Source organism: Sus scrofa, chromosome 4 (assembly GCF_000003025.6).
Source record: "Sus scrofa isolate TJ Tabasco breed Duroc chromosome 4, Sscrofa11.1, whole genome shotgun sequence".
NCBI lineage: Eukaryota > Metazoa > Chordata > Mammalia > Artiodactyla > Suidae > Sus > Sus scrofa.
In genome coordinates, this window is record NC_010446.5 from 77,382,721 (window position 1) to 77,454,809 (window position 72,089).

General features: G+C 44.5%; 1 protein-coding gene across 1 annotated transcript; it reads left to right on the top strand.

Annotated features, from left to right (window-relative positions):
* OPRK1 (opioid receptor kappa 1) lies at positions 16,578 to 46,305 on the top strand. The gene is made up of 4 exons (XM_003355059.5): positions 16,578 to 16,746; positions 17,102 to 17,404; positions 31,848 to 32,200; positions 42,626 to 46,305. Exons 2-4 carry the CDS (start codon positions 17,148 to 17,150, stop codon positions 43,156 to 43,158), a joined length of 1,143 nt encoding a protein of 380 aa, XP_003355107.2. The 5' UTR covers positions 16,578 to 16,746; positions 17,102 to 17,147; the 3' UTR covers positions 43,159 to 46,305.

Consider the following 72,089-nt stretch of genomic DNA (forward strand, 5'->3'; position numbering starts at 1 on the left):
CTAAAAACCCCAGCCATTTTCCATTTATAAGTTGAATAATTTATTATTCTAATAAGATATTTATACAAATTTTAGTTATTCCCACAGTCATATTCATTCATTTGCGTGACTTCCTGAAATAATCACAGAAATTTCAGGATTAGAAGGAAACTGGAGGTTAGTGATGACTGATATTTTCTTAATTCCTTCCACAATTTAATTAAAGCTCTGCACTCTATTCTCAGAAAGAAAACACATTTAGAAAATACTCTGCACACAATTTAAGGGGGGGATTTTGCAGAGCTCCTGAGCTTCAGGAGCACCCTGGATTCAAACACTTTAACACATGACTAGCAACACAGAGCTTGTTATTACAGATAGAACCAACATTAGCCCACAGTAAGGTTAAACTCGGGGTGTCTGAACAAGCAAAACATCTGTAGCAGGTGTTGAATTTGAACCAAATAGATTATTGGTTTTTGGTCACTTGGGCTAAAGTCTTCATCTAAACTGAGTAATTTCTTTGACTCCTAACTGCAAGTTAGTGGTGTAAATAGAGTTAGAATTCTCCTTTAAGGTGGATTTTAATTTTCTTGGCAAAGGACCAGCTCCTAAAATTGAGTGATTCTTCACTCTCTTCAGAGCCACTTCTCTGGCCGCAATTTTTCTTTCTGACAGTTTCCTGGGCAGCCACTTTATGAGCACATAGGGTACTACCGACAGGAGTGCATGGAAATCACCCAGTTGTGGCAGAGGAACAAGTGCCAGCAGACTGGTGCCATCAAGCAGATTTCATCAGACTTTGTTTTCACAGTCCGACCTGACATAATAAAGTACCACAGTTCTGGTATTTATAACTATTTTTGGCTGTGCCCACGGCACACGGAGTTCTGAGGCATGGGGATGGAACCCAAGCCACAGCAGTGACAATACTTGGTCCTTAACCACAAAGCCACCAGGGAACTCCAAGTCTGTTGGAGTTTATTTTATTTTTTTTACTTTATTTTATTTTATTTTATTTTTGTCTTTTCTAGGGCCACTCCCATGGCATATGGCAGTTCCCAGGCTAGGGGTCTAATCAGAGCTGTAGCCACCAGCCTATGCCAGAGCCACAGCCATGCGGGATCCGAGCCACGTCTGTGACTTACACCACAGCTCATGGCAATGCCAGAGCCTTAACCCACTGAGCAAGGCCAGGGATTGAACCCTCAACCTCATGGTTCCTAGTTGGACCCGTTAACCACTGAGCCACGACGGGAACTCCAAGATGCTCTTTCTTATGACAAGTCAGGACTCGAAAGCAGGTGTCCATCAGATTACGTCCTAGAGACTCGGATCCATCTTACCTTTGAGAGATGTTTCAGCTGAGTGCTGGGAAAGCAAGATCTGTGAATTAACGAAGAGACAGAGGAAATGGAGTGAATAATTAGACTACGAAGAGCCCTGGGCCACCTGGGCCAGGGACTTAGAAAGAGGCAGGTGCGTGCAGCCACGAGCCCCAGCAGAGAACATGCAGGAAAAGGAATTCATGCTTTGTGTTGGAACATGGCCTCAGTTAGACTTGTTCCGCTGTCCTCTCACTTCACAGAAGCATCACCTCTGCACAGGTGAGCAGGACAGGGGCAAACGGCATGTTTGCTTGTTGACAAGCTCCATGCGTGTTTGCATCCTCCAGGACCCGGGGAGTGAACCCTGAGCTTCACTGCAGGAGCATCACTCAAAGAGCACAAAATTCATCACAGTGAAATGTGACACTGGTACCTCACTGGAAATGTAAAGGCTTAAGGAAAGTAATACCCAAAAAACCTTCTTATTTTTCTTTGACATCACCCAGATAAGTGAAAAAGCAAAATAAAATGACTCTTGGAAGTATTCAGTTATACAGTGTACATTTATTACCAGTAAAGAGAAAAGTATTGTCTCAGAAACCTGAGCACACTAGACCATTGCCCATATTCATAAAAGAAATTACATCATTGATTAATCCTTCATTTCATCAGGCCTGGTTGAAAAAAAGCCATTTAGTCACAAACAGCTATGTATTTAGTCCCATTTCCCTTTTCTTTGTAATTTATTGTTTCTCTGCAATTACTTGATTTATATCACTATTAAAAGACAACATTCACAGTCAAGGGAAGGATAGCACTTAATTTCCTGCCCAGGCAGGTGGTGTTAAATGCTGAAGATGAACGGCCCTGCAGGAAGCGGCTGTGGCCTTGAAGTTAACAACCCTATCAATTAGTTGGTTATCTTGGATAAGTGTGGATTACCTGCTAATGTTGAAATTTCAATTAAAAACAGTAGTCAAGGGAGTTCCTGTCGTGGCTCAGCGGTAATGAACCTAAGATCCATGAGGATGCAGGTTCAATCCCTGGCCTTGCTCAGTGGGTCAGAGATCCGGTGTTGCCATGAGCTGTGGTGTAGGTCCCAGGCGTGGCTTAGATCCTGCATTGCTGTGGCTGTGGTTTAGGCCTGCAGCTGTAGCTCCAATTCGACCCCTAGCCTGGGAACCTCCATGTGCCGTGGATGTGTTCCTAAAAAGCATAAAACAAAAACAAAAACAAACAAACAAAAAAACAGTAGTCAGGTGGCAATAAAACAAGAGTTGAGAGCAGCTAAATTGCAAAAGTGCCAAGAATTTCTAGGCATATCTAGAGGGAGAAATGTTTACACAGCATAAAAAGGAGCAAGTTAATTACTGATCTCCACTGCTTAGAAAAAAATTGAAAAAAATATAAATTTATGATTTTACTCATTGTAATGTTCCAAAATAATGATAAGTAAATATAATTTTCCAATAAGATAGAAAAACCCACGTACTGAGAATCGTGTTCTTTCCACAGTCACTCATCTATCCAGTAACTAACTGGGATGCTTTAGTTACTAGTCCTGATTTTTGTCTTAAAAAAGGAATTATTCTCTTTTTTCTTATGACTGATTCCTATACCAAAGATACTGTAATTTGAAACTTAAAAAAATATTGTTGAAAGTAAGTGATTACCAACCCCCCCATCAACACACACACACACACACACACACACACACACACACACACACACACACACTCAGGATGGGGAAAGATGCAGCAAGAGAGGGAGAGAGAGAAGGAGAGGTCACGCAATGGTCTTACCTTGAGTCACCGCCCCAAACCAAGGCTGGGACAAGAGCTACGTCTTCGGAAACTTCGAAGCAGAGCCTGTGATGGTGATTTGAGCTGAGTAGGTTTATCAGTAAGTTGCTCTCTGTGTCAACATGTAAGGGAGTAGAGACAGGGCTCTGGCCGAACAGAGAAGCTGGACAGTGATGCGCTTGCAACAGAGGCCCAGCCAGTCCCTCTGTGAGCTCTGAATCTGCACAGCTGTCTCACATTGGGGGTCAAACCTCTGCACTCCAACACTGACCCATCATTGAGGGTTACCTGGTGCTGGGAATGTAGCATAGCCTTAGGTAATGCAGCGCCTTTAGTGACAAGAAATTCTTGGACAGCTGGCAGCACACAGGCTTCTAAATCCGGGGCACGAGTGCACTCCAACCCGGCCCCCCAGCATCGTCCACGGCTTGCAATGAAGTAGACTGTTTTGGGAAGTGATCACAAGGAAAAAGATAGCTTTGGGAGGACCGGGGTGGGGGGGGAGCGGTGAAAGGCGAGGAGGAAGGACTCAACTCAGGAGGATTAGTTCACAAGTTGCTGGTCCCTGCTGTGCACAGCTGGGGCTCTTGGTGAGAAGCCCCCAAGGAACTTCGCAGAATGCACAGAAACGCCCATTGGAGACCTGGGAAACTGGAGCTTTCACGGACTGGCTTCATTCCCCAGGGGACAAGGGCTGCTCCAGGCCAGTTACTCCCTGACACTTTCAGGTCATGCTTGTGCCCAGAGAGCTGAGCGGACTGCTAGAGGACACACACATTACTGCGGCCAGGACTCTGTGGCAGAAAGCAAGGGCCACCCAGTCACCTGGCATGAGGAGCTCTCAGGCCACACCACGTGCTACACCTTGCTGCTAGAGCAGGGCCAGAGCAAAACAGGGGGCTGGGAGGGGCTCAGAGAGCCAGTACATCATCGGAGCTTGGCCTTTTCTGTTCTTAATAACTACTTGACATAAGATTGTCACTCTTTCTTGCTTAGCTGGCGAACTCATACCTGGGAGTTCAATATTTACTGGCTTTATTCAATATTTATTGCGTCTTCCCACTAAAGAAGTACCACCAAAAATAATCTGTCACATTTAGGCAAGCAAGATGAAAATCTTTGGAACAGTGTTGAAAACAGTCTAAGAACTTGAATATTTACCTCCTTTGGAGCAAAAGAGATTTAGGGAGAGGTATTCAGGCTTTTATGTTGGTCTTTATCATGAAAAGTCTGGTAGCACGTGCTTCCTCACTTAGCATCCTCAGGGAAGGATGCATGGTACATATATAAATTTTCCAAGTAACTCAAATTTATAGAGTCTTAGAAAGTAGTGTCATATTTGAGAGCATCTAATAAAATTCACCTTATTTCTGGCAGGATGAACTGATGCCAGCGTGGGATAAATCACCTTGGCAGTGGCACACTGTCAATTAGGAACCAAAGACTAGAACTCAGGTTTCTTGACTGCAGTTCAGTATTTTTTCCACCCAAGACTTTATTTCCTCCCACACAACATTTTTCTCCATCTTTTTCCTCCTAATTGTGACCAAATGTGTATGTTAGTTCCTAGACTTTTTCAGCGGTGTACACTGAACATAATTTATCAGTTATGTAAGAATATTACTTAGCTGAGCATGAGCTGGTCTTCCCTCTCTAAACAAAGCAATAAATGCTTGCTTTGCAGATGGCAGATACAAGCTTTCCTCAAAAACAGACATTTTCAAAAAAAAAAGGGTTCCCCTTGTGGCTCAGTGGTTAACAAATCCAACTAGGAACGATGAGGTTGTGGGTTCGATCCCTGGCCTTGCTCAGTGGGTTGAGGATCCGGCATTGCTGTGAGCTGTGGTGTAGGTCTCAGACTCAGCTCAGATCCCATATTGCTGTGTCTCTGGCGTAGGCCGGTGGCTGTAGCTCTGATTAGACTCCTAGCCTGGGAACCTCCATATACCACGGGTGTGGCCCTAAAAGGACAAAAGACAAAAAAAAAAAAAAAAAGACATTTTCATGTGAAAGATAGAAAGAGACTTTCACCTTGGAAATAGTGACATGGTGGGATTGGGTGAGACAGGAGAGTGTGGCCACCAGTGTGGGGGTGCTGCTCAGAGAGTCAGCGCCCAGGACACAGAACAGCGAGGAGAAGGGCCACAGACCCTAATAGGGTGATTGCTTGGGCACTAACGCTGGAGCAGCTGGACTGTTTGACTCCTGCCTACGCACTCAGCCCAGCTGCCCAACTGGCTGCAACCGAACTGCTGCCCCCAGGACGCGTGTGGACTCAGGGCAGAGGGACAGAACCAAGCTTTGGGTCAGAGGAAACCTGCTATCTGGCAAAAGGAAGTAACAGAATAACCTGCCCATCTAGCCTATAGCTCTAGACTGAAAGATACCTTTTTCTCTAGAGAATTTGTAACCCTGAAGAAGTCCTTCAGCATTTAATTTATGTTACTTTTGTAGTCTGGTTAATCACAAGCTCAGAATTAAATTAAAATGCCCTCTGAATAACCATGGCCTGGATTCTTGTAGAAAAAAATCACGTGATGAAAATATTCTCAATCAAACCTCCTTCAGAATTACCTGCAATAGACTAGAAACAGACTCACAGACTTTGAAAACAAACGTATGGTTACCAAAGGGGCCAGGTGGAGGTGAGGGAGGGACTGAGGGTTTGGGATTGGCTTATGCACACTGAGGTCTATGGAATGATTGGCCAACAGGGACCTGCTATAGGGCACATAGAACTCTACCCAGTATTCTGTGATCATCTATGTGGGAAAAGAATCTGAAAGAGAAAGGATGTGTGTACATGGATAACTGAATCACTTTCTTGTACAGCAGACACAATCAGAACCTTGTAAATTAACTATCCTTCAATAAAACTCTTTAAAAAGATATAAAAAATAGTAAAACAAGAATTACCTGAAGTAAAGCTCTGCTGGGCATGGCCTCACAGTCAAAATCACAAAACATCCACAGTGGAGACCACAGTGGTAGAAGGGCTTCGATGGACACAAACACAGAATGATCAGTCAGTGAACTTAAATGAGGCAGTATTTGAAATCTCCAAAGAAATGAAGGAGGAAGTTACAACATTGGCAAGAAACAAGATGCTATCAAATAAGAAAAGGCAGATTTGAAAAAGAATAGAAACTTGAAAAACAAAACCTGAAATCACTGAAATTAAATACCTAGTGGATAGTGCAAACAGCAGAGTAGACACAGCTTAGAGGAAATTCAGAAACCAGAAAGATGACTTGAAAGTACTTCTAATACAGCACTAAGAGATGAGGGACTATAAAATATGTGGGATAAGCAAAGAGACCTAGAGAATTGTGGTCTAATGGGTACTCCACATTCCAGAAGAAAAGAATGCAGAGAGTGAAGATGGAATATTTAAGGAAAGGAGGGCTGAGAAGTTAAAAAATTGTCAAAAGGCATATAAACTCATAGTCAAGAGGGACACAGTATTCTCAGCAGGATACTTTTTTTCAAAAAAAAAAAAAAGCTCTCAGATAATTGCAGTTAAAGAGCTGAGCTGAAAGAGCAAAGACAAAGCTCTTAAAAGCAGAGGAAGAGCAAAGACAAGTTGTCACAAAGAGGTGGTACTTAGACTACCGGCTGACTTGATTCAAGGACAATGGGGAAAGAACCTGAAAAAGAATGGATGCTTACATCTGTAGCTGAATCACTTTGCTGTACAGCAGAAGTGGTCACAACATTGTAAATCAACCATACATCAATAAAACTTTAAAAAATGAAAGAAAAAAGAAAGACAATGGAACCCCAAAAGAAGTGTAATAGCATCTACACTTCAGACTCAGGGAAAATAACAATCACTCTAAAAGTATGTAGTCAGCCTTTCATTACAAAATAAATACAAAATAAAGACCCTGTCAAATGAACATTCCTAACTGAAGACATTTGTAACCATCAGACTCTCAGTGTGAGAACTTTTTTGAAGGAACTTGAGGAAGAAAGTCATGGTTCCCAGTAGGAGGTCTGGGTGCAAAAAGACCTGTATATACCAACTAAACCTGATAAATTGTACTGTATTTATAAAATTGTATTACCTTCACATGTGTTATATAATCCTGCTCAATCAGTTATTTTTCCCAGAATTAACATATTTGCAGAATTTGTTTATTCCATCTCTTTCAATTGACTGCGGCATTGATCAGTCTTTCTTTCTTTTTTTTTTTTATTTTATTTTCCCACTGTACAGCAAGGGGGTCAGGTTATCCTTAGATGTATACATTGCAATTACAGTCTTTCTTTCTTCCTGCTTTAGTTGTCTGAACATACCCCATTTACAGGGGAGTTTGCATACTAGCCCTGATGTCATTTTCCAAATCATTTCCATTATGACCATTTGCCTCTGTTTCATAAAATAGATTAACCAGCTCCTGCACGGTAGACAACGAAGGCACATATCAGGCTTCAATGTCAAAGTGAACACTTGACATTTTCCTCACACTTTAATTTTACTTGTATGACTCATCTCTGCTTTCATTCAAATGAAAATTTCTGTGCAACCCGGGAAGGTGAAAAGATCACACGATAGGATTCAAAGAAAGAAGTCAATTCCCAGTTCTTCCAGTTGTTAGATGATCGTGATTATGCAACTTAACCCCTAAAAGACTGTTTTTACTTTTGAAATAGAGATAAAGTTACTCTGTATAAATGAAGAGGTTACTATGACCGAATGAGATATTATCATAGAAAGCACTTGGACAAAAATCAAAGGCTCCCACAAATTTTATTGTTATCATCAGTACAAAGATATGCTACATTGATTCTGAAATCAGAAAAAAAAACCCTATACCTTTGAAATAAAGCTGGGTTCAAATTTTGCTGTATTATTGAAAATATCTGTATGTCGGTTCTAATTTTATTTACTTTTATCTCTTCACCTACTCCCTCTGCTGTTTGACTGGCATTGTTTTCCTAGTCTGTCAAACTGGGAGGCAAGGGCTGGAGGTCGGGAATAATATCAAACAGAAGTCACCTCTGTGTCACCGGAAATATTCTTGTAATTATCTATTTCTAAAGGTAGATTATTCAAACATTCTGTATTTTGGGGGGTAGTTTGTAGGACTAGGCTTTGATCTTCTTTTAAAACATCACTCTCTGGGTACAGTCTAAAAGCTTTTAATCTTAATGGCACAGGCTTTAAAAATGCTAGAAATTGGAGGAGGTCTTATAAGACAAAGGAGTCAGTCAGAGATGGTATTATTAGATGTCAGGAGCTATTGTGGCTTCTCCACTCAGGGGATTTTTGTTTCTAGACTCTGAGTGCTAACTGAATAACTGTGAGATTTATTGCAAAACAAGAGACATTTTTGGCAAAGCAGTGCCTGCAGATACAAAGCTTGTTCTGGGTCTGAACTTTTGGAGTCATGAACTGCTAAGTTTTGTTAAGCTCCGTGAGTTTATTGATCTTAAAAGTGCACAGTGCTACCAGGATTCAAAGGAATGCACCAGCTCATTTTCTCTAGATTTATTATCCCTTTAGTCCTGCCACTTTGCTCATAATGTTGCTTTAAGATGTATGTAAGAAAAGGGGAAAGAAAATGCTATTAAAGTTGGTGAATTAAACATAACTTCTGTCTCAAGTTAATGCTGCCTTTCAAACACACGCTAACATTCTATCAGCATCTGATAGAATGCATTTTCTTCTTTCCTGTGAAATGTACCATATGATCTGCCATTATTCTTCGCTCAGTAAGTCAAACATATGTTTCATAGATTCCAGATACTGTATTGGGATGATCAGTAACCATATCATTATGAATATTTATTAAGTCAAATTGTGTGAGAGGCCCTGGTCTCACCCTGGAGGTTCTGCAGCCCCTCCTACTCCCCCCGCCACTCAAGAACGAGGCAGAAGAAAGCTGTTCAGGGACCAGGAGCCCTCAGTTCCCAGGTAAACCAGTTATCCTCCAAATCAGGACCCATCACCTGCTCAGTGGACAGCGCCTCTGTCACATCCCTGCTTGCGAGGCTGGGCATCAGCACTCATGGCGACACCTGAAGACTCAAGCCTCCTGACCTTTTGTTCTCCCCTGAAACTCATGTTTTTACAGATAAAGTGAAATCCTAAGACAATCATATGAACTATGAGCAACACTTCAAATGCACTCATGTTCTTCAAATGGCTTTTCTCAGAAGCCGAAGATCAAGTGCCTTCAGCTAGAGGCCAGCCCGTGTTTTCAAGCAGGGCAGGGCACTGAAGGTGGGGTCCTCTCCCCCAGACCCACGGGGGTGCCCTATCCAGGAGGGAGGGGTGGCTTCAGAAAACGTCTGTGGGAAGGCTCCTCAGGGGAACCCCTCTCGCTGAGCCTCCGCTGAGCCACGGGGCAGGGGGGGGGGTGGAATTCTAGAAAGGCGCCTTGGGATTAGCGTGAAGGGAGCATGTGCAATGGCAGAGCTAGGACGGGAGCCCGCTGCTTCAAGGGAAAACAGGCCAGACAGACAGACAGAAAAAAGAAGAGTCCCATCGTGGCTCAGTAGTTAACGAATCTGCGTAGTATCCATGAGGATGCGGGTTCCATCCACGGCCTTGCTCAGTGGGTTAAGGATCCAGCATTGCTGTGAGCGGTGGTGTAGGTCTAAGATACTGTGGCTGTGGTGTAGACCAGCAGCTGCAGCTCTAATTCGACCCTAGCCTGGGAACCTCCATGTGCCTCGGGTGTGGCCCTAAAAAGACAAACAACAACAACAACAAAATCTAAGAAAGAAAAAATACAAGAATCCCTTGACATGTTCATGTTTCTGCAAGACTGAGACAGATGCAGTTACATGAGTTGTGGTACCGCCAGGACCCTCGTGGGGATCATGGACAGAGTCTAAGGAGCTGACACACGTGGGTGGCATGTGACCTCCTGGCCTGGCAAGGCTGGGTCAGCGGCCATCTCTCTCTACAGCCAGCAAGGCCACCCTGAGACAACATCTGGCTGCATCCGGGCCTCTATAGCATGTGAAGCTGACTGTTCTGACTTCAGTGGAAACCTACCCGTGCTGATTAGAGGGGGTGGGTGCCTCTGCCTGGGGCACCGCTGTCATGATGCATGGTTTCATCTTTCAGAGACAACTCACAAGCAAGTTCTTCCCAAGCACGCCAAGGCCAAGGCCAGGCAAGACCATTCAGAAGACAAACACAAGCACATAAGCTTTCAAAACAGCCTAAGGAAAAGCCACAAGTGACTCTGTGCCCGTGGATATCAGTTAAATGGATGGTTGGGAAGGCCATGCCCGGCACCCTTCTCCCGGCCAGGAGGTCCCTCATGGACCAGAAAACATGGTTCTGAGATGAAATGGAACTGTACCTCACACTCTGCAACAGAGGCTTTAATAAAAGCCTATGCAGAAGGTGTGGGATGAACTGAGGGACCAGCGAAGGATGGATTTGACACCCCAACAAAAATTCAGGGGATAGGGTGCCCAGCCACCCCTCTGCCTGGAGGGGCAGAGGAAGGAGGGGTTTCTGCCTTCTGAGGGAGGTCCTCAGTGGAGCTGAGCCTCCAGCCAGGGTTACAGGGGACCAGGGAAAGAGGCTGAGCACAGCCCTGGCAAGAGGGAGCTGGGCAACAGCAGGACTCCCCCCCGCCGCCCTGCCCTCTGATTTCTGCAGGCGCCTCCCTTACTGCACCCAACAGAACGCTCCAGACTCCACAGCTGGAGATGTGCCCGGGCACAGAGAACACCCATGTGGCTCTGGGGAGAAGGGAAAGCTGGCATCCTCAGGCCCCGCTGCATCCTTGACCCTAAACATCATGGGAGCTGAAAGCCAGGGACCTTGTCTAATACAGACAGGGCCCCACCTTCAGAGTGTCCCACCCCGCAGCCACCCAGATGGGTGGGCGTCTCCCTTCCCAAGGTGCAATATCAGGGAGGAACAGCCTGGATCCAGGCAGAAAGAGGCAGGTGTCTTCCACACCAGCCACCTGACGTCATCCTGCCTCCCAGGTAAGGGTTCCATCATCAGAGAACTCAGTATGGACCTCCATGTGTGGATGTCTGTTCTCCTGTTCAAATGTGAATCACAAGTCTGATTCTATGTATAAGGCCCATACAGACCCCAGGGCAGTTCTCCTGGTCCAAGGTTGTATTTTACATTCCCTGCCCGTGGCACCAGTGGGTGACCTCTGCTTCCTTAAGCCTCTGTGCTCTTGCTTCCGCAGAGTCTGGTCCTCTTTTTTTCTCCTCCCTTTATGCCCATCATCATCTGTCCCCTTTGCCGGCTCCCTGTGAGATGGCGGGGCTCCAGCACATTTTCTCATTGGCCTGGTGTTCCTGCATTCCCACCAGGGCGCCCTCATTCCCTTCCCAGGATCTCACTGCTCTTGGTCTCTGCAACGCCAACGCCTGGCGGATGCGCCCGCAGCACGCGAGCTCGCGCATGGGCACACACACGCACGTGCCTCACCGATGCCTCAAACAGCCTCGCGGAACCCAAGCTCACCATGTTCTCCCCGACTTTGCTGTGAATTCTCCTCTCTTTCCTGCTTCAGTTAATGGCACCGTCATCCTCTTGGTCACTCAAGCATCAGCCGAAAGTAATTCTAGGCTCGTCCTCCTTCCTAACTTCCAGGTTCATTCAAACCACAAGTCTTGCCAATTTAATTTTCAAAACGGTTCTCAAAATGATCATCTCTCTGTTTTCTCAGCAACTGCCAAGCGTTCAGGTTGAATCAGCTCTCACCTCGACCTTGACGATGGCTTTAGCACTTACTCTCCCCAACCCGGCCTCCTCAGACCCGCACCTCCGCCCCCACCACGCAGTTCGCTCCTCCCTCTGCGCGCTGGCTGACCTTCTGGTTCTTTGCTTCTATTTCTCTCCTAACTCCACGGCTCTCACCTTAGCACCGTGGCTGCTGGCAACACTGCAAACACATCTCCCGTCCAGAATTCACACCTTTGCACAGGTGCTTCGGTGCCTTTTTCCTGGTACATCTTACTCAAACTCCAAGCCCTACCTGGACACCCACCTTGCCTCTATCATCAGAGATAATCCAGCCGCCTTTGGACGCACATGTCTTTATGCAATTTACTGCTTTGAGTTCCCATACTTTCTCTCCTCCATAACCTGGCACGAGACAAAGAATTGGCATGGAAGTTTGAAATCCATGGATTTGGTCTGATCAAGAGTTTCAGTACAGGAGTTCCCATAGTGGCTCAGCAGGTTAAGGACCTGTCGTTGTCTCTGTGAGGATGCAGGTTCCATCCCTGGCCTTGCCCAGTGGGTGAAGGACCCTGCATTGCCGCAAGCTGCTGTGTAGGGTGCAGATGAGGTTCAGATCCAGTGTTGTCTTGGCTGTGGGTGTAGATTGAAGCTGCAGCTCCAATTCAGTCCTCAGCCCAAGAACTTCCATATGCTGCAGGTGTGCCCATAGAAAGAAAAAAAAAAAAAGAGTTTACGTGCAAGAAGTTTCAGATTTAAACCCCAACCCCGGGGGCATGGGAACATCCCCCTTTGTGTATGGGGCACAATAAGATGCCTTTTCATCATAACAGTGAGTGATTCTGATTCAGCACGGTGCTCCACATCTGCTCTCATCCTCTCCAACGCAATGCACTGACGAAAGAAGAGTGATACTTCAAGAGGCCTAGGTCTGAGATTGCCGCTTCCCTGCCTGCCATCCTTCAGCGTCTGCTTCTCTGAGGCTGACATCCACCCCCACTGGCTGGAGCCTAGTGGGCTCTGAGCCTTGGCTGCCCTTTGACCTGGTGCCACATCTCCCTGGACCCCCAGACCCAGGCTCCTTGCCCTTCCTCAGGTCCACAGGTGTGTCCTCTCCTCCCCAGGGTCTCTCCACCTTCATCTGGCGAACTCCCACGCAGCCTCAGATGTTAGCTCCAGTGCCACTTGGTACCGAGTCAGGTCTCCTGACATCTGTCTCCAGGACCCCTATGGACATGAGCAACCGGTACACCTGCAACAGCTCACAGGGTTCCTCCATGCCAAAGACGTGACGGGGACTTGAATCTTGAATGTGGTAACTGGCTGACAGATACTCATTACTTAAGTGTCTCGAGGAAGGGGAGCCATTTTTCATCTCATACAAACATGCTACCTTGGCTCTCGGCCTTTCGTTTTATTAAACACTTTTCCTATGGAGCACTTACCAGAGTTAACTGTATCTATTATTAATTATTCATAAAATTTTAACAATTCAGTTCTGTCTCACGCCAGACTGCACTTCCTCTTTGGGAAGGGATTGCCTCTGCCTTGTTTACTTTTGCACCCTCAGAATCCTGCCTCATCTTCCACGAGAAGACACGGAGCAAAGTCTGACGAGTGAAGCCATCTGGAGCTGGCTGCATCCTGGCTTTCTCAGGGCTGCCATGGCTGCATTCACGATCCTACGCAAGTGAAACTGCTCCCTTCAGCTCTACCGCATCGAAGGTTTGTGTCTAGTGCTGGAGACTCAAGAAAGCAAACCGATCACCACGTGCTGATGGGCTTCCTACTCTATACGACAGAAATGCCAAAGCATCCACAACCCAAGATGCTCGCAGCATTAACCATTAAAAAAATGACTGAAAACACATTTTCACAGCTTTCCAAGTGCTTGACTTGTAGTGGCAAGCGTAGTGTTTGTATGAAGCAGAATGGCAGGTGGTGAGAAAATGCTACGAAGTTTAATAATATGTGTTTTATATCAGCGTAGAACAGGGTACAGCATCCTGGCAGCTTTTTTCCCTCTCTATAAGCTTTACTCCAATATCATGATAACATTTCATGACAACCTGACCTCATAAGCAGCTCTCCTCACTGTGTTTGGAGACACAAGCCAGGTTCTCCTGGCAACTACAGCCACCTGAAGGCTTCTTAATGCTCTGCATGTTCTGGCTTCACTTTATTTTTGGCCATTAAATTGGAAAAAAAAAAAAAAAACCCTGAAATGAAACAAAACTACTTTAATCATAATTACTAATTTTTTTTTTTTTTAGCTTAAAAAGTGTCTTTTTTGCCACACCCTTGGCGTATAGAAGTTCCTGGGCCAGGGATCGAATCTGAGCCTGCAGCTTCGAACTACACCACAGCTGCAGCAACACGAGATCCTTACCCCACTGCACCACCAAGACTGTCTTAACTAGGAGAATTTCCTTACCCGTGATCAGACTTAGAACATCATCTGATAGTCTGAACGCCCCAGGCTAAGTTCTGCATTCTGCTTTCAGTATAGAAGTATTTTTCCAGCAAAATCCCTCCACATACTACATGTATATGTGTGAGAGAGAGAGAGCGAGCAAGAGTTTGAATTATTGGAATTGTACCAACTTTTGGACACTTCTTTAAAGTTTTCACGTCTTTTAAAACTTCTTTCTCTCTCCTTCTTCCTTCCTTTCTTTTTGCTTTTCAGGGCCACACTCTTGGCATATGGAAGTTTCCAGGCTAGGGGTTGAATCACAGCTACAGCTGCTGGCCTACGCCACAGCTCACGGCAATACCAGATCTTCAACCCACTGAGCAAGGTCAGAGATCGAACCTGCAACCTCATGCATGGTTCCTAGTTGGATTCGCTTCTGCTGCGCCACATTGGGAACTCCTATCTTTTCAAATAATACCTTTCCTTGTCTTCTGTTTTGTTTCTGGGAAATACCTCCTCACGTGTTGTTTTGTCTTTTGGGGAAAAGTGGCTCTGCTCTTGTCCCCTTACATGAAATCATTCTGTGTAATCAGCAGATGGTAAGAGGCAGAAACACCTCCATTTGAACTGAGCTCCAACATTACCAGCTGTGCAAGCCACCTGTGTGCCCCCAAACCAAAAAAAACCCCTATGTGGCAAATAAGTGCAAAACTGTTGACACCCCTTCAAAAGTGTGTGGCACAGCAGCGATTGTGCCTCAGTGCTGAATTTGGAGACAGACAGATAGGTAAAAAAGGCTGATAGATGGATAATTATGCTCTTCTCAATTACTTCCCTTGAACAGAAGTATTATTTCTACTTTTTTGCTGACTTGGATACTGCTCGGTTTTTGTGAACTTCAAACAAAGCATCTTGCAGGGCTGGTGCTGCATAGCCTGGGATCACAGTGGCGAGAAGTGAGCCTCCAGACATCTGGAGATCTGTCTGCCATCTTCCTGACAGAGACGGACTCCCACATTTGCATTCTTCTAATGAAAATCTGCCGTCAGACTTTCACATAAGATTTGATAATATTTATTTTCAAAACTCCTAAGGATGGAATTCCCTGGTGATTCAGTGGGTTAAGGATCTGGCATTGTCACTGTTGTGGCGCAGGTTTGATCCCTGCCCTGGAACTTCCACATGCAAGGGCGTGATCAAAAAAAAAAAAAAAAAAAAAAAAGAAAGACCTCCTAAGGTGCCCAGTGCTGCCCATTTCCCGGTGGGTCGAGACTCTGGTGTCCCCTTTGGGCATCACGGTATCTTGGAAGGGGCAGGTGCTCTTGTCTGCTGCCAGTGACGGATACAATGGCTCTATGGGCCATTACAGTGCCCAGCTGCAGCAGAGGATGTGAGCTGCGGGCAGCAGCACAGGGCTGTTTGTCTCAAGAAGTCAGCCACTCCTAGACAGGCGTCCACCCTGGAGACTCAGGTCTGCGGTCTCCCAACATCCTGCCTCCAACCCCACCCACCAAGCGGAACATCCCTGGCGTCCTTCAGGGTGCATCTCAGCCTCTGAGTCCTGGCTTCCCTCCCCCAGCTGACCTTTGCTTTCCTGCCTTTTGGTCATCGTAGAGGGCCTCTTTGACCAGCAGAATCTGATCCTGCGACTGGCAGAGCTAGGAGAAGGAATGGTGACTGAATTTCTCTTGGGGCTCAGGTTATTGGAAGCTTCAGAGAACAAGTGCCGTCGTGACAGAACGAATGTGACAGCTGCAGACATTAATACGGGAGAAAGAGACACTGTCACCTACCTGGACCAACACTGAGGCCTGGGACAGGGAGTGTCTTCTGCAGTTAATACCAGGAAAAACCGGGAAAGAATAAGGGGTGGTCTGTGAGCAGTCTCTGTCAGACGGGCGAAGAAGGCTGAAAGGGACAGAATGCTCTATTTATGTACATGCGATCATTAAAATGCTGTGGTTTGGTCTTATTCTAATTGCATTATGTCTTTGGCTGGGTCATTGAAATAAAACTACGATTTTCCTCCTCACCTTAAAGCAGACGTGTCCTGGGAACTAGGCCGATAGCAGCTCTGGACACAGATGCCTGTCGCACTGGACGGCACACCCTTCCTTCAGGACGCCGAGACCTGACCGGCACAGCGGATCTCTGTCCTCGGCGGGGGAGGCTGGGGGGCCAGACGACCCAGGCGCGCGGGCTGGGGCAGGTTCACGCGCAGGGCGAGCAGGCGCGGGCGGGGGCGCGGGGGACGGGTGGGCGGGGCGAGGCGGGGCGGCCGCTCTCCCCGCGCGGGTCCCTGGCGCCCGCGCGTCCCCGCCGCGTCCCGCCCGGCTGAGCCGCACCGGTCGTGGGAGCCGCGCACTCAGCGGCGGGGACGCGCTCGGGGGAAGGCGTCTGCGGTCAGAGCGCGGGGCCGGGGTCTGCGAGTCGGCGGCGCGGGGCTGCGGGTGCGCGGCGATTCAGGGCTGAGCGGGATCCGGGAGCGCGCGGCTCCCCGCCGGCCAGGACCCCTGGCACCGCTCCGCACGTCTCCAGGAGGCAGAGGTGAGCTGTGGGCTTTCAAGGCGCAGTCCTTGGGAGCGAGGGCTCTGTGCTCCAGGGGTGTCTTGTCTCTAGGGGCTCCGAGCGGCAGTTTGGGGACAGTTCCACCTGGGAACCGCGCCTAGGAAAGGGTGAGGGGATTTCAGGAGCCAGGGGAAAGGGGGGCGCGCGCTGTCCCCCTGGGCACTGCTGGCGGAGGTGCTAGGCAGAGGTCCGTCCTCCCTGTCCCGCCCCAGGGACGTGCGGCTCGGGTGGGCGTCAGCGGGCCCTGGGCCCCCAGAGCCGCCGGCCTCGCGCGCTGGCTCGGGCGCGGCCAAAGTTTGCCACCCGGGTCCAGCCCATTCTCTCGCCCCCGCAGCCCGCAGGTGCCGCCTGTCTTGGCCCGGCGGCTGCAGCCTCCGAACATGGAGCCCCCGGTCCAGATCTTCCGCGGCGAGCCGGGCCCCACCTGCTCCCCAAGCACCTGCCTGCCCCCCAACGGCAGCGGCTGGTTCCCGGGCTGGGCTGAGCCGGACGGCAACAGCAGCGCGGGCTCCGAGGACGCGCCGCTGGAGTCCGCTCACATCTCCCCTGTCATCCCTGTCATCATCACGGCGGTCTACTCCGTGGTGTTCGTCGTGGGCCTGGTGGGCAACTCGCTGGTCATGTTCGTGATCATCCGGTGAGCGCGGGTCCTGGCGCCGCAGTGGCCACCGCCGGGAGGGAAGGTCGGGCCTGCCTTCAGGATGCAGACTGGGTGGTGGGGACCCCGCTCCCCGAGCTCCAGAGAGTCTCAGAGGGTGGTCCCTTAGAAGAGAGATTTCTTGGAGGAGTTCTGGGTACAGGTCTGCGAGGTCGAATGCAAGCGACCTCAAGTGTCTTGAGGATTTAAGAGTCTCATCCTCCTCTGCCCGTCAAGCCCCTGGCGAAAACCCCACGGACACGCAAAGTGCTGGGGAGTGGAACAAGGTCGGTGTCTCCTGGGAAGGAGACTGGCCTTGTGCCTAGTTACCTGTGCCAGTTTAGAGCACTTTGTTTCACCCTTTGCAAATATTTCTTTAGATAAAATTCATGCCCACCTAGAACGCTGAAGATAATTCAGGATTTCCTGTGACTCATCAGATAGGTGTTAGGGTTTATGAAGCAAAGCCAGCACACTCTTTAGGGTTGTTGGTATCCATACGTGAACCTTTTTAACACTGAAATGCCATCTTATTTGTTTAGAATACCGGTGGCTCTTTTTACATAAGCCATCCAATATTTATCTTCTAAAGTGTGGGTGCTGAAGGTTTTCAAAAATTGCTTTGCGTTTTATTTCGCATCGTGAGAACTGATGGTTTTATTTTATTGTCCTTTTGTGGAATTGCATTGACATCAGCTTCTAATAATATATAGCCAAACGCACATGCATGCTAATTTTCTGGTAAGTGAAGTGATTTGTATTTTGGCCTCTTGCAACAAAGAAAACAAGAAAAGAAAAACAAAAATCCCAACGTTGTCAGAATGCCCTTAGAGAAGTTTCACTGTCTGGGAGAATGAATTTTTTGGAGCTGCAACTTTGAGAGTGAAATTCCTTTGAGAAGTTCCTGTGAAATAAAGGAAGGATGCAAATCACTCTGTTCAGGGGCATTGAAAGGATGAAGAACTAAATTCTTACTTTATTTATTTTTTTATCCTGACTTTAGTTTTGAAATAGGCTCTTTATTATGAACTTAGGGAACAATATCTGTAGGAATTCCTAGGTGGCTCAGCAGGTTAAGGATCTGGCGTTTGTCACTGCTATGGCTCAGGTCACTGCTGTGGTGCAGGTTTGATCCCTGGCCCTGGAACTTTTGCATGCCACAGGTGCCACAAAAACAAAAACAAAAAAAGTGTATATATTTAAAAAAAAGAACAGTATCTGCAATAGCACAAAGATTCTTTCAAATACCACCTCTCCCCGCTCTGGAACTGAAAACTATCATTTAAGCCCCCGATTACAAATTAAAAAGCTCTTTTCATCTACAATTGCTAGCTTGATACCCTTGGCTTCCATAATTGCTTACTGCATTTTACAGGACTTCTATCAGTGATGAGTACAGGCTCCAGAAGGAGGAATTTTTAACAGCAAATTGTTTCTCCAAGACATTAGTGATTTCGAGGCTGCTCTCCATTAGAAAGATTATAGTAACCAAGGAAAAGACAGCCTTATTCTAATCTGTAATTAAAAATTTTAGGAGCTCTTTGCCACAGAGGCCATTGTTTTGTTCTAAAACTTTGTTACCGAAAAAGAGGATGCTAAGAAAAAACCCACTCCTGTTCCTACTCATATCCTGTTTAAATGCTTGAGTGAAACAGATGTAACTTCTTTTCACTTGAATAAGGCTTCTTAGTTGGTCTACAACTTTTCCTATTGCCCTGAAGTCAGGGTCAAAGAGAATGAAGAATCCTAACATATGTGCAAAGACAACTCCGCGGGGAGCTTTAGACATGTGGCAAAGAAGGAAGAATCTTTGTAGATTGGCTAGGATTTTTAATGGAAAATATAAAGAAATGTAAATATGAACTAAATATATATCCCAAAGATATCCGAGACCAAAATTTGTGAGAAGGGGATAAATTCGGCTAAAAAAACAAAAGGAGTTAAAGAGTTCCCATAGGACATCATCCACCCTCCCCGGAGATCGAGTTTGATGCTAAATGAAGAAGGTGTTCTGTTATGGTCCTGGAATGCCAGCCTACTGAACCAGTAGTTGGCTTAAATCTATTGTTAAGAGCATTAGGAGCGTTCAGGATTTTTCAGTCTGATACATGGTCACAGAGCTGAAAAATAAAACCTCAGAAGAAAAGTTGACAGACTCGGGCTTATTTCACTCAGGAGAGGAAAGGACTGAAGATTCCAGCGACGGTGGCATCAGACATGAGTCGGAAGTCAGAGCAGAACCAGGGTGTGGAATTTAAGCATAGCTTCTGCAATTGACCTCGAGGGCTGAGCAGCATTGCTGAAAAGATGGAGGATCACTGTTGAGAAAGGACCTTTTTTTAGCATAGTATACATGCAAAAGAGTCCTGTTCGGTCATCTAGGAGATCATTCTGGGGGGAAGGTAAGGGTTGTGGAAAAAGCTTTGACTGCATTGAGACCTGCCTTACTAATAGCTTTTCTCACCCTGGGCTCCTGGAATGCTGTCCAGTATCTTCCGAAGATAATTTACTGTTTCAAGGATTTTTATCATTTAATGTAGAGCAACTGCTATCCTTGCCTAATACTAAGGTATTTTAACCTTTCACTGTGAAAACCTTCAATTTGAAGCCCTCCGGCCTCCCTCTCCCCAGGCTTTGGGGTTTGTGGTCCTGGCATAGGAATTTCTCAGCTCAGCCCCTATCCACGTCCTTGGGTCCTAGCAACATCATGGGGTGCCCACGGGGACACTCAGGGTTCTAAGCCTATGACATCTTCACCTCTTCCTGTGCAGGCCACCTGCAGCGAATGTCATGGTTCCCACCCGTCCCCACCCCTGGACCTTGCCAGGCAGCCCCGCCTCTGATACCTTAAAGGTCCTTCTCCACCCTAAGCACAGCTTCCTGCACAAACGGCTGTCTCCTCCCTTAGCGAAAATGATCAAAACCTAATGAGCACTTAATATGCGCTGGGCTGGTAGAGCCACTTACTTCATGTGAATTATTTCCTCATCACCACCATAGGTATACTCCTGCACCCATTTCACAGGTGGTGAAACTAAGGCAAAGAAAGGTCACACCCTACTGTCTTGTGGGATCAGAATGATCCCAGCAGCCTGACCCCAGATCCTGGGCTGTGATCCACTGAGCTCTTCATTCTCCAGGCATGTGGATGGATCCATTCTTGTCTCACTCTCTCCCAGACTCTGCCTTCTCCCGGGACTGTGCCTGGACCCCGTGAGCCCTCCTCCCTTGACGGTTTCGCTCGACCCCCTTGCCATCTTGTTCTTCCGACACTGTCCTTCACCAAACACTAACCCTAGATCAGGGCGGCGCCCTGTCTTCCTTGTTCCCATTCCCAGAAAACTGAATGCTGCTGAATCAAATCCATTTTATCTTCGTCAAGGAAAAGTCACTACCTCGGTTCTGAGTCATCCGACCTCAGTTCTGCCTTGTTTTTCTGCGTCTCTCTCCTATTTTCCAAACAGAGCCAATTCCTTTTCCTATTAAAAAAAAATCTAATGTAATTGCCACTAATTCTCAAGCCCTCTGCCTGGCTGTAGTCCCCTCGTGGTTGGTGAGTGGGCTCACGGGGTCCCCTGGGACCTGGGGCCACCTCCCCTCATCCCACCCATCTCTGCAGAGGGTTTCCCTCCTTCCGTCCCAGGCAGGCCCTGGCTCTTGGGTTTTGAATCATCTCCTTTCTCCTGTCTGTCACCTGCCCTGTCCACTGCTCTGGCCACCTGGACGTGCTCATCGTCTGTCATCTCACAGACAGCCATATCCCACCCTTCCGCTTTCTGAATTCCCTTGGCTAACGTCCCTTCCTCCTCCTGATCATCTTGGAGGAGTGACCAGGGCTGGTCACTGTGGTGTCTTTTGCCCCCTCCTTGGTCTATGCACTGGCGCTTCCTCCCACCCACGCTCCTCCCAGAGGGTCCCAGTCGCTTGTTGGGGCGGGCCATCCCTTGACGTCAGGGGGATTCCGACGCTGGGCCAGTCTCACCTTCTCCTTGACTGCCGTCTTCGGCCACTGCCTTTCTCTTCCATCTGCATCACATTCTCCTCTTCCCCGATGTTTCCCAAATCATCCTCTTTCCCAAGCCTCTCAGCTCCCTGTCCTCACTGCACCCTCCCCGTATCAGTCAGAATTCAACCAGAGAAGCAGAACCCATAGCGGATGTACAGGCGAAGGGGGTTATGCCGTGGCCACATGATATGCGGCTGGCGGGCCGGGTTGCTGTGCCCACATGGGACCTCTGCTTTCTCGGGAAGCGAGGCTCTGCTCCGAAGGTCTTTGAGCTGCTTGGACCAGGTCTTCCAGACCTCGGCTGTCATCGCCTTTGTTCAAGGTCGCCTGGCTCTGGACTTTAACCACATCTACCAAACACCTTCATAGCTGCGCCTTGGTGAGTGTTTGAATATTTGGGGACTGTAGCCTGGCCAAGATGTAGCCTCTTTCAAGGCTCTCAATGGTCTCATCCATTCTTGTGGCTGAAACTGTCAGGGCAAATACTGAGCAGGCCTAACACTCTGCCTCTCTCTCCCACACACTCATCCCCAGCTGCAGGCTTGGCTGGCCTCCTGCCCTCTGGGTAATGATCTTGCAGGCACCTTGGTTTCTAGAGAATCTGCCTGCAGTAGTTTGTTGGATGGAGCTGCGGCAACAAAGTACCACAGACAGGGTGGCTGGTCTCACAGTCTGGAGACTGGAAGTCCGAGATCAAGGTGTTGGCAGGATTGGCTTCTTCTGAAGTCCTCTCCTTGGCTTGCAGGTGGCTGCCTTCTCCCTGTGTCCCCATGTGGTCGTCCTCTGGGTGGACCTCCCTGGTTCCTGGGTCCTGATGGGCTCTGCTTCTGAGGATGCCAGGCATGTGGGGTCAGGCACCCTAATGACCCCATTTTACCTCATGGCACCTCTTTCAAGGCCCTGTTTTCAAAATCAGCCACATTCTGAGGTCTAGAGGGTTAGGACTTAAACATATGAATGAGGACACCGTTCAGCTCTAAACACTGCTTAGCCATTTTCTGTTCGCTTTAAGGAAACACTGTTCAAGGAGTTCCCGTTGTGGCGCAGTGGTTAACGAATCCGACTAGGAACCATGAGGTTGCGGGTTCTATCCCTGGTCTTGCTCAGCGGGTTAAGGATCCAGTGTTGCCATGAGCTGTGCTGTAGGTTGCAGACATGGCTCGGATCCCGCGTTGCTGTGGCTCTGGTGTAGGCCGGTGGCTACAGCTCCGATTCAACCCCTAGCCTGGGAACCTCAATATGCTGCGGGAGTGGCCCAAGAAATGGTAAAAAGACGAAAAAAAAAAAAAAAAAGAAAACACTGTTCAAGCTTCAGTCTTTATGACATTATGTATATATTCTCTTGTTTGATCGAATGAAAAGCCTTATTCTTATAAAGGTATGTTTCTTTCTAAATTCAACATAAGGATAAACAAGGAAGAAATTATTAGGAAAAAATAACAGGAATCAGAAAATGATTTGGTTCTTGGTCTTAAGTGTTGCCTTTTCCTTTTCTCATTAGCTTTCATTAATTCTTTGCCACCACAATAAAGACCGCCAGGGATCAGGCTCTTGCCGACCTTGCTCCGGGCGTAGAAGATGTTGGCTTCCCTATCATTTAGCCTGGGCAGTGCTGAAATTTCCGAAGAGAGGTACCTTTATCAGAAGCTTAGAAGAAAACAGAACCACAAAAATACTCTGGAAATGGTTCCGTTTTCTGAACTCAGGTTTCTTCAGCAAAGGCAGCTAACCCTCCCAAGCTTGCTGGGCATGGAGATTGTTCTCATGAAGGTACTTCTTCTCTTGCTCAGAAAAAGCGGGCAGTTTCTTCCCCAAGCGCGGCAGAGGTCCCACGCCCCGCCCTTTTGGAGGCCATCTCAGGTCACCTGCATATACTGCCCAACTTAGGCCAGCCTTGGGTCAAGTTCACCCCACAATTGACCTTGTGCCAGTCCCACCCAAACTGCTGGCTGTCACCGAATTGGGGAAGTGGGGGGAGGGATGGGGTGACCCCGTCAGAGTGTCTGCTGTAGTACCTCCTCCTTTCCATCTCTGAGTCTTTGTCCTCCTCCGGAAGGTGTGGCTCAGAATCCCTTCATGCGTCTTGCTTATTCTCTCAAACGTCAGCAGAGCTGACCTCAGATGAGGTCACCAGGCTACACCCAGGGAGGCGTTAGAGGAGAGGCAGAGGTGCCTGGGTGTAGTTAACATTGTTGCTCCTTTCCAGCAGCAGTCTTACCATAGGGTTTGATTTTTAAAATATGTTCAAATTTATCCTGAATCCTCTCTTGGAACCAACACTCAACATTTCCTGTAAAGCCAGCATGGTGGAGGAGTTCCCTGGCGGTCTAACGGTTAGGACCCAGCACTCTCACCGCTGTGACTTGGGTTGAGTTCCAAGGCTGGGAACTGAGGTCCCACGTCAAGCGCACCATGGCCAAAAATAAATAAATAAGTAAAGTCCATTTATTTAAAATATAATAAAAATAAAGCAAGCACAGTAAAAGTAACTTCAAAAATTATCTTCAGAAGAGCCTATCTTGAATTTCTCCAAGTAATTGTGTTATTTGACAAGCTCTTAAAAGGGAGAATTGGCTTCAGTGCCACTGTTGATGTGGATTAGCTAAACAGGGTGATTTTCTTCCCTGTGGGACATAAGATCCCAGGAGTCCAAATCCTTATGGAACTGTTTCACAGATCAGAGAGGTTAAACAGCTGCCAAAAAAAAAAAAAAACCAAAACAAACAAAAACAAACAAACAAACAAACAAAAAAACAAGAAAAAAGAAAAAAAGAAAGAGGAATCCCAATTTGATGATCACATACAGAGCTCTTACGCTTTCACACATTCTGGCAGAACTGTAGCCTTCAAATTCACCAAATCACTTTTGGATTGTGTTTCGTTGGTTTTTCCTGGGGCCAGTCTTAGAGTTGGTTTCGGAAGGACCTTAATTTTTGCGGGGGGAGGTGGCCCCTCTCTCTGCTTACCTTTGGCCCTGCCCTGGTGTGCGCTCTGCACTGGGCACCACCTTCTCTCCAGGATATCCTGTGGGCACACCCAGCTGTCGCTGCCGCAGCCGGTTCCGCACTCAGCTAAAAACTGAAAATTGTGCGGCGGCTCTGTGGGTTCCTTTCTAAGGTTTGGCTTACGTGGTTTCAGTGGTGCAGGTAAACAGGCTTCATGAAATACGGCCTTAACAAAGGATGGTTTCAGAATAGCAGTCACTTATCCCTCAACAGAAAACCGGCCAATAGTTTTTTGTTTTGTTTCTTTCTTTCTTTGAAGGGGAGGCTGACCTATGTCTTAGATTAGGAAGATTGAGGTAAGAATAGATTTTAGGAGTAGGAATAATATTGTAAAGGGCTTATGTCTTTTTTTTTTTTTAACCCTCATCCTCTCCCTACTGCCCAACTCAGGCCAGCCTTGGGTCAATTTCACCCCACAATTGACCTTGTGCCAGTCCCACCCAAACTGCTGGCTGTCACCGAATTGGGGAAGTGGGGGGAGGAATGGGGTGACCCCGTCAGAGTGTCTGCTGCAGTACCTCCTTATCCTACTGCCCAACTCAGCAAACAAGTCATAACTTAAACGAAACAAGTCATAATTTAAACGAAAAATGAGGAAAACATAAAACATGGGATGAAATTGAAATATCCCAAAGGAACTGGCCTGAGGTTGGACAGGGCAGCCTTCAGACCAAGAGCGGCTGGAGCTGGGAGCTTTAGAGAAAGGCTGTAACAGTAAGAGCGATATTCTGAGCTCTTTTAATTCACAACAAAACTCTAAACTCTCTCGCTTTACTGTGTTGCTTTTCACCAAGGGAAGGGGGCACTTCCTTCCGACAGAAGGCAGAGCAGGAGGTCACCATGCGGCCAGCTCCGGCACCTGTGGTTCGCCTTAGCTAGGTTGGCTTTCTGTATAAAAAGGAAAAAATAATTGAAGACATGTTTCTAGATGTCCAGACAGTTCTCCACTCGGAAAAAAAAGGACAGTCATTTGAGATTTATAGTTTTCCAGTGGGTGTTTTTGGGCGTGATAAAGACTCCTTGCACACTGCAGAACACACCAGAACATTCCTTGGGGGGCGGGGGTCTGGGCCGGGACTGCAGGAAGGCTGAGCAGTTCCCGGGACCCTGGCCATTGCAGTGAAATCATTACCTCTCCGCCCTCTCTTCCCTCCCTGACTACCACGCAGGGACAGCCAGTGATACCTGTCCACCCTGCAGTCTCAAGAGTGGGGGCTGGGGGACATGCCCCACCCCCTCTCTTCTCCCGATCGCTTTCGTTCTGTGCACATGGGAGAGTCTCAGGGCCTGACGCCTACCTGAATGTGACTCCTTCAGAGAACTGTAGATTGAGGCATTTCAAAGTCAGGTCAGTGGGGAGACAATGGCTGAATCTCCCTTTTTAAAGAAATTAACAAGCTACTGCCCTTTCATAAAGAACCGTAATTTCAACCAGTAAATAATCTAAAAGGATGTCTAGCAAATTCATTTCATTGAGATGAACTGAAAGCATCTGGAGAATTTAATGAAGTACACTCATCATGTTTTCAAATAAGTTCTCCTGAGAATTCACATCAGTGCCACTATCACCTCTGGTTTTTTAAACATAAAATCTGGAGCACTCTGTGTCTGGACAGCACACCCAGGAGGACAAATGAATCATGCGGAGGAAAGAGCGCTGAAACCCGGCTCTCGGGACAATTGGCTCCACCACTGGGCTGGGCTTTGCTAGGTGCTGGAGAACATTCTGCCTCCTTGGTTTTCAGGCCCTCAGACCCCTGCTGTAGGTCCAGGGAGGTGGGATAGCGGCCAGCTTCCTGGGGTGGGGGTGGGGGGGAGGAGGCTTTGCTCACACTCGTGTTTTTACCAGGCCAGTGTTGGTGCAGGTGCCTTCTGTTGGCTGTTAGGTATTTGCAGTATTAAAGGCATCTACTCATAAGAATGGCCATGAGGGTGTGTGTTCTTTCATTTTGTTGGAGCTGTAGTTTGATGACTGCTCAGAGGCTGTGCCGCTTCCCACTGTCTCACAGATTTGAGGAAAAGCCACTTGCTTCCTCTTTACTGAAAAAGATGGGTGTTTATGAAACCTGAAAGACCATGATGTGCGTGACAGCCCTGGTCCGTGGAGGGCAGGCAGCAGGCCATGTTTAATGTCTGCATCCTCTTCTGGATCGTGCCTGTTTCCTTTCGTTGGATGTCTTCTGCCCTGGTGGTGCAGATTCACCCCCACTGATCAGAATGTCCTTCAATCTTCAGCCACTAGAAGTAGCAGAATTCACAGAAGCACATTATTTCGTTGATGTAATTTCTGACTCCTTGAGAAACTTTGGAACCCCATCCTGAATTCCTTTACTTGTTAGGGATGGGCCCTGAGAAGCCCCGAGAATCATCTCTAAGGCTGCTTACTCTTCAGAAAAAGTGGGGGTGTTGGTATCTTGGGGGACTGTAATACGGTTCCTGGAACAATAGTAGGTAATTAATAGTAACAGTGGCGGTATCGTAACAGGAGTGGCAGTGATGACGCGGGCTGGCATTCACTGAGCAGTTATCAAGAACCAAGCCCTGTGCTAAGTAATGTGAGACACCAGCTCACTTAATCATCCTGACAACATTGCCAGATCGAAGAAAGTTCCTAAAACGGTATCTGTCAAGGGACAAGTCCTGAATACTTAAAATGGCTTTTCCTGCTGGTCTTCAGGGTTGTCGTGACCTGACACCCCTTTTCCCATCCCAACCAGCCTCCCACCCACCCTCCCACAGGACCTGTGGTCGGTCCCTGAAGGAGACTAGCCCACAAAGCCCTGTGTCCAGGTCCTTCTCGAAGTGCGAGACCCGTCCAGGTTCTCCCTTCCTGACACGTGTCACCATCTAGTCACCACACACTGATCTTTCTCTCTGTCTACCCCTTTACTTCACAGTACAATCCTTTTTTAAAATTCTTTGCTCTAATTTTAATTTTTTATATTTTTTATTAAAGTATAGTTGATTTACAATGTTGGACATTTTTCACATTTATTTTCTAATTAAAGTAGAGTTGATTCACGGTGCAGTCCTGAGTCAGTTAGTTGAAAAGATCCTAGGGCAGGGTTTGCAGTTTTCTTCCATGTCCTGTATATTGATGGGTATGGAGTAGGCGCTTGAGACATGTTGAAAGTGTGAAAAGATGACGATGGGGAAGGAGCGTGAGCATGGCTGAAAGGGAGAAAGGATGTCACCGTGGCGGGCGGTTGCAGGGAAGAGCCACAAATAACTGGAATCAGTAAAACCAAAACTGTGTTTGTGTTCAAAGATACATGGTGACTGGCCATCAAGATTATGGACTTATTATGCTGCATTAGAGCTCAAAGGGAGCTCCTGACTAAAGAAGCTCATTTAAATGAAAGAAAAGCACTGGGGCAGCAGTGCTCCTCGCTAGCAATGGGCGGTGATGGTCCACGAATGACCCATTACCTGCACTGTCCGTGCGGGGCAGCTGCGGGGATGGGCAGGAAGTCCTGAAGCTGCAGTGTCGCAGGGTCTGTGTTCCTCCCGCAGATGCCTCACTTTTCCTGTGCAAGCACCACGCTTCCCGAGAAACTCTACCTGGTGACATTGGTTCCTGATGGTTCCGCAGGTGACTTTGTTCCCCTCACATGTCTGGGTGCAGATTTAGAAGCCACACCTCACTTCTGTGGCAAGAGCTACACTAGGAAGGTCTTGAGTTAGTATGTGATGGGGGCATTGTTAGCTCACGGGGACACCGTCCATGCCCTTGCCTGGTGATGACCTTCCTTAGGGCTGGCTCCCAGAGCTCCCTCCTGACCCCTCTTCCTGGCCTGCTCCCTGTATCCCACTGTTGTTTCCAGGGTTGTAACGCTGATAAGTTTCACGGGGACAACCCGCAGACTTTGCTCTTTTAATGCCATGTGCTCCTGGGGTGTGTTCGCTGAAAAGTGCAGCCACCCGCCGCCAGCCCACCTCCAGCTGCTCTGCACAAGCCAAGAATTCCCACTCAGATGGTGTCATTTTACTTCAAATACTTGTGCCTTTCTGTAAAGCAGTGTGGATGAAATGAAAAATCATTTCCTATCTGATCATAATGAGAAAGCTTGCTTGTTTCCACCAGCAGATATCCAGTAACTGGAAGAACTTCACTGCTCGTTTGTTTTGGTTAAATGCTAACAGGCAGACTGGCCTGTGGTGGCGGTGGCAGTGGTGGTGGGGGATCTTATAGGCTTGTGTTTGCCAGGTCCAGTTCAGCGTAGCCCATAAAGATTGCCAACAAATATTTGTTGAACTCACAATCTGTCTGTTATTTTATTTTTTAATTTTTTGGCTGTATCCACAGCATATGGAAGTTCCCTGGCCAGGGATTGAATCTGAGCTACAGCTTTGACCTACACAGCAGCTGCAGCAATGCTGGATCCTCAACTCGCTATGCCATAGTGGGAATTCCTATTCGTTACTCTTAATTATACCTGCCTAGCTCTCCCTTGCAGCACTGTAGGGTTGTAAGCATGTGTCTTCCAGAACCCTAGAGGAGGGGCCATGCTCTGCTGCCCCCTCCCTGTCCTCCCCCTGAGCTCCCACTTCTGCCAACACTAGAAAAATCATTTTATTCACTTGGTCTACTTTCTTCAGCTATATTAGGGAAAAGACATAGATCTCCTGGGAAACTCAAAGGACAGTCCTTGTGAGATTCAAACAAGACACACAGGAGTCAAAATACTGGACTTATAAAATATAAAGTACCATAAAGTATAATGTAAGAATGCAGGGCACAGTTCCCTATGCTATACAGCAGGGCTTTTAGTGGCCTCTCCAAAATCTATCAGTTGGAGGGAAAACTTAGGTCCACCTGATTGTACAAGGCAGAGAACATCAGTCTAACTTGGGCAAGAAAGAGGAGGAGATCAGGTCACAGCACAGCAAAAGTCAGAGGTACAGCCAGCTCCAGTCTCTGCTCATATTACGGACCCTGGGGAGAAAATTGAAAGAGTAAGAGGCGAGCTTGTAAGATGCATTTTTCAAACAAGGCATTATTTGAGCAGGTAGCATTTCAGTCTTGTTCATTAGAAACCTTGAGCTCTGTCTCAGGAAATGCACTTGCTCAGTTATCTGTGCCTTTAAAAGCTTATGTTTGAAGCCTTGGTCGTACACGTTCAATCACTTTCTAAAACCTACGAGCCACTTAGTAATATTTGAGTAAAAGCTATAAAGGCAAGACCTATTTTAAAACAGACTCCTCACTCTCCAGATTAAAGCACTGTTGAGTTAAAGAGCATCAAGCCTGAAACCAGGAGATGCTACCTTGGGTACCAGTGTTCACTAGGAACTTCATCCAAGCGCAGGCAGGGAGAGGGCGAGGTGGGGGGCCTTGGGTGGGGCTGGGGCCCTGACAGTGCGGTGTGACCCGGGGTCAGATCATCTACTGCCTTTGACTCCTGTCCTGGTGTTCAGTTTTGTTCTCCTTGTTCCCCGGGACCTGAAACTCAAAAAAGCTGTGCTGAGTTCAGACGCAGAGCTGTCTGTCTTCCTATCAGACCACAGTACCCCCAAGGGGAGCCAAGGCTGTCCTGTCACCACACGTGAACATAAGTTTCTCATGTGGACATTGATGGATTGCACAGCACTGACATAGCAATCAAGAGATGGTATTGATATTGACCTTACAGCTAAAGCAGAAGTAGTTTTCCATAATCTGCTCCTTATAAATAACCTTTAATAAAAGTCGAATCCCTGACATCAAAAAAACTCTGGCTTCTTGGAGGTCCATGGGGCATGGCTTGATTAATTGCAATTAGGTCTGAAAATCTGAGCTGTGTAGAAAGTAATTAACATATAGATTTTCCCAACATAGCTTAGCATTTGGCCTCAGAAAACCTGCTGATGTAGTTTGGAACATTTCACACCCGAAAGATCCCCAGGGAAACATTCTCTAAGTAAAACAATCTTCTTAATTCTGTTTTAGTAGAAAACGGAATTGTTCTAAACTTCATGTTAAAATGGCAAGAAATAATTTAAGCTTAAAGGCAGTCTTTCTCACCTATTTTGAAAATTTCTGTTCCCTCAGTTGGAAGATGAAACACATTGTCTGCTTTATAAATCTCTCAAGATGAGAGTAGAGGAAAACAGAATTCTTTCTCACCTAGTGTGCTAGATTATGCTGTGCCATGTGTAAGAGAAGAATTCAGCCTGCTTTAATACATGCCACATCTAAAATGAAAAGCTAGTGGGACAAGGATGAACAAAAATCTACCATTAGGAGTTCCCTGGTGGCTCAGCAGGTGAAGGATCTGGCATTGTCACTGCCATGGCACAGATTTGCTCCCTAGCTGGGGAACTTCTGCATGGTACGAGCACAGCCAAAAAAAAAAAAATTAACACTGTGTTTTAGTCATTGAAATGGAATATATTTTCAAAATGAAAACCATTTTGCACTTTCAAAAGACGTAATTACAATGATTGATTTCTCAAAGTAACCTTAAGAAGAAGTTGTGTCTGTCTTATCTTTGTTTTACACAGTGAGAAAAACAAAGCATTAAAAAATGATCAGAGCCGAGCAATCCTGGGTAGGATTAAAATGAATCGCGGGAGTTCCCGTCGTGGCACAGTGGTTAACGAATCCGACTAGGAACCATGAGGTTGCGGGTTCGATCCCTGCCCTTGCTCAGTGGGTTAACGATCCGGCGTTGCTGTGAGCTGTGGTGTAGGTTGCAGACGCGGCTCGGATCCTGTGTTGCTGTGGCTCTGGTGTAGGCCGGTGGCTACAGCTCCGATTCAACCCCTAGCCTGGGAATCTCCATATGCCGCGGGAGCGGCCCAAGAAATAGCAACAACAACAACAACAACAACAACAACAAAAAGACAAAAGACAAAAAAAAAAAAAAAATGAATCGCGGTCACAATAAAGATCTGTATTACATATTGCAAAGATCTATATGTATATCCATCTGTTTATTAGCACTTATTTCTTTACCCTTTTCAAATTAAATCTATTTTGGAACAAAGCACTAGAATCAAAGCTAAATAAACTCAGAAAAGTTTGCCCATTTTTCTTCTACCCCTGGTGTCTGGATAGTCCTTTTGCATATTAGATGATGTGGACGTAAAGAATAAGTGAATAAAAAATTCAGGAGTTCCCCTCGTGGCTCAGTGGTTAACAAATCCGACTAGGAACCACAAGGTTGCGGGTTCGGTCCCTGGCCTCGCTCAGTGGGTTAAGGATCCGGCGTTGCCGTGAGCTGTGGTGTAGGTCGTAGACGTGGCTTGGATCCCGCAGTTGCTGTGGCTCTGGCGTAGGCTGGCAGCTACAGCTCCGATTGGATCCCTAGCCTGGGAACCTCCATATGCTATGGAAGCGGCCCTAGAAAAAGTCAAAAAGACAAAAACAAAAAACAAAACAAAAACCAAAAACCAAATTCAGCAGCATATGGCATGAAGACGGAGAGGAGCAACCTTGCTTGTCTTTTAGATACACCAAGATGAAGACCACAACCAACATCTACATATTCAACCTGGCGCTGGCGGATGCTCTGGTGACCACCACCATGCCCTTCCAGAGCACCGTCTACCTGATGAACTCCTGGCCCTTTGGGGACGTGCTGTGCAAGATCGTCATCTCCATCGACTACTACAACATGTTCACCAGCATCTTCACCCTGACCATGATGAGCGTGGACCGCTACATCGCCGTGTGCCACCCCGTCAAGGCGCTCGACTTCCGCACGCCCTTGAAGGCAAAGATCATCAACATCTGTATTTGGATCCTGTCGTCATCTGTCGGCATCTCTGCCATAGTCCTGGGAGGAACCAAAGTCAGGGAAGGTAAGGGAAGCTGTTTTCCTTTCCCTAAAAAAAAGTTATTTTGTCACTGTTCATAAAAGAAGTATATTGTTATTAAAGTAATAGTTGATTTCCAATGTTGTGTTAGTTTTGGGTGTACAGCAAAGCAATTTTGTTATAAGATTTCATTTTTTAGAACGGAACTTCTAAGTATACAAACTCTTAATTTGGGAGCGAGTAGGACACGCATCTAGAAGAAAAGCCAAAGGCCAATGGAAAGATAACATGAAATAGAGCAATGCTGTTTCTTTCCACATCTAAACACAGGATGGGATAGGAGTTCCCGTGGTGGCAGCCGGTTAAGAACCTGACTAGTATCTATGAGATTTCAGGTTCGATCTCTGGCCTCACTCAGTGGGGAAGGAGAGCCTATTGCCGCAAGCTATAGGTTGCAGATGCAGCTCAGAACATGTATTGCCATGGCTCTGGTGTAGGCGGGCAGCTGCAGCTCTTATTTGACCCCTAGCCTGTTAACTTCCATATGTTGCAGGTGTGGCCCTAAAAAGAAAAAAAATAAACAAACACAGGATGGGCTAATGGCATGGCTGGAACACAGAACCCAACCTACCTCCTATTCAGAAAGCGCTCATTGGAATCTGGAGGGTTGGGGCTGAAGGAAGGAACCACAGGGAGGTGGATTTTTAAAATACAAATCCGTTGCATCCTGGCTGTTCTAAGATACATCTCCTCGCTCTTCGTTCTCCCTACAAAGGGCCCTAAATCAGTAAGGTTGTATGCTGGCTCTTTTTTCTTTTTCCTTAGGGGTTAATCTCCCTCCCTCCCTGCTTCATTTGGCTGTAGGCTGTTCAAAGTCAGGTTCACAGAAGGATGAGCAGAACCATCAGACTTTGGACCCATCACTGCTGAGCTGGTGAACAGGATATGTGATGTTTTCCCTGTATTTCTAGGACAGTAATTCTTACCCTGGGGTGTGTTTTGGAATCAATCACCTGGGTACTTTAGAAAGTACTGCTGCCTGGGTCCTACCCCTGGACAGTCCAGGTGTCAAAAATTTTTCAGATGTCCCCAGGTGACTCTGACCTGCAGCCAAGGAGAGAACTATGACTCTAGGAGTTTTGCTTCACTATTCAAATGTAAAGCTGTGAAAATATCTTTGGTCTTAATAGAAATTCATTGAGGGGAGGGGAGCAGAACAATCTCTTTGACTTTGCAAGTGCTGTATCTATTGTTTAGCAATTGTCTAAATGCCCGGTTTATTAGGGGCTTCATGATACGTGGATGTACAGATAAGTAGGGACTTTCCAGGGCATAGTGAAGGGGCAGCTGCTAAAATCACAGCTTTTCTTGCGTGGTACACATTTTTAAATGAAGCGTAATCTTCCCCCGCTTAAACTATAAAATGAATTTTCAGCATAAGCACTGCAGGTATTAAGCTATGATACTTGGTAAATTTTAAGAAATGCCAAACTTTATCAGAGAAACATTTTAAAATATTATTAATTACACACAGGATTTTGTTTTTTTGTGTGCGTCCAACACATAAAAAAATATTGCAAGAAACCCCTCCAGGCCATAGGTGTTGATGCGTAATAAGAGCAGATGCTGGATGTACACCATAAGGGTGAGAAGAATGGGCTCAATAATAAAAGAAGATGGATGATTTTTCTCAGGGCAAAGAAAGAATTGATTTTTACATTTCATGTTATACTTGTAGACTTAACCACACTCTTCTAATCGTTGTCGGAAAATGACATCCTAGAAGGAACGGATTTCAATTAGGCTTTTGCAAGAGGAAATGAAGATAGATGTGGGTTTTCCAGGAAGGGGTTGCTGCAAATGAATGTGTACAGATGCAGTGGAAGAAAAGACCCACTAGTGTCGGCAGAAGATTAATTCGTGTGGCAGAGGGAGGAGAAAATGGGGGAAAATTGAAGTAGTCTCGTGGGAGGCTCCATTCTTTCTGTGTGTCTTTTATTTTCTAAAGCGGACTTGTTTGTGTTGTGTGATGAAAGATGGTCTCCAGACCAGTTCTTGTCCTCATTTTGGGGTGCCGGCATCACACTGCACGGCTCTGAGTCCTGGAGGTGCTCTCTATAGACCGATCAGGGCTGACTGGCCTCTGTGGGTCACAGAGTCACGATTGTGGAGAAGGCTCACCGAAATGAATCAGTATCAGTGCATTAAAACACTTCCACCTGGATAAGGAATCTCAACGAATGTTTCTGTGTTGACAGTATTTCTTTCTGGTTAAGAACCCAGATTCTGGAAGCAGACCGCCTGGATTGAATCCCGACTTTACTATTTATGGGCCCTGTCCCCTGGGTTACTCAGACCTCTGTCACTCAATTTCCTCATCTGTCAAATGGGGGTAATAATGGCACCTGCCTCCTAGGGTGTTTGCACATCTGAGGAGTCGATCCCTGGAGAGCTGGTAAAGCAGTGGCCAGTATGTAGAAAACACCAGAAAAATGATAACAGCATCATCATCAAAACCATCAACATAATGATTTTACCAAGCCCTGCATTACTGCTTATGCTTATTGACGTCTGCAGGGTGTTCAGTCAGTGTTGAGGACTCTTGTGTACAGCAGACTTTTTTTTTTTCTTTTGCCATTTCTTGGGCCGCTCCCGCAGCATATGGAGATTCCAAGGCCAGGGGTCAAATTGGAGCTGTAGCCGCTGGCCTACACCAGAGCCACAGCAACACAGGATCCGAGCTGCGTCTGCAACCTACACCACAGCTCACGGCAACGCAGTATCCTTAACCCACTGAGCAAGGGCAGGGATCGAACTTGCAACCTCATGGTTCCTAGTTGGATTCATTAACCACTGAGCCACAACGGGAACTCTCAGCAGATTTTTCATTTTAGGGGCAATAAGATGTTAAATACAACATTTTACATATTATACGTACATGTACTATTTATGTCAGGAATTCATAGTTTCTCTACTACTGTGATTGTAACAGCGAAGTTATTGTAATAGCTACAAACAGAAATAGAATTGTTCTTAACAAAAGGAATATGCACGAGGAAAACTTTAGGTAATGTTACTGAGTCTAAGCTCCAGTACATCGAGAGATGAGTTCTTGGGGCGAGGAATAGCCACTTGATTCAGAAAGCCAGCAGACCAAGATGGTGGACTAACTTCCTAAAGAACAGATTTAGCAGAGTTAGAATTTAGACTTTTATACTTAAAGGGAAGGGATGTGGCTAGTTGTTGCAAACTTCTTGGGTCAGAATCTTTTGATTTTGCAGCTGTCCAGGTCACGATGTTCCTGTAAACCTCCAACAAGTCAAATGCTATTCTCTGTTCTGTAACTTTTTCTCTCTCTATGAATGGAAAAGTGGTATATCTTTAAAGATCAGAGACTTGAGAATGGGTGATCATGTACATTTCAGGCTACAGGCGACATTCTTAACCTGTAGCAAAGCAATAGAATACAGAGGTTAAAGTAAAAGAAATAGAGTGGCTCAGCCAGAACGAACCTCACTAGGATCCATGAGGATAGGTTTCCATACCTGGCCTCGGTCATTGGGTTAAGGATCTGGTGTTGCTGTGGCTGTGGTGAAGGCCAGCAGCTGCGGCTCCCTTCTGACCCCTGGCCTGGGAACTTGCACATGCCATGGGTGCAGCCCTAAAAAAAAAAATAAAAGGAAAGAAATAAAGGAACATACCCAATACAGAGTCAGATTTGTTCTTCCCAATTACAATAACAGAGCTAACTCTACTCACAACAGCCATGAGACATCAGAATATATACCAAAGAAAGCTGTGACCCTCTAGTATTAATATAAAAGTAAATGAAAGATGTCTTTTAAAAGCTCATTATTGAGTTATGATTGACATGTAAAGCACTGTATTTAATGTGTACAACCTGTGAAACTGTCACCCCAAGAAGACCATAGATATATCTGTCACCTCCCAAAGTTCCCTCCTGCACTTGTACTATTTTTGCTCATGTAGTAAGAACATTCAGCGTAAGATTTTAGTATTCAGTAAATTTAGCATATTTTAAGATGTAATACAGAACGGTTAACCATTGGACCTATGCTGCATAGCAATTTCCAGAACCTGTTTACTTGTATAATTGAAACTTTTTACTTGGCCCATTGCATCCCATTTCTGAAAACCACCATTCTATTCTCTGTTTCTATGAGGTAGACTATTTTCGATTCCACATGTGAGATCAAGCAGTATTTGCCTGTCTATGTCTGTCTTATGTCACTTTTAGAATAGTGTCCATCAGATCCATTCATGGTGTTGAAAATGGCAGGAGTTCCTTTTTTTATGGCTGGATACATCAAATATAAATGTAACTATATACACACACACATACATTTTCTTTATCCGTTCATCAATCCATGGACATTTATTTCCATATCTTGGCTGTTAAGAAAAATGCTGCAGGAAACATGGGCGTGCAGGTACCTTTTGAGATTCTGATTTCATTCCTTTAGGTAAATACCAGAAGTGGGAGTGCTAGATCATGTGGTAGTTCTATTTTTTTTTTTCTTTTTTGTACCCCCCATGGCACATGGAGTTCCTGGGCCAGGGATGGTATCCAAGTTGCAGTCGCAACCCAAGGTGCAGCAAGGCTGGATCCTGTAACCCATCATCCTGGGCAGGGGATTGAACCTGTGTCCTGGCACTGCAGAGATGCCACTGATCCTGTTGCACCACAGGAGGAAATCCCTATTTTTAATTTTTTGAGAAAATCCCATGCCAACACTGTTTTCCATAGTGACTGCACCAATTTACATTTCCACCAAAAAGTGTTCCCTTTTCTCCATGTCCTTGGCAACACTTATCTATATATTTTAGATTTTAACCTCTTATCAATCTATGGCTTGCAAATATTTTCTCCCATTCTGTAGGGTGGTTTTTCGTTTTCTTGTGTTTTCTGCATTGCAGCAGTTTTTAAAATTTGGACTAGTTTGATGTATTCTCACTTGTTAATTTTGTTTTTGTTGCTTTTGGTGTCATATCCCCCCCCCAAAAAAAAATCACTGCTAAGGTCAATAACAAAGAGCTCTTTTCTTATGTTTTCTTCTAGGAGTTTCATGGTTTGTGTATGATGTAAGCTGTGGGTCTGATGTCATTCTTTAGCATATGCATGTCCAGTTTTACCAACTCTGTTTATTGAAGAGACTATCTTTTCCCCATTTTGTATTCTTGGCACCCTTATTGAAGATTAAGTTCTTATATGTGAGGATTTATTTCTATTTCTACTTCATTGGAATATGCATATTTTTATGCCAGCACCATTCTGTTTTGATTACTATAGCTTTGCAATATAATTTGAAATCAGGAAGTGTGATACCTCCAGCTTTGTTCTTGGCTTTTGAGAGGTCTTTTGTGGGTCCATATGAATTTTAAGATTGCCAATGAATTTTGATAGGGGCTACACTGAATTTGCAGATTGTTCTGTGTGTTATGAACATTTTTTTGCAATATTAATTCTGCCAATCCATGAACACAGGATATCTTTCTATGTATTTGTCTTTTAAAATTTCTTTTATCAGTGTTTTATAGTTATCAATATATGGATCTTTCATCTCTTTGTTCAAATTGATTCCTAAGTATTTTATTCTCTTTCAATGTTATTGTAAATGGGATTGTTTCCTTAGTTCCTTTTTCAGATAGTGTGTTGTTCATATATAAAAACACAAGTGATTTCTGTATGTTGATTTTGAATCCTCCAACTTTACTGAATTCATTTAGTGGTTAGAACAGGTTTTTTGGTGAGTCTTCAGGGTTTTCTATGTATAAGATCATGTCCTCTTCAAGTGACTTTCCTTTTTTCTTTCTTATTGGGATGCTTTTCATTTATTTTCCTGCCTAACTTCTCTGGCCAGAATTTCCAGTACTATAGTAAACAGAAATGATGAGACTAGGCATTCTTGTCTTGTTCCTGACAAGGCAGAACTTTCAACTTTTCACTTTTGGCCATGATGTTAGCTGTGGGCTTGTCATACATGGCTTTTATTACATTGACGTGCACAACTTATATACCTAATATATTGAGAGTTTTTTGGTCAGGAATGAATGTTGAATTTTGTCAAATGTTTTTAGTGCACCTTTTGAGATAGTCATATGATTTTTATTTTTCATTCTGTTAGTATGGTGTATTACATTGATTTGTGTGTGTTGAGCTGTATTTGCATTCCAAAGATAAACCCCACTTGATTGTGGTGTATGATCCTTGTAATGTGCTATTGAATTCAGTCTGCTAGGATTCTGTAGGATTTTTGTATCTATGCTCTTTGATGATATTTTCCTATAATTTTCTTTGCTTGTGATGTTCTTGTCTGACTATGGTATCAGGGTAGAGCTGGCCTTGTAAAATGAATTTAGAAGTGTTCCTTCCTCTTCAGCTTTTTGGAAGAGTTTTAAATGCATTGGTATGCATCTTAAAAATGCTTGGTAGAACTCACCAATGAATCTGTCCAGTATTTGGCTTTTCTTTGTAAAGAGTTTTTTTTAAATCCAGCCTCAATCTTCTTATCTGTTACTGGTCTCTTCAGATTTTGTTTCTTCAGACTCAACCTCATAAGTTATATGTTTCCAGGAATTTGTCTATTTCTTCTACATTATTCAATCTGTTGGCATATAATTGTTTATAGTAGTCTCTTATGGTCATTTTTATTTCTCTGTTATCAGTTGTACTGTCTCCTCTTTCATTTATAATTTTATTTGAGTCTTTGTTCTTATTTTCTTAGTCTGGCTAAGATTTTGTTTTTGTTTATCTTTTCAAAAACAACTCTTTCTTTCAATTACTTTTCTAGTCTCTGTTTCATTATTTCTTATCCATTCTTTCTTATTTCCTTCCTTTTGCTAACTTTGGGCTTAGTTTGTTCTTTTTCTAGTTCCTTAATATATACAGTTAGGTTATTTATTTGAGATCTTTCTTTTTTCTTAATGGAGTTGTTTGTCACTATAAATTTCCCCTTTAGAACTGCTTTTGCTACATTCCACTAGTTTTGGTATATTGTACTTCTTTTTTATTCATCTCAAGCAGTTTTTATTTCCCTTTTGATTTCCACTTTGACTTGTGTGTTGTTCAAGAATGTGTTGTTTAATTTCTATACATTTGTGAATTTTCCAGTTTTATTCCTGTTATCGATATCTATATTCATGTGGTCAGAAAAGATACTTGATATGATTTTAATCTTTTAAATTTGTTAAGTCTTGCTTTGTGTCCTAACATATGATCTAATACTGTGGAATGTTTCATGCCCACTTAAGAAGACTGTGTATTCTGCTGCTCTTGAATGAAATGTTTTGTTTATGTCTGGTAAGTTCATTTTATTTATAATGTTGTTAAAGTTTGCCATTTCCTTATTTCTTTTCTATCCGGATAATCTACCTATTTTTGAAAGTAGAGTGCTGATATCCTCTACTGTTACTATACTGCTGTCTGTGTCTCCCTTCAATCCTATTTATATATCCTTTACAAATTTAGGTGCTCCAATGTTGAGTGAATATATATTTAAAATTGCTATAGCCTTTTGATGAATCGACTGCTATATAAAATTGCCTCATGACAGTTTTTAACTCAAAGTCCATTTTTTTCTGATGTAAGTATAGCTAGCTACTCAGGCTCTCTTTTGGTTTACATTGCATTGACTGTCTTTTCCTATTCCTTCACTTTCAGCCTATATGTGTCTTTAAAGACAAAAATGCACTCTTTTCCCCAAAAAAGAACAGTTAATAAAAATGTTGTACTTGGATTTGGATTTTGTTGATGGTTGCCTTAGCCCTCTCTGGTATGAATTCAGCTTCAGTGATATTCCCAAGGATATTTCCAATTCTATTGCTGGATGTTTTCCAAAGTCTTGTAAAAGTAGCTGTGTTTGATTATTTTACCCATCATTACACACTTACTGAGCTCCAGCTACATGGTAGAAAATTGGTCAAGAGAGAGCTGATCTTCAACGCTAAAAGACGTATCCAAATTAAACATCAGGCTTTATGTTGCCTTGCTTATCTTATCCATGGTAATTACTATAGGGAATCCATATTTTCAAGGGTTTCCATGTGGTATTCACTTGCTTACTTATTTAACAGTTTATTCTCTGCAAACACCATGTGCTCCTGCCTCCTCATGTGGCAGGAATTAAATAGTATTCTAGGCAGATTGGGTAGCTACTCTAAGGTAGTTTACATTCTGGAGGGAGAGAAACATTAGGGAAAAAGGCAACACATTATTACAGAAGAGCTTCTGTCTAGTTTCTGTCCAGTGTCTGTGGCTATATAATGATCAAGAAATAGAAGGAGTATAATATAGAGAGAATATAAGTTGCAGGGGAGGACTATTCAGATGAGTCAGCCTCTGTATAAATGTCTCTAAAGTGACATTTAAGTTGAGGCCAACCACAAGAAAGAGGCACTCTTGGAATACACAGAAGAAAAGCAGGAAAGAAAAAAACATCAAGGAAGCTAGATCGCAGTGTACCAGCTTAAAAAATTGTTTAATAAATATATTTCTATGATAATCACGATGATTTTTTAAAAAGATGATTTCACCTGTTCTTATTCCCATAAACATTAAAGCAGAGATTAAGAGAGATGTTTGTTTGTTGTAGTTTTCATGGTAGCAGTACTTTGGACAATAACTTTTTTTTAATGGCTGAAACTATGGTGCATAGAAGTTCCCAGGGCATGTCGTGGCTTAGTGGTTAATGAACCCGACTAGGAACCATGAGGTTGCGGGTTCAATCCCTGGCCTCACTCAGTGGGTTAAGGATCTGGCGTTGCCATGAGCTGTGGTGTAGGTTGCAGATGTGGCTTGGATCCCTCCTTGCTGTGGCAATGGCGTAGGCTGACAGCTACAGCTCCAATTAGATCCCTAGCCTGGAAACCTCCATAAGCTGTGGATGTGGCCCTAAAAAAGACAAAAAAAAAAAAAAAAGCAGCTCCCAGGACAAGGACTGAATCAAAGCTTCAGGTGTGGCAATGCTGGATCCTTTAATCCATTGTCCAGGGATCAAACTCGACTCCACAGCAACTGGAGCTGCTGCAGTGAGATTCTTAACCCACACACTAGAGCAGGAACTCCTGGACAATGACTTTTTTTGAGAATCAAAACCTACAAGTTATTCTGGGAGCCTTTATTGACTATTAAAAGGTTTAATCTGGCATTTGATTGAAAAAAGATATTCATCTTTCTTAACTGGCCAAAATTATTATATTCTTTGTATTTTAAAGTATCATCTAGTAGAAATTCTAAGAGGATACCTTTTGTTTTACTAAGAGACATCTAATTAAGAACACATTAGGTCATTTTAGAAAACATTATTAATAGAGCTGCTCCACTATTTTAAAAATATTCTTGTACTGTTTTTGAAGCAGATTTTTCCAATGTCAGAAGAAAATACTTTCATTATAAAGATTATGACTTAGAATTGCTCAGATTCCTTTAAGGAAGGATCGGGGTGAAGAGGCTTTAGCCAGCTCTGTGCTCAGTGACTCTGCAGAGGGAAGAGGAAAAGGCTGGCTGATGCTGGGGGAAAGGGGGTGAGTGGGCCCCCAATGAAGGTATTATAAAAGGTACTACTCCTGGGTCTCTGCTCTTTCTAACATTGTGGTCACTTCCAAGAGAATACTGTCCAGCAAGGAGAAGCAGAACAAATAAAGCGGTTTTCTAAGTAGTCTTGCAAACATACGATTTTGCCTGTTACATCGTCAGTCTTGGCAAAAGTAAAAATTGTGTCTTATTTGTGAATTTCCTTGACGATGATGATTCTCTTCTTTCTTTTCCTCCTCCTCCCTTCCTGTGTTTTCTTGCTATTCTTCCTCCTCCTCCTCCTCCTCTTTCCCCCTTAAAAGTGTACTCACGTTTCAGCAACGTAACAACCACAGTGACCACCATTGGGTCAATTCAGTCCCAAGAGCTGGATCATATTTAGACAAATTTTGTTTAAATTTTTATTGCCCTACCTAATGATTTCTTGCAAACCACCTCATCTTTTTCAGATAGGTTGGCTTTTGTTACATTGAATGGCTAGATTTGAAATAGTTAATTATTTACTGCAAAGAGACACTAGCTTTTATGGCCAGAGCCTTAGATCTGGGAGAATTGTTAATATGTGGACATTCAAATAAATACTGATGCTATAAATTAACAAGTGAGCTCTTCCAAAAATCATCTGTGTCAAATCAGTTTCCACAACTAGGTAATTCATATTGCTGGATAACTGTATTTATTCTGTAGCTCTGTGTTTGTTACCAGTGAACGGTGACCTTCTGGCTTCATTGTTCAGTTTGCAAAGATGGGATGGCTAATGTGCGTGGTATTCATTCCTAGTTGGGTGACCTGCATCAGGTAATAGCACCTCACCATGACTGGACCTTTGCAGCCAGAGGTACTACCATTCACATGGCAAACACTTGGTGATGACGACAGGTTTTCCTTCCGTGGCTCTGTTTTGTCGCCTCCTCCAGACGTGGACGTCATCGAGTGCTCCTTGCAGTTCCCAGATGATGACTACTCGTGGTGGGACCTCTTCGTGAAGCTCTGCGTCTTCGTCTTCGCCTTCGTGATCCCCGTCCTCATCATCATCGTCTGCTACACCCTGATGATCCTGCGCCTGAAGAGCGTCCGGCTGCTCTCCGGCTCCCGGGAGAAAGATCGCAATCTCCGTCGCATCACCAGGCTTGTCCTGGTGGTGGTGGCCGTCTTCGTCGTCTGCTGGACCCCCATTCACATTTTCATCCTTGTGGAGGCTCTGGGGAGCACCTCACACAGCACGGCCGCGCTCTCCAGCTACTACTTCTGTATCGCCTTGGGCTACACCAACAGCAGCCTGAACCCCATCCTCTATGCCTTTCTCGATGAGAACTTCAAGCGGTGTTTCAGGGACTTCTGCTTTCCCGTTAAGGTGAGGATGGAGCGCCAGAGCACGAGTCGGATCAAAAATACTGTTCAGGATCCAGCTTACATGAGGGATGCTGATGGGATAAATAAGCCAGTATGACTAGTCGTGGAGATGTCTTCTTATAGTTCTCCAGGTAGAGAAGTGTTCAATGATCTAGGTTCGACTCAGATTACTACTGCAGTCTGAGCATGGAAAGGTAGAAATTTTAATAAACTTTTAGAAACCCCGTGATCTGAGGTCATAAGATGCAGGCTGCATAGTGACCCAGGTGAGTGGAAACATCGAGGCTGTAGGAATGTGGCACGAAAGCTCTGAGCAGGCAGGTGCAGCCCCTTTCTAGGGTGGGCAAGTTAGGCTGACTCCCAGTTCCTTTGCTGAACACAGAAACAAGTCTCTATCTCCCGATGACTAGATATAGGTCAGGACCCATCTGCAGAGACCTTCCTATGCAACATGGTATCAAAAGCTCTGGTTAGCAAAAAGGAAAAGAATAATAAAGTGGCTTCAGAGCTTATTGGGCATGCAGTGCAGATGCTGATCACGGACAGCAGCAACCTCAAGAAGAAGGAGAACCATTTCCAGGGCCCGCGCCCAGCTCACTTTATGCTGCGGGGACGCACATTTCCTGCAGCTGCGTGGTGAGGATTCCAGCACAAGACATGCACACCTCAGGTGTCTGCTGTTCACGGGCAGTAGAAAATTATCTTGATACTTCTGAGGTTATTTAAATATGCCAGAGATGCTTTCCAACATAGTATAATTTCTTGAAAAGTGTGGCTTGTTTGTTTTTAGCATGTTATTCAGACAAAGAATCTTATGATAAAGCATGTCCCAATGTCAAGACACAAGGTAGCTTAAATACCACTAATATATATATATATATATATATATATATATATATATATATATATATATTCAGTTTCATCTGTAAATAATAGCATATGTACAAATAAGGAACGGGCTTGCCTTCCAGCCAGGCGGTTTCCCAAGTGCATGCTATTAAGGTCCCCGGGTCGTGGATGCTGAGCTGTTCTGCTGCTACGCAACCTTTTGAATGGAAATCAGTCATGGCCATGGCGCCATCTCTTTCCGACTCCCCGAGCACCTGTGAGTCCTTTAAATGGGCTCAGAACTCATGTGTTAATGAATCAGGGAATATTTAACTTGCTCCCAGGTTGTAGCCTTGGCAGAATCTTGTTTATAAGCAACATCTCTTTGTGAATACATTGCTTTTACCAGATTCTCTCTTTGTGGAAGGAGGGAGTCTTTCTCATGCAAATCTTGAGATGTTATTTTGTGGTTTTCAGCAGGAAGTAGAATTGATCCTAATTGGAGCTGAATTATGTCCCTCATGGTGCTTGGACATACCTGGCCCTGTGTTCCCTGAGGGGCACACCTGCTGAGGATAATGACAGCAGGCAGCCCATTTCGGATAATTTTGTTAAAACTTGCAGATGATATAGAAAATCCTCCTTCTTTCCCCTGAAATGTATGGTTTCAGAGGTAATGGCTTTTTCTGCAATTTGCCGGGGCAGAAGAAAGGGCTAATTTAGAAATAACACCCATCTTTTCTTTAAGCCTGTATTATTAGGGCAGCACCCTCTGGAATTTATAGGAAAACCAAATGTGTAGGCTGTATAACTACTGGCATCACCACAGCTCTAAGTTCTGTTCACTGTGTACTTTCTCTTTTAAGTGTGTCACATATAAAAGACATAACTTGCATGGAAGATTTTGCATGTGGCAACAGAATTTTACTGTGATGGTGTTTGTCGACGTTCCAGATTTTCATGGCACCTAACACATATGACTGACGGCAGCATGGCAAGATTTTCCATAGTAAAAATGACGTTTCTTAAATTTCATTGATTTTCTTAGGTGTCCTTGTATTCCTATACCTAAATGTACATAGGAATGGCTTAAATATCGGCTGGCATTCACCCTGTGATTAAAAATATTGGCCACCATACAGGAGAGATATTTATAGAGAGAATAGTTCCAGGAACAGACTCTGTTGATGCAGGACATAGAAAAACCTCCTTCACGCCCCACATCCCTCCTGGCACCCATGGCCATTATTGGGGTCTCAGCGTTGGCCTGAGGATCTAAGTTTGCAGCCCAAGAAGAGAGAGAAGCGACTCTCAGGGCTCGTGAGGTCAGGGTGTGCCAAGCTTCTCCACTGTTGTAAGCAGCAGGGTCCCCAAACCGGAAGAGGACAGAACAGTGGTATCATCGTAGGGCAGTACTTTAAAGAACGATGAGGTGAATCATGTGCGGTAGAAAAAAATACCACGTACCCAAATGTATTTCTTTGTCAAGAGTGTGTGAGAATTGAGTGTGTGTGCGAGTGTACGTGTGATACCATGTGCATGCATAGTGTGGGGGAGTGTGTGTGTCTGTGTCCCATTTCTCGATGTCCCTGGCCTCCAACCACAGCAAAGAGGGCACCGTCCACCATGCCTTTTGGGGGCCACAGCTGCATTTATCTAACGTTGAATTCAACTGTCCCCATGGACTCCTTCTTCCTCCCCTGGTAAAAACTTCTGGAGGATGGGTCCTCGTGAGAAGTCAGAAAAAATGCGGAGAAATGAAACATCGTACAGGAGGCACCAGTGAGGGTGAAAAAAACCACAGTTCTGGCTGGAGGAAAGTAGAAGCACCATTAGTGTCCTGGATTCCTCTTCTGAATCTGGACACTGCCCCTGTGCAGAGTTTAAGTCAAAACTCCAGGCTGAATACTAAAAAGGAAGCACAGTTTGGAAAGATAGTTTTGAAAAACTCAAGGGACAGTCACATAAGTCTTAAGAAAAGTGGTTTCATTCTGTGATGCACGACTGAGAAATAAAGTTCTTTAATCTGTATGTCTGTTATCAGGCAATTTATAGATGCTTCGTCTAGCATTGGGACATAAGATGAATGACAGGGATAAAAGGAATACATGGGCTGGCTTTAAATGAGAGCTTTCTCAGGAGAAAACTGTGACAAGGTTGTACATCCATTTAATGGGATTTATTTTCTAAGCAAGAGCTGTTTGGAAGATTCAGCATAAATATGAAAGGCTCATCCCCAAAGGGCATGAACCTGCTTGCCATAAGGGACTTTTCTTCTTTGAAACAGAAGTGTATTCATATATTCTTTACTCTAATGTGTATTATGTATATCTTGTACTTGGAAGGTGAAAATTATGCCTTGTATATATGATTGTGTGCCTTGCTGTAAAATAAAAACTGTACCTGCTAAAATCCCAGCAGTTTGTTACTATGCTCAACATTTTTTCTTTTTTTTTCTTTTTTTTTTTTTGTCTTTTTGCCTTTTCTAGGGCCACTCCCATAGCACATGGAGGTTCCCAGGATAGGGGTTGAAATGGTGTAGCCGCCAGCCTACGTCACAGCCACAGCAACGCGAGATCTGAGCCAAGTCTGAGACCTACACCGCAGCTCACGGCAACACTGGATCCTTAACCCACCGAGCAAGGCCAGGGATCGAACCCGCAACCTCAGGGTTCCTAGTCGGATTTGTTAACCACTGCTCCATGACAGGAACGCCTCAACATTTATTCTTTAATGGCTTCAGTGATGCTTCACTTCAGCAAGAATGATGCTCGCTGTCTCTCAGAATATAAACTGTGGCTTTAACTTTCTACCCTTGATAAAGTTGTGGATGATTAATGGAAAGGAATGAAATATGTAGGAGTCTAAACTGTGTATGAACTTAAATTCCCCAACCTATTCATCACCTAGGAAAAGGCACCAGTTTCCACACTAATGCCACCAAGATCCCAGAATCAGTATTATTATTGACTTCCCTATGAAAAAATGCAAAATTCAAAATCAAACCGTCCCACCAATAAAAACATGAAAAAAAATCAAACTCTTCTGGAAACATAATCAGCCTTCTGCCCTGTAATAAAATCAACCATGTCACTGCCATGAATTGTTTCTCAACCTCATGGTATTTGAACACGATTAACAAAGACCAATTTAAAAATCAGTATTTTGGGGAGACGGATAACTGAGGAGATTGGGATTAAAATATACACTCTACTATGTCTAAAATAAATAACCCACAAAGACCTGATGTACAGCACAGGGAAGTATACTCAAAGTCTTGTAATAACCTATAATGGAAGAGAGTTTTTAAAAGAATATATATATATATATTTATGTTACACATATGTATAACTGAATCACTTTACTGTATACCCTACACTAACACAACTATATTTCAATTAAAAAATTTTAAAAATCAGTATCTTTTGGTAAATAAAAACAAAAACTCAGGGAAGTGAACTGAAAAGGGGACGCCTTTTGCTAATTGAGGAGAATGAGTAGCAAGACTTATTTAAAACAGCTGGAGTTCCTGTTGTGGTTCAGTGGGATAAGAACCCTGACACAGTGTCTGTGAAGGTGTGGGTTTGATACCCGGCCTCACTCAGTGGGTTAAGGATCCAGCATTGCCTAGCCCGAGAACTGCCTAGCCTGGGAACTTGCGAATGCCACAGGTACGGCTTTTAAAATAAAATAGTAAATTTCTCATTCCTGTTTATGTTTATTGGCAGCTCATTCTTTCATTAGGGGTTAGAGCTTGTGTGCTCTAAGTCTCCATTTCAGGTAGATTCTTTGTTTAATAAAATAGGGACCAAATAAGATTGGGAAAAGTCTAAAGAAGGAAATAGTTTTACATTGGAAACAAAATCCTTCCCTTGGGCTGGATGCTGTATATTTGGTTGTAAAAGTGTTGGAATATGTTAATCATGACTGGAAATTAATTTTTAAGGAAATTGTTACTATGCTTGCCTGGAGGGGAAACTCAATAGGCAGCAAGTTTTAGGCATTATAATATCTCCTCTCTATAATTAATTTACAGCACTATGCATTCTAGCAGATGGTGTCCAGGTTTGGAGAAACAACAAACAAACATTATAATTGGATGGCTTTGAATAACTGGTGCTTGAGAGGATGTTGATTCATATTTATGCCAGGAATCCTACTAGATTCTGGAGAGACAGGTAAACAAAACAGGTACATTTTTGATGCTTACAGTCTAAGAAAAGCAAGCAACTGAAGAAATAATTACCAGGTATTGCAATGGAAGCACAAATTGGTAGGATGCAGCCATGATGAGAGGTCTATCCACCCTAGACATATTTTTTAAATTGCTTTATCTATGTCTTCAATCTATTAGAAAAGCGAAAATAACAGCCTTCCAATAATTAGAGATAGCTAAAATGACAACTACTAAATAGCGTAAGTGATTCTTTGAGCTTCAAACTGTCAAGGAAGCTAACGTGTTGGAAGCCAAATCATTAGGAACAGCATATGACCTTGACATGAGCTATGCCATAAAGGTGTATATAAAACACAGACCAAACTCCAGGGTCTAAAGAAGTTGATTTAATGTTTTTAACTGGACTTGGAAAATGAAGAGTTAAAACGGCTGGTCTGCAACCAGTTCATTGCCCATGTAAAGGAGACCCCTAGACAAGGGGTGGGGGTGGGGAGGAATGGAGCCAGTGACTGCTTCTCCACTGGACCCCTGACAGCTAATGATTTTTGCTTCATGGACGAGAACCTATCGGCAGGATGTCCTTGGCAGGATGTCTCCGACTAGAGGATTACTTGGAATAAACCTATAATCCATGGGTTTTAAGGCAGGTATAAAATGGATATATTTCATAACTTAAATATTTTCCATGAAGCGACCTGAATAATAATGTCACTTAGAGGAAGGAGCAAGGAACCACACTTGGGGTCCAGAGGTCTCTCTACTTCATCGAAGCTGTAGACTTCCTGTATTCTTGAAATTACCAGTAAAACTTGATATTTCCATGTCATAATGCACCCCAGCCAGCCATCAGGCTAATAATGTATAGTTTAAGCCTGAGAGTTATGTACTAGAGGAAAATATCAGTTAATTTTTTTTTTTTCTTTTTAGGGCCACACCCATGGCATGTGGAAATTCCCAGGCTGAGCGTCAAATCAGAGCTACAGGCGCCGGCCTACACCACAGCCACAGCCACAGCAATGCTGAATCCAAGCCACATCTGCGACCTACACCACAGCTCACGGAAACGCCGGATCCCCAACCCACTGAGCAAAGCCAGGGATCAAACCCACACCTCCACGGATCCTTGTCAGGTTTGTTAACCACTGAGCCACGAAGGGAACTCCCAATTTTTGATTTAAAAGAACAACGCTGCCCTGGCAACATATAGTATTAATAAAACTTTACATTTATGGCCATACTAAGTGCTTTAGAGGTCCTGAGTTACTACTCTCAACAACCTGATTGTGTGAAATACAGATGTCATGTAAATCTGCCAGTGCCACATGTTAGCAAGTGGCAGAGGTGGAAAAAATGAGATTATTACATGCAAAATGATGGGCTCTTTCAGGGTCCGTGTTCACGGGAGGTTGGCACGTTGCAACAGATGAAAGTGGGCTGGTAAAAACCAGCACAGACTTGGGAATTAGATGGCTTGGTTTTAAATCCCAGCTCCATTTGAGATTTGTGTGTTCTTGTGCAAGATATTAGCTTTGCTGCACTACAGCACCCTCTGTAAAATATTGACAGAAAGAATACCCAGCACCTAGGATTGTTGGGCTCATCCAACTGTAGTCCCTATTCAGTAAGTGTTAGTTAATACAATAATTATTATTCTCAACTAGCCTCACTGCTGAAACATTGGATTTCATCATGTCTATGGTTTTTCCCAATTCTGACATGGCACAACTCAGATTCCCGCAGGCTTCTGCACTTAACCACATGACAGATGTGGGCACACGCTGGGGACACAAGTCATTTCCACTGTCTTCTCCTTCCCATCAGTAGTTGTAAATAAAACTCGGACACGACCATGTCCTGGGGAGGGGGTCTGAGGCGCCTACCATGAAACCCAGTCTTTGTCTCCCAGCATCATGAGAAACCCAGTCCAATGGCTTGTTTTCTTCGCCAAACCTAGAAGACAGTCGTTCCTGACAAAGTGCCTTAATCCCCATTGCTTGATCCTTCCTGTGGGTGAGAGTTTGGGAAAGGACTGATGGGTCACTTTCTTACCTGAAGGGATGACTGGAAGCTGGGTCCTAAGGCACAGGGGCTTTGTTTGAAATGCAGCTAAGGGATGCTGAGGGTCCCAGACGATAGACTTGGGTGGGTTCCTCACTCAGATGGTGATGTCAGGGCTGCTTCGCTCCTCTTATCTCTGTCCTATGCCTGTGTGTTGCCTTCAATTCCAGGCTCTCTCTCTCTGAGCACAATACTGGCAGCTCCAGGCTCACAGGGATCCAACAGCTCATGGTACCCAAGCAACAGAGAGACCCTCTCTTTTCCAGTGCCCAGCATCCAAGGAAGGGATTCCAGTGGCCTTTCCCCCTGAATCAAGCTCTGTTACGGGGGAGGTGGTACTCCAGCTGGTCAGGCTTCATGTATGCCCTCTCATCCTCATGTTAGCACAGAGGAGTCGGGGAGGGTCAGTTTGCCTTGAACGTCATAAAATGTCTTTCCATTGGAAAGAGGGATCTGCTGCCAGAGAAGGGCAAAGAAACTCAGGCAATAGAAATACATCCATCTACCAGCGTACCCATCTAGTCGAACTCTTGCCCTTTCTTCAATGGCTCTAAAGAAGAAAGAGGAAGAAACTGGTGGGAACAGACAAGGGGGTGGGGGGGGAACTGCAGCTTTGAAGAGGATGTGCCTGTAAAAAGTCTCTGCAGGAGGAGTGAGGGCAGGTGGGGTGAGTGCAGGAGGGGGTGAGGTGTGGGAGGAGAACAGCCATCCAAGGAGAGGTACCGTAGGACCAGCACATGGCATCCTGACAACCATGTCCCTTCTCTCCTCTCTTCTGAGAACTGGGCTCCAGACTTACACGTCGCCAAGAAGAAAACCCACATGAAACGTATTTATACTCCTGGGTACTAATTCCAAATAGCAAGCAATTAGTATTCAAATTTATAAATTTTGTATTAAAAAGGGACTAGGATAGTCTTAAAATTAGTAAGTAAAATTGACACCGGAGCCATGGAATAATTTATACTTTTGAAGGGTTCTAACACCGACATTATTCTATAAAAGGCACAAGGTAACATTTGTTAGGAAAAAAATTAATATTTGCGGATGTTGGAATAACACTAACAGTGGCACCATTAATACAGAACACGGTGTACCGTTGCTCACCCCTGCTGACTAAATTAGCCTGCTTGCACCTGCCATACTTTCCGTGTCTTACAACTTTTTATATCTTCCATAAAGATGAGACTTCGTCATATGATGGCTATTTATAGCTACATTTATCCTGCAGCTCCCGGGCCTAAATTAGACATCATGTTAAGGAGGATGATCCAGGCATTTCGTTGCCACAGAGAAGAGATTAGGATAAGGGACAGTGAGGGGAAAACATATCAAATAAGGTGTCTTCCATCTGGATACGGAGAAGAGGGTCCTGCCCTTTTCCTTGTAACCCAACACAGAAGTGGAACATATGCCAGCTGGAGCGTGTTTCCATTTGAGTGAAAATTAAGAGTGTTTGTATTCTGAGATAATTTGAGGATAGTGCACCAATAAACACTAAATAGATTTTTTTTTTTTTTAGTGATGGCTTTTTTTTTTTTTTTTGGTAAACTAAAAGATTTTTTTCCATAGGCCGTTTTCATTTTTGAGTTCTGCCTAGAGAAACACACTGTGATGAGATGACCCCCTCAAGGTTCTTCGCTGGCTATGCTTTCTTTATTCTGTGATATGTTTCCCTTTAACTTTACTTTCAGATTTAAAAATAGACCTAAGTGTTCCTTTAAGTTATGTTTTGACATTGTTGCTCTGTACGTCAGCATTTGGTCCTCAGGATTACTTTTTAAAGACTACAGGTTATCTTTATTTAGATCGATATTCAGGCAAAATTTATTTGGCTTATGGAAATGTTCTTGATTATGTCATTCAAAGTTCGTTCAAGTGCAGTTAAGGACTTAATAACCCAAATGTGAGCCAACATTATCTTTACTATGGACTGCTTTGGTCAAGGCTTTCAAGCACCACTAGACTTTCATGTTTTGAGATTTCAGCTGCACGTCAAACTGGGTTTTCCTGCCATGTCCACTTGAGCAGGCTTTGCTTGTGCCTTACTAAACATGAACTTGGAACAGATCCTAAGTGGAAATCCATGGGTAAGGTATTAGCTGTCTCACATCACACCTTCCACATCCTAGGAACACAGAAGAAACAAAGATCCAGCCATCTAAGGTGTATCTACAAGCAAGCTTTTTGGTTTTTAAGGAGAAACCCAGGATGTACGTAGTTTAACTGGCGAGTAGCCCCAGCTCATTGATACTTTTCATACTTTTGCCTTGGAAATTCACATAGCATATGCGATAATAAAAGTATATTTTCAATGTTGGACTCATGGTAACAGATGATATTTTCCAAAATGGTACAACAGTACCTTTCATTCCAAGCGACTGTCATACAACGTGGTTGATCTTGGCGTTTTCCCATCTATTGCTGGGTCCATGTCCCTCCCTTGAAACTGGACAAGCCAGGATTTCTGCCTCAGTCCCTAGAATGTGGTGAAAAGGAAGCCACGAGATCTCTGAGACTGAATGGTAAAATACCAGGTAATTCTGCCCTTCTCCCTTGAGATGTTTGCACTTGGAACCAGCTGCCATCTTGGGAGGAAGCCCAAACCAGCCCTTGGAGGGGCTACGTGGAGAGGCTGTGGGTAAGTGCAGGAGCCCAGCTGAGGCCCCAGCCACCCATGGCATCACCTGCCAGACCATGGTTCTGGCGCCCAGCTATGAAGTCACTCCCCACCCGAGAACCACATGTTGGGAAGCAGAGCAAGCCACCTGCTGCCTCCAAAGTCCTCTCCCACAGAATCCTTGTCAAGCGTCCACCAAAAAAGGGACACACACAGATAGAAGCAGGCAGAGTTAACTAGCTCGCCCCACCCCGGTCACCTCTCCATGCTGCAGATGGAGAAACTTCCCCTCAGTGACAGGGAGGCTCATCCTCAGTGGATTCAGCCTTTCTTCCAAACCTTGTTACATCACCGAGTCCCACCTTCTCTAAGGAATAGCAATACACAAGGGTTAAGTCTTCTAAAAACTCACATGGGATTCCCTTCTCTCCCACTACTGCTGGACCACAAGCAGCAGTTGAGGAAGATGTAACAGGACAGCTGAGTGCAGGAGATAAACTGCAGATACTTGTTACCAATGGAAACCAGGAATTCCCGTTGTGGCACAGCGGAAATAAATCCGACTCAGAACCATGAGGTTGTGGGTTCGATCCCTGGCCTCGCTCAGTGGGTTAAGGATCTGGCATTGACATGAGCTGTGGTGTAGGTTGCAGACATGATTCAGATCCTGCGTTGCTGTGGCTGTGGCGTAGGCCAGCAAGTGTAGCTCTGATTCGACCCCTAGCCTGGGAACCTCCATATGCCGCAGGTGTGGCCCTATAAAGACAAACAAAAAGCAAAAAACAAAAAAAACCAATGGAAACCAGCCATGAATGTAGGCATTTTATGAGGACACAGAAAGTATGTTTCTTGAAGACATTGATAGTGTGCTTGTCACAATAACTTGCAAAAACTAATTTACCATTGATGATGGTCTCAGGGTTCTAGATATGATTGTATCAGATTACGCAAATGCCGTCACTGACAACATTGTAGGAAAGTTGAAAGACGGTGTGTTTGGAGCCGGGCAGTTTGGAATCACCTCCAAGAATGGCCTTGATGACTTTGAACATGATGACTTTGAACATGCTATTGAAGAGTTATCAGGCCTGGTTTCTTTCAGCTCTAATAAAGAAAAAAGACAAAAAAAGATGAAAGTGTCCATTTGATAATCTGCTATTGAATCAGATTGTTTGAACTTTTGAGTTAGAAATCAGAAATACAGAGAGATATGTACTTTTTTGGTACAATGTTGAATAAATTTCCCAAGACAAATGATATAATGTTTAATAGTCCAAAAGAAGCATCAAAGAGCCCGTAATTCTTTGCCCTCAGAGTAATGGCCATTTTTTTTTGATCTGAATCAATGGCAGGTGTGATATTAGGACAGAGGACTCAGTACAAGAGCAGGTTATTAAAGCTTTAAAGCTTAAGGAGGCCAGGAGTGCTCACCAGCTCTTTAAAACTCAAAATATCTTGAGCGTAGTTTACAGTAACTTTCCTTTAAGACTGATAATAGATTTTCCGGCAAAACTATAAGGGAGAGGGGCTGGCAGTGGAAGAAGAGTTTATTTCTATTATTCTCCACACCAGAGAGGCTGTAAGTAACTTAAATGCATAGAAGCATTATTTCATTACTTCACATAAATATCTGTGATCTCTGTACACACACTCACGCCCACATCCACACACTCAAACCGTGACCCGGAGGCATGAACTGCAAATCCTCCCACCCACACTGCTGCACAAAGAGCCTCTGGGGACAGGATGGCGCCCCCAGCATGGGTGTGAGCTGCCTGGCTGCACAGAGGGGAGGAGCTGGCAGAGGCGCCTGGGCGCCCACCGCAGGGGCAGGGGCAGCGAGGAGACAGCAGGCCTGCCCTGGTGGAGGCCCGGTGGGACTTCTGGGCAGACTCTCATTCCTGGCCAATCCTTCCCTGCAACTAAGCATGCGCCAGAAATCCAATGATGAAGGGGCGATGCAGTGGTGACATGGGGAAGAAATCTAAGATGCAATGAATGATTTGGAAGCGATGAAAATGACCTGAGCTTGTAGCCTTTGGAAAGCTGTTTTATGCACATAGTTTTGTTTATTTAGAAAATGGAAAGAAAGTTGAAACTGTTTGCTTTGGATATTGGATTATCCTATGAGTGTACATCACTTTACTTGCAGTAAATGTTTCTCAACACCACCCACATGTATGTGTGTATACATACATGTCTACATGCGAGAGGCAACGTCCATAAGTATTAATACCACTGTCTGACTGGCATCACTGCCCAGTTGCTAGAAAACTGCCCAGATTGATTTGAACAGTGGGGCATTTAATATAGAGTCTTTGAGTTACCTCTCTGAACCAACTGAATGCAGCCATAAAAAGCAAAAAAAAAAAAAAAAAAGTATAGACATCTAGATGCTCAAGAGATTCCAATCAAGACTCTGGTGTCACCCAAGTATACTATGTTTATATTTTCATGGTTAAAAACAACAGACGAAAACTGAGGTTTTTGGGAAAGCATCAGAAAGAGAATGGCTGTGTGTACACGTATAACTGAATCACTCTGTTGTACAGCAGAAACGACCACAACCTTGTAAATCAGCTACATATCAATGCAACTTTAAAAGTGGGAAAAAAATATCTGAGGTCATGTTTGTCTTGTTTTCTCCATAGAACCTGGCAAAGCACCTTGCACTTCATAGGTGCTTTAAAGACTTGTCTGAGAAGTAAACAAACAGAATGGAATGAAGTGGTTCTTATTACAATCATTTTCGTATGGAGAATTCAGACTTCAAATTTGAGAACCAACAAATTCTGGAATATTAGCTTGGGTTTCATTTTAGACATATTAAAATCACAGACAAAAAGCATCCAAACGGCATTGTATTAACTCCTGTGAGTCTAAAGATGGTGGAGAAAGTCTAAAATCTGACTCCATAGAAGCCCAGGAATTCAATGTTTAATTCAACCCTGGGGAGTCCGCCACGAGTCTATGTCAACCTCGTGTCCTGAGTATTCCCAGGATGGTCTCCATTGTCAACCCCAGATCAGGTCTCAGTTTTATAGATGCAGAGAAGGTGCTCACTCTTTTCCTGGCCAGACGTGGATCCAGGCAGAAAAAGTCACTGCGACACTGCAGGTCTTCATAGTCTCTCTGCTGTCTCCTGCATACCCTTCAGGATGACTTCTCTAGGAATTTCTCACTCCTTTGATTCCATCTTCTCTCCCACATCACCTTAAAAATCCAGAAAGCGTTACAGAGCGAAGTCGGATGGTACTTAATTCATTCTGCTTCCTAGGAAAACCAGCCCTAGAATTAGCAGGACACTTACAGGCTATCCGTTATTTCGCTGGAGATGTGAGCGGTCATTTTCAGAGGATTATGACTAAGAAAATTCAGCCTCCTTGTATAGAAGGAGCTCTGACTGTCGTGACCAAGAGGTGCCTTGGGGTGTCCCCTTTCTCACACCCCCCAAACGTCTGTGGAATGAGTGCGTGGATGAATGAATGAATTACGGGTGCTGTACAGTGCCCAGGGCAGTGGCTTCCGCAGACCTGTGTGTCGAACCATTCACAACTTAGCCTTGTGTTCATCATGTTTTCCTCACCTAGAAAATGAGGCTCATAACTACCTCTCAGGATGATTAGAAGGAGATGAAAGGACTTGTTAACGATCAAGCTCTTCCGGAAAGCGTTACCTTTAACCTGCTAATTAATGATCTTGGTTAGCACCCAAGACATTTTTCCTGAGTCCCAAAATTCAGACTCCTCCTTTCTCTGTTTTGTAGAGAAAGAGGAGTCTGTCTAGCGCCCACTCTTGCCTTGTGGAAGGAAACTATGCTTAAACAGAGGTCTATGTGACCTAAGGGAAAAAGCACATTCAGAAAGTCTAGTCTGACAATATTGAGCTATGTCTGGCTAGATCTGTATGTCAGATATGCTTGGTAAATGTTAAATCAAAATCCAGTCAGATTTTCTGGGCTAGGATTCAAAGGGTTTCTGTTAAGTCCAAGGTTTTCATTATTGAACACAAAACATTTTCTTAATAACATCATCATCCATGAAAAAGCAATCTTTTTTTCCCGAGAAAGCTTTCTTTGGAGACATTTTATGTTCGTTGCAGAAGTCCCAAGTCCACTAAGTGATCTGAATGATTATCTGCTGAGAGATTTTTCTAAACTGTTGTGGAGTCCTTAGACAACGAAGGTCAGTTTTGCCTGGAGCAGTTTTCTAAGGAAGTAAATCCCTGTAATAAAGAATCGGTGAATTTTGATCCTTGTCCACACACCACACAGTTCTAGGCTTTTTTTTTTCCCCTCAATTAAACTTCACCTCCTCCTAAACTCCATGAATATGGAATCTCCAAGCGCACATCGCCTGTGCAAACAGCTCCACACCCAGCCATCAACATGAGGAAGAAGCTGAACACGTAAGGCGCTTGATACACGGTTAATAGGTGGCTTAGGGAATGTAATTTTGTGATTTGTTGAGTCCCTAGGAAATCACAAGCAGTTCACCAAAAGCCTAAGGCATTTAAATGTAGTGTTTATAGTCTCCAAAAAGCACTCCGCCGTTTCCATGGCACCCCAGGGTCCTGGCTCTCAGACCTCTCCGAGAGGATTCAATTCAGTTTGGAAGAAGCAGATCTAGTCCTTGGAGCTATTATACAAATTTCTTTCACCTTAAAAATTCTGAAAACTACCGTGTTTGCACCTCTGAAGGCGCTCTCTCTGTAATTCCAGGGCCTGGCTTCTGCTCCGTCTCTCTGGTTCTGCCCAGCAAAGGGCCAGAGAAATCAAGCACCTGTCAGGCGTCTCTTCACCAAAGAAGCAAGAGCTGTTTCTTTGGCAGGTGGGTGTGGGGCCTTCAGCCTGGCGCCCACCTTCGGTGTAAGGAACCCCTCCAGGGGATTCCTTAGCCTCTGGATGGCACTGTCCCCACCGCCCCCCCCCCCAGGCTGCTGGGAACCCCACACCTTCAGCCCCCGTCTCTCTCCACCCCATCCTTACCTCCACAGCCCCCCCACCCATGACCCTGTCATCTCTCAGCCCTATTTCTTTGGGTCCCAAAGCTCCACCGGGGCGCCGACCCAGTCCTTTGCTTCAATTCCCAATCCCAGCATATCTGACTCAGGCTCCTCTTCTCCCAGCATCTCACCCCTCACCCTGCCCCACCCCTCTGACTAGGTTTTCAGCCCCTCTGTCAGGAGGCTTTGGTCTCTACTGCAGCTTTCCCGGGCCGCTGTGCTCCACAGCTGGTCCCCTGTCCTTTGTTGTGGGGTGCAAAGTCCTTTCTTCCTGCACAATCTGGGTCTCACTTCCCATCCGCCTTGCGACTTTCCCAAATCCCGGACCCTAGACTAATTTTACAGTGTGGTCTTTGCGGCTGATTCAGGGCAGCAAGGGCAGTGAGTCCTTCTGAGCATCTGCTGAGTCTTCGGAGCACTTCCTTACGGTCGATGCGCACGCCTTACCTCAGTGAATCCTAACACAGCCCTATGAATAGACACTATTACTTTAAAAAATTCTTTTCCATTAGTTTATTACAGATATTGCAGTAGGACCCTATCGTTTACCTGTTCTATACTCAGCAGTTTGCACCTGCCAGTCCCAAACTCCTGATTTACCCCTCCCCCTCCACTTTCCCCTTTGGTAACCATAAGTTTGTCCTCTGGGTGTGTGAGGCTTTCTGTTAGTAAGTTCCTTTGTATCATACATTAGATGCCACGTAGAAGTGATGTCGCATATATGTGTCTTTGACTGACTGACTGCCCTTGGTGTGAGAATCTCTAGGTCCATCCCTGTAGCTGTAAATGGCATTATTTCACTCTTTTTACGACTGAGTAATATTCCATTGAGTATATGCACCACATCTTTATGCATTCATCTGTCGATGGACACTTAGGCTGTTTCCGTGGCTAATGTAAATAGTGCTAAGATGACACTATGGCTTCGATTTCCATCAGGAGAGGTCACCCTGAGGCCTGGGGTCCCGTATGGATCCCTGGTGTGTGCCCCCCTAACTTCAGCTTCCTCTTGACCTCACTGCACTGTCCTTCAGAGGAGCCCTGATCTGCCGCCCCAGATAGGCTCTAGTTCTAGTAACGGTGAGAGCTGCTGAGTTTGGAAGCCCACGCCCACTGGGAGCCTGTTGACCTGCCTAATTTTGACATCCATATGCCCCCCCTGCCCTGACACGCACCTCAGACCTGCCCTGCACTGCCTGGCTGCTCCACTGCAGTACCTGCCTAGTGTCTGCTCCCGCACCTGGTAGAGTCGTGGATGACATACCTGGATGGAGCATTCAGCCTATTGTCGTTTGCACTTAACAGTGATTCTCCTAAGACCCTTCAACACCTAGCTCTACTTCGCTAGTTCTGATAGGACCCAGACCCTTAGTTATAACCAGTCAATCACCACGTTATCTTCCCCTGTAGTCTCATCCTCAGTGAAACCCACACTGTCTGGCCTGGCTTCCTGAGCAGACTGGGGGTGGTCCAGCCCCAGGCCTCCCATATCCTTCTGCCTTGCATCTCCTTTCCGTTTTCCAGCTCTCTCAGGGGTCTCCCCACACCTCCACTGCCTTCCCTGACCCGTGCACAGCTATAGCAATACACTGTTTCTCCAGCCAGATGGAAGCTTCCAAGGTAAAGGGGTGTCTGATCAGTGACCTTCAAGCCTGACTTTGCCTCACAGTCACCTGAGACCATTCAAAATACAGAGGACTAGGCTGTGCTGGAATTCCACCAAATTCAGACCCCGCCCAAGGGGTCTTTGGATCCTCAACATTTAGGCAGAAGATACAATAATTATTCATGATGCTCATTTCTTTTGTAAATTCTCCAATGAACTTGTAAATTACATGGGATGCAAACTGCCTGGCCCAATGCCTGAGGCATAATAGGTATTCAGCAAATGCTAATTATTTCCCCTACTCTTTATTTTAGTCATCTCAAGTTTTATAGCCTTCATTTGTTTAAATAAGAATTCTAGCAGATTTATATTTCCTTCATTTCTTCCTGTTCCATGTATTTCTGGCTTCTTCTGTTGGAGGTTTTTAGGCATGCTCTTGACCTTCAGTTACTCCTTTCAGACTCCTTCTTTGGATATTTGCATATTAAATTTGTTCTTTGGTCTGCATATTGCTCAAACCTTCTGTACAGTTATATATTCTACCACCTACTCTCTGTTTTTAGCCTTGATCTTTGCTTCTTTATTTTTTGCTCTTTCTTCCAGCAATTAGTGAAGTAGACCTTGAAATCTCAGAACCATTGATTTGTGCATGCATTTTTACAAAATCTTATTTAAAGCACCTGTGTGGAACCTTATTAGAAGACCTTGGAACTCAAATTTTAAGTCCTCTGCTTATTGAAATGGCCTGTATAGGTGGAAAAAGTAGAGGAGAATTTCAAAGCAAAAAGAGATCGTAGACATTATCAGTGCAACTGTTTCATTTTACACACGAAGCAGCTGACACAAAGATTGAAGTGAATTAGAAAGGTTACATTGCTAATTAGTCACAGACTCATTTTCTTGGGTGGAGGAAGGGTAGCTCATGTTTAATTGTGACCTTAAAAAATTGTTCAATTGTTTTGACATCTGCCTCTGCTACCCCCATATTTGGGCTCTTAAAATAACAAAAACACAGAGTAATCAGAGGTTTGGGGTTTAATCATTACTCTCTCAGTTCCTATTTGTAGTTCCCCATATTCCTTTGAAATACCATCAGTGGCCAACAGTAAATTTCCCACCTCCCCTTGGAAAGATTTACATCTCCTTAGTATCCTGTGTTGCAGTATAGTTGCTGAAATTCAGTCTCTGTCTGCTGTACTGAATACAAATGTGGAGACAGAGTTTGGGGTGAAGGAGAAAAAGATAGCTTTATTGCTTTGCCAGGCTAAGGGACCACAGCAGACTAATGCCCTAAAGACTGCGCCCTCAGACTGACGCAGTAAAGGTGTTTTTCTTGCTCACAGCACCAGCCATGCAGGTCAGCAGGGTCTGGCTCTTCTCCGAGCAGTGGCTCAGGGACCCAGGCATGTTGCAGTTCATGCATGCAGCTAGAAAATGAATTTTCCAGATTCAAAGCAAGGTGAAGAAAAGAAAAGTTTATTGAGGCAAGAGGCAATGCTAACACAGTGGGCCAACTTCTTGATAATCAGGGAGAGCTATTCCTGGGCGCACAGGCAGGTGTGTCTGTTTTTATAGCCCAGAGACAAAGGAGAGAGGGGAGGGCTTACCATACACCTGCTGATCTGCTGGTTGGTTGAGGAAGGATGGCATCTTCTGATACACTCACTGGTTGGTTGGGGGCATATAGGGTTGGGGTGAGGAGTGGGCCACATAGTGGGGGGCAGGAAGGAGCAGGCCAAGTTGCTGGGGTGGGGATGTCCTTAGGAACATTGCAACAGTTACAGTGAGACAGGTGGAATGATAAAGGTCTGGTCATTCTTATCTCAGCCCAAGGCTTTTTGAGTATTATCTCCTTGGAGAGGCCTTGAAGTCCCACAAGGTAGCTCCCAGTTTTAGCTCCCCCAGCCTAGAAGACCAGCCCCCTCCCCATCTGGTGAGCTCCCCGTCTCCTTCACGCTACCTAACAATTTATTCCCGATTCAAGGTGAAAGGAAGTGAAAACATGCAAGTTCAACTTCTTGTGAGTTATCAGCAGAGAGAAATTTATTCTTTCTACTGTTATTTTAAATTGCTAAGTGGAAAATGTCACTCTATAGCTGACACCACACAATTAAAGAAAGTGGCCTAAGATCTTCCTGTGCTTCACTGATTGATAGCCCAAGTCTGCTACAGCAGTGAGAGGCCAAAAATTTATGTTTAAAAACACATGCCCTTCCTTTACTTTTGAATACAAAACTCTTTGCCACCCTGTAACAGAAGGGCATTATATGGCAAAGTTAAGTCATTTCCATGAAAAGCCTTTTTTTTTTTTTGTCTTTTTTGCCATTTCTTGGGCCACTCCCGCGGCATATGGAGGTTCCCAGGCTAGGGGTCGAATCGGAGCTGTAGCCACCAGCCTACGCCAGAGCCACAGCAACGCAGGATCCGAGCCGCGTCTGCAACCTACACCACAGCTCACGGCAACGCCGGATCGTTAACCCACTGAGCAAGGGCAGGGACTGAACCCGCAACCTCATGGTTCCTTGTCGGATTTGTTAACCACTGAGCCATGACGGGAACTCCCACAGATCTTTTAAATCTTCCATTCTGTCTCTTCTTTCTCTTTTTTAAACAAGGGTTATGTCAACTCATCAATATCCTTAAGTCACCCATTGGATTTAATTGAGAGCTTTTGGACATCCTAATAACATAATTAAAAGACCTATTCAATCAAATTTTAATTAGTCAACCTGATTTTGTTATCATGACAACTCAAATAGTTAAAGGTAAACAAAATAATTAGGAGGTGTCCTTTTTTTGTTGGCAATCTTTATTGGAGAAAACAATCACACAAATAGGCATTCATTGTGATGGCTGCAAAACCTGAGTTTATTTCAGAACAGACCGTGTATGGAAGCGACCACTTAGCAAAGAGATGCCAAAAGCCATTTCAGTATGGCTGGCATGGTCTCTACCATTTGGTTTCAGACACTTTGATGTCTACGGATCTTGAGAAACTATGTATTTGATGTTTCTATAGGTCACAAAGAAGAATTTGTACATGGGTACTGAAAAACACGTTGTTGAATTGAAAAATATGAAACAGATGTCAACCAAATCAAGACATTTTGAGTGGTAACTCTTTGTTTGGGAACTCCAAGCTTCTAGTTCCCATTCATTAATTTGCCTCATCTTGAAGCCCAGGAGGGTTGCTGCTGAGAGCCTCTCTGAAGGTTGCTTTATATTTACCTCTGACAGCAAATTTCACATCCGGAAAAGGGAATTTTCCTGGTCTATTATGTGCCAGATGACATGTTAGAAATTGTCATATGCCTTATCAAATGTCTAGTGATTATGTAAGATGCCTCTGAATCCAAAATAATGCTCTTAATTCTATAAATGACACTAATAGCCTAATTAATTGAGGACCCTGGGACCCGCAGTGTGCCCTAGAAATTATATTGATAATGAAACCATGTACAAGCCCTTGAGTCCTTGTGTTTTGAAGTAAAAGGCTCTTCTTTTCGCATCCCCCCCCTCCGAGGCCTCCTCTCAGTCTCAAAAGGCTAACTCAAGAGTTATGACTAGGAAATTTTGTTAGAGCTAAAAAATAAAACTAGATAAAACAGTCTTCATGATGCTATGCCCTGCCTTGGCCACTCACCTATTACTGAAGGGCACTTTCTCGTTAGAGTTCTGTTGCATCTAGTGTTTTACTGGAGTTTTCTTCTGTAACTGGAACACCCCTAACAACCCTTCCCCATAAGCAATCTTCCTTCCAGAGAGAAGGTCAAGGGACGATAACCCCAAAGACAACCAGAAACCATCACCAGAGCATCTGACGCGGACTCGACAGCTCGGAAATGATCTATGGAGGGAGAGTAATGTAGACCCCTTCATCGAAAACCCTGCTTTCGGAGCTAAACCTATAAACCCCTTGCCATCCCCTCTCAGGACAGGACACAGTTTTGAGGTCTTAGCCTGCTGTGGCCTCCTTTGCCCGGCAAAGCCATAAAGCTGTTCTTTCTGCATCACCCAAACCTCTATCTCCGAGACTTAATTGGTGCCAGTGCACAGAGGCCGCATTCTGGCTACAATAATTTAATAGCGCCAAAGAGGTCAAGACTGTGAGACAGAGTTATGAAAATCAGTGAATCATAGCAATACTGTGTTTAACTGACAATGGCCAACACTGATTCAAAAGGACCTTTGTATTTTGAATGTGGAGAAAGCCTGGACATGGATTTTGTGTGTATGTGGTTCTGTAGGAGAAAGTTTTTGAACTATAAGATTGAATGTTTATTATTGTGAATTAATAATGTTATTTGTGTATACCTTGAAGGTTTTGGTTCCTTTCTCCCTAAATACTTATCCTCGGTCTCACAGTCGATGGCATTTTGCAATCAAGGAAACTCTGAACTTAGTGTTACGTTGAAGGAGTTTTGCATTGAAACAGCCCTGTGTTTTGGGTTCTTATAAGGAGGTGTTTGATCTTGAGGGGTTTACCTAACGTGTCTGACCTCACTTTCTCCATCTTCAGAAGAGACATGATATTTATCTTTAAGATTGCTGTGAAGATTGAATAGATAGCTTTTGCTTCTGTGACTGGTACATAAGTGGACTTAAAGGTTTTCCTTTCCCATTTTGAATATCCCCATCTTGAAGCTGTGCTCCTGCAACAGATTAAATGTGCTCTCCCATTGCACAGAGGCTGGTCCTCTCATTTTGCTGAGGCTAAAATGTATGTTGCTGAACTGGTGAGATATGAAGATACATGTTACATCCCAAAGTAACCTTGAAATCAACTAAAGAATTATAATTCCATGCCATGGTATGGGTTTCTTTCTTTACATTTTGTATGGCTTGCAATTCACCCTTGCTTTTGCATATCTGAGCAATTTGAGTTTGGTTCTCTAATCTTCTGATTTAAAAAAAATTTTATTGGGCTATAGTTGATTTACAATGTTGTATTAGCTTCAGGTTTACAGCAAAGTGAATCAGTTATAAACACACATAAATCCATTTTTTTTTCCCCGTATAGGTTATTACAGAACTTTGAGTAGACCTCCCTGTGCAAAGCTTAAGAGAAGTCAAAACTTGGAGATGATAGCACAGCTTCAGAAAGAGAAACCAGAGATGCATTCATTTATTCATTTGTTTGCGCAGAAACTACTACCTATGTGCCAGGCTGGATCAGACGCTGGGTTACAACAATGAAGAAAACATGCTCCCTGTCCTAACGGAACGCTTAGTAGATGGAAGCAATTCAATGATCCCTTTGGCCTGGGCATCAGAAAATGTATACAAATGGACATCCCATTAATTTCTTTCTTTCCACCATGCATGTCCTCTTTTATACATGTTTTAATGCTATGAAAGGCTATCAGACACCTTCAGTAAATATAAATCCTTTAATTATATAAACACAAATTATTGAAAACACAGAGAAGTGAAAAATAAACATATACATTTTAGGGTTTGTCTTTTTGAACATCCAGCAGGGGACTCCTTTACTCATTATTAAAATCCAACTTGTAATAAACAAACATAAAAGATTAATATGTTCATGAAAGGGCCTGCATAGGTATTTAAAAAAATAACTGTTTTCCCAAAGCATTCTAAAAGCAGTTGATTATTTCTCTAACCTTTTTTCATTTCTTTATTTTTTAATTTATGGAGAATTGCTGGCAGGGAAAAAGAAAGATTTCAGTTAAATACTGTTGACTGTGTCTTGGGGCTCAATGCTTCTGTTGATACATTTCTATCACTTTTTTCTTAATCTCAAATAACTTAGGACAAGATTTTATATCAGCAAAGGGCATAGTTTCAAAGTTTAGCTCACAATTTCCATTTTCAGATTGGAATTATTTTTCGAAGCAATCATCACAAATCATACTACATTTTTGTTCTGAGATAAAAATCCCCCAAGCTTTGCTTTTGTCCTCATTAGCGTTTGGTCTTCCATTGCTCCACTTCAACTTGCAATCATGAGTTTGGAGACGTCTCCGAGAGCAAGATCTTTTTTGCTATTTCTTTGGGCTGCTCCCTCGGCATATGGAGGTTCCCAGGCTAGGGGTCGAATCGAAGCTATAGCCACCGGCCTACGCCAGAGCCACAGCAACGCGGGATCCGAGCCGCATCTGCAACCTACACCACAGCTCATGGCAACGCCGGATCGTTAACCCACTGAGCAAGGGCAGGGACCGAACCCGCAACCTCATGGTTCCTAGTCGGATTCGTTAACCACTGCGCCACGACGGGAACTCCACGATTTTTAATTTTTGTACATTAATTCTGGAGTTAACATCCCATCAGGTTAGTCATATTTTACTGGTAAACACTGGTCTCTTGGTCCATCCCGCACTAAACGGGGGCGAAATTCCACAAGGGTGTGGACCCTAGGAGGCAAGGGTCACTGGGGGCCAAGTTAGAAGCTGCAGACCACACCCTTATCTCAAGATTGAGGCGGCTGCTCTTCCCTGGCCCAAGAGAGGGGGTCTGTGTACAAGTCTCCTCAAGAGTTCCTAATAACCTACATGGGAAAAAGAATGGAGGTATTTCTATGTATCACTTTGCTGCACTTGTGAAACTAATATAACCTTGCTTAAGTCAACTATACTCCAACCAAACTAAATTTTAGAAAAAGAGTGAGCAGGTGTCCACAGAGCCTCCACTGGGGATGCAGGACCAGAGCAGGTGGGTACAGATCCCTCTCCAGGCTTTCCTGGCTAAGGAACTTGGTCCACCTCTCTGATACCTCCAATACCTAACATGGTACCTGGTCCACGATAAACCCTCAGTGTTTATGAAATGAGAGCTGGAGTTAAGCGGCATCTTAGAGCACAGGTAGAGGAACTGTTGTAGCATCATTTATGACATTTATGATCATTCGATCACAAAAGCATCTGGGTGGTAGAAATATAGATGATTTTCTGTTTCTTCTTCATGTATTTCTACAGTATTTGAATTTTTCACAGTGATGAAGTATTATTTTTATAATGAGAAAATTGAAGCAATTCTCATGTAAAAAAAAAGTCTAGATGAATTGTTCTACTCAGATGTTTCTATTTATTCAAAGACATCTCTGGATGAACACACCATCGTGGACAATGATTGCTGCCAGACACAAATATTTGTGGCTGGGAGACTATTATCGACTTTTAGTTTTGTTCCGTGTACACCATGTTACGGAGTCAATTATTAAGCTTATTCTAAAGGGGTATAGCTAAGGTATAAAACCATAAAATATGAAAAAATTATAAATATCAATAAAGCACAGGATTTCAAATGAGTTCACGTTTGGTCATTTTCTTCCTTGGATTCAAACAGTAATTCATAAAAAAAAAACACAAACAAAAAAAAAAAACAGATGAGTTCTTCTTAATCGGTCAGACAGACAAAGCCCCTGGAGGGGGGAGGCAGTGTTCCCAGCAGAGAAAAGGGTCTCCAGGGAGGAGGGAAAGGCTCGAGTTAAGAGGGGGCCAGTGTTGTCTTAGCTTTGTCTCAGAGCTGCATTTCCTTGCCTTGAAAAGGCACAGTGTTTCCGCTTTTTTGTTTTTGTTTTCTCTAGTGACTAGTCTACTTCTAATGAAGTAATAAATCCAGGCATGCTTATCCAGGGCCTTCAACCTCACTCAAGGAGAAAGGACTGGGCCTCGACGCTTTCCAATGAAATACTCACCGACAGAAAGTATCTTTATTAAGAAGCAAACAGAATCTCTAGAGAGATGTGCTGCCTCACAATAACTAAGAGGGTGAAGGGACACGGGCAGTAAGACTCTGGGCAGTTGGTCATCAACTGCCAGTCAGGAAATGTGAATTTGTTTTGTCAACAAACTGCAGAGAGAAAAGAGAGAGAGAAAGAAATCTAGAAATTAAAAGAGGCGCTTCCTTCATGGTGCAGTGGGTTAAGGAACCGACAGTGTCCATAAGGATGCGGGTTTGATCCCTGGCCTCACTCAGGGGGTTAAGGATCTGACGTTGCCACAAGCTGCAGTGTAGGTAATAGATGTGGCTTGGATCTGGCATTGCTGTGGCTGTGGTGGTGGTGTAGGCCAGCAGCTGCAGCTCCAATTTGACCCCTAGCTTGGGAACTTCTGAATGCTGCAGGTGCGGCCCTAAAAAGCAACAATAACAACAACAAAAAAGAAAGAAAGAAAGAGATTTTGGAGTTTCCCTGTGGCCCAGTGGGTTAAGGATCTGCATTGCCACTACAGCACAGGTACCTTATTGAGATCCTATATAAACCAATTGCAAAAAAAAAAAAAAAAAATCATGAAACAATTGGGAAATTTAGAATACTGGCTGTAGAAATATTTGCAAAAAAAAAGAAATGTTGGGGGAGATACATGAAACAGCACTCGCTGTGCGTGGGCCCATGGCTATCGGGCTCATGGGAGTTAATTGTCCTAATCTTTCTACTTTTGTTATATTCGAAATTTTCTGCAGTAAACAAGTTTCCTTTTTTAAAGGGCATGGTCTGCTAAAGCAGAGCTCTTCTGTGCTATTATATTATGTCACATCTTTGGCTTGATTTGAATTCTTCCCCAGGGTTTTTCTTATAAATTCACCAGGATTTTCCTGGGTAAGGATCCTGCTAGGGACACTGGATGCAGGATTTGGTTCTTCTCCATCATGGTTCTAAGGGACCGGCAGCATAAAGTGGTACCTGCAGTGAGCTGACAAATGATGTCCTCAGAGCACCTCCAGGCTCCCCATCCTCAAAATCCACACCTGCTTCAGTGAGGCCAGGACATAGCTTCTCTCAGAGAAACTTGGCTCCAGGACTGAGCTCCAGGAAAGCCCCCGCTGTAACTCTGTCCCATTCGAGATGCGGATCCTTACAGACCACATTTAAATCACACGGGACCAGAGTGAGAGATTGGGCTTAAGGTGCCTTGCTCAGCTGTCCATCCAGCCTGTGCTTGGACCTGCAGAGCCCATTAGTTCTCAGCTATGCTACGCTCAGCCAGACTGAGCCCATCTCACGGGGGCCAGCAGGCTGGGGACCACATAGGAGCAGGTGGCCCCCGCAGAGTAGGGACAGCTCCCTGCTGGACCTGGCTAAGGAACTGAGAGCTGTCTCTGGCCATCCTACATGCTTCCACCTGCAAACTTCATATCGTCTGGGATCAGACGCCTCCTTCCTTGGGACAGAATAGCGATGATTTCTGGGGGCCAGTGCTCACACAAGTGAGAATTCAAAGAACAGCTGGAAGCCTTGGTTAAATGATTTTTTTTTTGGAACTGCTTGAAGTATACTGTATTTAAACTCAATTCTTTTAATTGGGTTCATTCATCAAATACCCCCTTTTTTCTTACGTTTTCATCACGGAAACAGCTCTCATGCAGAACAAATTATGTCACCGGTGCATCTTTCCAAATAAGGAGTAAACAGTTCCTGAGCTATGTACCCTTAATATCATAGCACAGCTTTTGTCTGTGTGCCCTTATGTGTAATTTTTCTGGAGAGAGGCTGCCAAGCGTTCCGAAGTGTCTTAAACATGATTTTAAATGATGCCGAGTCCCGGTTTTAAATTCAGAGCCGAGTTATTTATGCTGTATGGATCCAACCCACCTCCTCTGCTACTTTCCTTCTGGAAACTGGCATTCAGTGGGAGTTTTTGTCAGATAATTAGCAGCGAAGGCCATCAAGACGTTTTTCTTTTTGTACGTGAGCAACGAGACTCCCTGGGCCTTGAAAGTGCGTGCGTAAGGAATCCTGACCGTCCTGCTGCTGGGCTTGAAGTTCTGCTTTTCATTCCTGTTTCGCTCCACCCGCTATCTCCCCTGAGGTGACAGTAAGTGGTCACGTGTCTGGCAGTCAGATGGAGAGTCTAGCGGTTCATTTAGCCCTTTGCATTTCTGGGTGAAAAATAGCCAATATGGATGCCAGAAAATTGTTCTCCACAATCTCTCTGATGTGCAGAGAAATAGAGATGAAAATACTTTCTACATGAAGGACTTTGCAACATCTTTCATCTCTATGGCAAATTTTTTCCCTTGGCCAGCCTACGTGGAAAATGCCTCCTAAAACTGCCCTGCACCCATTGATAATACAACAGGTTTAGAATTTAGGGTACCTCAAAAGCAAAGACTTTCTTTCTTTTTTTCTTTTTATTTATTTAATTTTTTTTTTGTCTTTTTGTCTTTTTTTTGCTGTTGTTGTTGTTGCTATTTCTTGGGCCGCTCCCGCGGCATATGGAGGTTCCCAGGCCAGGGGTTGAATCGGAGCTGTAGCCACCGGCCTACGCCAGAGCCACAGCAACTCGGGATCTGAGCCGCGTCTGCAACCTACACCACAGCTCACGGCAACGCCGGATCTTTAACCCACTGAGCAAGGGCAGGGACTGAACCCGCAAACTCATGGTTCCTAGTCGGATTCGTTAACCACTGCGCCACGACGGGAACTCCTTTTTTTTTTTAAAGGACCTGAGGCATATGGAAGTTCCCAGGGTAGGGGACTACACCACAGCCACAGCAACACAGGATCTAAGCCTCATCTGTGACCTATACCACAGCTCACAGCAACGCCAGGTTCTGAGCAAGACCAGGGATCGAACCCACGTCCTCATGGATACTAGTTGGGTTCTTAATCCACTGAGCCTCAGCAGGAACTCAAGACATTTTTTTTTTTTTTCCTACCAAAGTTCATTTGCAAAGTCAAAACATGGAAAAGGCTTTGCTTGGTACAGTTCATCACTACTGAGGACAGCATGTCCCGACCGTCAGGACCTAACCCAGCAGCGTACAGCATGAGTCCGAGAGCCTGGGTCGTCCCTGCAGTGCATCGTGGTTGTCATTGCCACCTGGAAAGAGGTTTACATTTCAGTTAAGGAAGAAAGACTAACCAGAAGAAAGTATTTTATAGTAGGATTTCAGGCCATGAGTCATCCCTAAGAGATGCATGGGGTCTGATTTTTTTTTTTTCTTTTTATCTTTTTTAGGGCCGCGCCCACAATAGAAGTTGCCAGGTTAGGGGTCAAATCGGAGCTACAGCTGCCGGCCTACACCACAGCCATAACAACGCCAGATCTGAGTGTCATCTGTAACCTACACCACAGCCCACAGCAATGGCCAGATCTTTAACCCACTGAGTGAGGCCAGGGATTGAACCCGTGTCCTCATGGCTACTGGTGGGGCTCATTACCGGCTCATTACCACTGAGATACAATGGGAACTCCAGATGCTTGGGGTTTAAGGAAGAGTTCCTAGTCCCTCAAACCATCCATCCCACGTGCTCCATCCACAAGCAAAGTCAGGTGAGAATCTCACGTTCCCTTTAGAGGGTCTCCCAGACTATCCTGTGCCTTGTCCTAAAGGGCAGGACCTTACAACCTAGAAACCATTATTCATGACCGTGGGGCTCGTGACCCACTAATGACTCATGCTGCAGGGGCTCACCCTGAGTCATTCTAAGTGTGGAGCAGAGCTGGTTGATTTGAAAATAGACAATTCTGGAGTTCCCGTTGTGGCTCAGCAGGTTCATAACCAGACATAATGTCTGTGAGGATTTAATCCCTGGCGTCACTCAGTGTGTTAAGGATCCAGCATTGCCACAAGCTGTGGCAGAGGCCGGCAGCCGCAGCTTTAACTCAACCCAGGCCCTGGAAATTTCCATATGCTGCAGGTGCAGCCGTAAAAAGGAAAAAAAAAAAATTCCTTAGACAAATCATTTTTATAGTTTTTATGACTTCACACGCTACTCAGGCCATAAATCCAAACATTAAAACATTAGTTGGAAAAACTTACATGATTTATAAATATGCATTTGCAAATTTGTGACATGTCGATAAAAAATACACATTCAAATTGGGAAGCATTGATCCAAAAACTCTTGTGGCTAAGAAAATGTGTATTTTGGAGTTCCCGCTGGCCAAAGTGGCCCAGTGAGTTAAAAATCCAACTGCAGTGGCTTAGTTGCTGCAGAGGTACAGGTTTGATCGCTGGCCTGGAGCCGTGAGTTAAAGGATCTGGCCTTGCGGCAGCTGTGGCAGGTTCAATCCCTGGCCCAGGAATTTCCATGTGCTGCAGGTGTGGCCATTAAAAAAAAAGAAAGAAAATGTATATTTCCACATTTGAAGGCATTTGCTTTACGAACATAACTGTCTGTGGGAGGGGTTACATGGGATGGAGGATATGTTGAGCTATCGTTTCTCTGTTCTCCTAGAATCTAGAAGAGACACAATTCCTGCATTTCAAATGAAAGAAGCTGATAATAAAACACCACCTTTCTTTCAATTTTCTTTTCTTTTTAGGGCTGCACCCATGGCATATGGAAGTTCCCATGCTAGGGGTTGAATTAGAGCTGCAACCACCACCCTATGCCACAGCCACAGCCACACCAGATCCGAACTGCATCTTTGACCCACACCACAGCTCACGGCAACACTGGATCCTTAACCCATTGAGCAAGGCCAGGGATCAAACCTGAATCCTTATGGATACTAGTCAGGTGCATTTCTGCTGGGCCGCAACGGGAACTCCAAAATGCCAGTTTTCTTGCCTCATGTTCTACAAAAAAGATAAGCCTGGAAGTCTGTGTGGGAATTAAAAGCAGGTAGTAAGATGGAGTTCTCTGGTGGTGCAGCGGGTTAAGGATGTGGTGCAGGACACTGCTGAGATGTAGGTTCAATCCCTGGCTCAGGAACTTCTGCAGGTACAGCCAAAAAAATAAAATCTATCTATCAGGATAGTCAGAAGACTTAAATAACAGTTCTTTGAATAACTGTGATCTTAAGGATGTTATTAACACCT

What these genes read in the sequence shown, in the direction of transcription:
- OPRK1 (XM_003355059.5), top strand. Translation starts at nt 17,148, where the DNA reads ATGGAGCCCCCGGTCCAGATCTTCCGCGGCGAGCCGGGCCCCACCTGC. An exon ending in GTCATGTTCGTGATCATCCG is followed by an intron (nt 17,405 to 31,847) that starts GTGAGCGCGGGT and finishes CTTGTCTTTTAG; the next exon opens with ATACACCAAGATGAAGACCA. An exon ending in AGGAACCAAAGTCAGGGAAG is followed by an intron (nt 32,201 to 42,625) that starts GTAAGGGAAGCT and finishes CGCCTCCTCCAG; the next exon opens with ACGTGGACGTCATCGAGTGC.